The sequence below is a fragment of the Botryllus schlosseri genome, chromosome 1, assembly GCF_051294905.1.
Source record: "Botryllus schlosseri isolate E-star chromosome 1, Bs_hap1, whole genome shotgun sequence".
NCBI lineage: Eukaryota > Metazoa > Chordata > Ascidiacea > Stolidobranchia > Styelidae > Botryllus > Botryllus schlosseri.
Window position 1 is genome coordinate 9,902,531 of NC_137236.1, and position 57,746 is coordinate 9,960,276.

General features: G+C 40.1%; 1 protein-coding gene across 1 annotated transcript; it reads right to left on the minus strand.

Annotated features, from left to right (window-relative positions):
- Positions 1 to 14,105: 14,105 nt before the first annotated feature.
- LOC145453257 (solute carrier organic anion transporter family member 4A1-like) lies at positions 14,106 to 48,671 on the minus strand. The gene is made up of 13 exons (XM_080331272.1): positions 48,499 to 48,671; positions 31,545 to 31,676; positions 27,016 to 27,288; positions 26,590 to 26,705; positions 25,584 to 25,674; positions 23,577 to 23,789; positions 21,095 to 21,267; positions 20,864 to 21,025; positions 20,032 to 20,183; positions 18,631 to 18,807; positions 18,507 to 18,560; positions 17,883 to 18,053; positions 14,106 to 15,177 (listed from the first exon to the last, which is right to left on the minus strand). Exons 1-13 carry the CDS (start codon positions 48,618 to 48,620, stop codon positions 14,989 to 14,991), a joined length of 2,025 nt encoding a protein of 674 aa, XP_080187398.1. The 5' UTR covers positions 48,621 to 48,671; the 3' UTR covers positions 14,106 to 14,988.
- Positions 48,672 to 57,746: the final 9,075 nt, after the last annotated feature.

The window sequence follows — 57,746 nt, forward strand, 5'->3', positions numbered from 1 at the left end:
TTCATATTCCATTTACATATTGTACCAGCAAATCAATTATATAATTAATCAGAATTGGCGTGACTCTTTAGCTTCAATCATGTGTCCCGCGCTGTAGAGATAAACCGTATCTTATATCGATAACAGATGACAGTATATATGCTTCATTCATGGAGCATATATTTCTGTCGGATCCTATCACAGCCACGACGCGCGTGCGAGCTATATCGTAACGTGATTATCTCCTACTATTCGTAGAATTACTATATTATTCTCGTCACTTTGACATGATTTCTATCGGAATTGGGTAGAAATACTTTGCGTGTCACAGCTTTGCAATTGGACAAGTACAATAAATACGGAATCTTCCCGAAAAGCTTATCTCGACTATGACCGGTGCCCGACACATAGTTAACTTAACTCACTGCTTTCATTTCTGAATATCGCGGTCAAAGCCATCGAAGCTTTCAGGATCAAGATGATTTGTTTGTTTTGTAGATATAGCGCACGGATATATGCTAATGTGGTCGATATGGCGCTCATATTGGGTAAAAGCATTTATATAATATAGCTTTCCGTCCCGATTATTAGCGCTTAAACGCACATTCGCGTGCGTTTCGCCTAGTTTTATTGGATAATTGGCAATATCGAATAGCTGAAACATTTTGGCATCGCTTTTCAAAGTTAAAACGCCATTATTCGGCAATCAATCAGGCTGATACGAAAAATATAGAACACGACAGGTAGATTTCGGACATTTTTAATTGCAAAACGGAACGGAATATGACGATCTGTGTCAATTTTGCAATATCCATTTAATGGCATAGTTTAATAAAAATATGAAAACGTTTGAGTCTTTCACTTAAATGTAGAATATAATAGTGTTTTTTCGCAAATGATCTGTTTCATTCGGCGCAAAAAGAATTGGGTTGCTGGCTCAAGTTTATCAAGCTCCACACTGATTCTCTGCTAAGGGCATATGTATATAGGGTTGTATTTAAAACAAAAATCAATTAAAAACCCTTGTTTAAAACATGTTTTTTATTGTGTTTTTTGTTTGTTTCCAGTCATGAGGTCATGAATATTTAATTGTGACGTCACAGTATATTGGCATTGACAATTGAGAATATAGGGTAAATATGGCTACTTCGACGAGAAGGGCTTACGATCACTGTCATAAAGAGACCAAAATTTTAACGTTATGCAGCATTTTTACGGTCGGCGGTCATCATCATCAGAACACCCATTCTGTACCAATGATCTATATCGACTTCCAAAAACTGTTGAACCAACGACGATTTCAAGGGTTTCAGCCACTGCACATCGTAAACGTCGACTATTTTGTGTGCAAATCGTCCGCAGGCCCATACTACATGGTTTTTCGGACGTATTTACACAATTATGGAATAAATGAACGTTCGACAAAAAAATTGTTTTGCTCAAAAAGGTATTTGTTTAAAACACTGTTTAAAACATGTTTTCAACAAAGTGTTTTAAAACACCGTATGTTTTAAATGCAACCCTATCTATATATAGCTAGACTATACATACACCTTAATATGTCGGCATTCTATCACAAAAACTGAGAGCATAAGTCTAAAAATAGTGTATCACAATACTGATAGATCTCCCGAAATACTCCAAATTTTCAACGGATATAGGTCTCGCATTTGTTCAGTAATGAAGTGCAGTTTCTCATACCATCGATTAATATGCGTTTTATGAAATGACAATACAGGGAATGGAAAGAATTCCATCGAATACGGAAATCAGTAATTGGCGAGATAGCGCAGTGGCATGATCTACTGCTGCAACACCAATAGGTTGTGGGTTCGAGTCGGACCGTGGTCGACTCCAATATCCCTTCCCGAGTGTTTAAGAGGTTTTTCTATGTTCCTCATCGCCCTCTGATATCCGTAAGTGGTGACTTGAAAAGCCTAGGCGTGGGTCGTGCTACAACCTACAAGTCGGCAGGAAACGGAATCACAGTAACGAATATCAGCCTGGTGATGACCATTTTAGTCATACACCCAACGAATACCAAAAACATACAAAACGGAAATCAGAAGTGTCGCAAGTCGTCGCTAGGTAGTAGAGAAGTCGCTATCTGCGACATTCAACTTCTGTATCTCAACAATCCGTTTTAAATCGTAGACATTGTGTTAGGATCCAAACACTCGCCTGCTCAGCTTCGCAAAATTTAATTCATTTACAGGATTTGTGGATGGCGCTCTTAAAAGGTCTAAGTATTTTCAACATAAAAGGACGATTCGAAAATAATTGGGTCACAACAATAGCTGGCAATGTTTTGAGGTGACGCAAAAAATATTATCAGAGAACCCTGAAGTAGCACAAGATAGGCCACGTTTGAGTTAATATGGAACAAAGTTACATACAAACATGGCATAGTTTAGAATTATCCCCCGGGATACAGGAAAAACAAACGATTGGTTTATTGTGTTAAATAATTGCCCTACAAGTGTCAATAAAACAAGATTCCTATTTGTCGCTAGTCGCATTCGCTCTCTCTTTAATGCTATCACCAAGCAAGGGTCATTGTTTGTTCCCTAAGTCAACAATGATGTCACTCACATTATCGAAGAATCAAACCGTGCTGGAGTGAAATTACAATTATTGGCGCCGAAGGTAACACGTGTGAACTCCCATAAATTGACGTATGAAGCGACATATAGGAAGAGATGGGATGCCGACCTAATGTAATCTTGTGGACCTCCGTATGCATATACGTCTGAATTGGTGAATATCATAGAAATGCCTTCCGCGTGCTACCACGGACCCAATATTCAAACTGCTGTGACCAAAGTTCTTTATTGGAGACGCTAACGGGGAATATATATGTCGCTAGGAGAGCAGATAGCGAGGCAGAAATCGATATCTTCCTCAGAACTTGGATCCACGCAAGACCTTACCCCATCTGTTCATAATTACGCGGTACATGATAACTATTTCTCAAAAACAAGCAACATGATGTATCGACAAGTTCAAGAAACACAAAATGGCGGTAAAGATAACAACGATTGTTCCTTGACAGAGATTGACGAATATTATCAAATTATTTTCCTGTTCAGAAAGTTTGACTCAATCCCAAGTCGAATTCCTGATTTACAATTATAGCTTCCTATAGTTCTTAAATTCGCAACAAAATCAGATAATAACTGAGCGGGAAATTACTAAACAAACGCGTTTCACGAGCTAATATCTGCTCCTGATTATTAATAACACTGACAAAATGGCAAAATGAATGACATGTCGAAAAAGTGGCAAATTTTGTTAAAATCGTTCCTAAGGCAAAAAACGTTTTCAACCTACATATCGTATGTATGGCAGATGTTTCCACTGTCGGTGAGCTTATCATTTGGCATGCTACAGCTTGTAGCTTTCAGCTGTTATTTCAAAAGTTTTTTCAGGCTAAATTACTTCGTAAAGACATCTGCGTAAGCCAGGGGTGTCAAACTTAATTAGCATCGCGGGCAGGATTCAAACCTTCAGATCGCTCGCCGGCCGGACCAGTCAAATGAATCCAAAATGGTGCCTCAAAATCCATGCCCTAGTTTCTCACTTGTATACATTGTTATCAAGCCTTTATATACAATTGTATATTTTATCATATTACGGATCGCAGGGGTTCTATTCTAGCAACACCTTTCTTCGCAGACAATGGAATTGGTAAAATAGGATTATTGACTGGTTGAATGCAGTTATAAACGGCTAAAAAGTGACTCTAAGGACGATTAAGAGGGCATATGTTTCATTCCTTTGTTTTAGTCTTACTCTAGCGGTATTCCTGCGTATATGCAGTGAGAGGAATGCTCACTGTAAATGCAGACGTATGGGAATTGCTTCATTATTACTTAATCGCGATTTGGATTTCTCAGAAGGCCAGGAATCTTTGTCAAAAGTCATAACTGATAAAGCAGTGCGACCATAGATATTTGAAATAAATTTTTATGTAATTATTACATTTCCCATGTACCCTGCATATGCAACGGTATCGCATTCGCATTTTCGCTTCTGTGAATAACTATTATTTGGTCAATTTTTCTGAACTCAGTGTGCACTTTTGGGCCTTGTGTCAATGTCAGCGACTTGTTCATAATGGTGGTCAGACTTACATTTTAACATTGCAGAGGATGGTACTCGACCTTTGCTGTATTGGGGGACTGTTTAATGGATGTTTTCTTGATAAAAATCTCAATACTTATTGAAGATATGCTGAATAATACATGGATTTTCTCAATCTACTAAGAATTGTTTCGCGGGCCGGCGTCTGGCGGACTGGATGCGGCCCAAGGGCCGTATGTTTGACACCCCTGGCGTATAAGGGGTGTCTTAAAAAGCATAGAAGTCGGCCGCGGTACAAGTAGGCAGCTCCATAACTAAAATAAAGAAAACCGGCTTGGCGTAAATGACCATTGTAGTCGACAAACACCATGAATATCAAAAACAACAACAAATTCTTAAGGAGAGACAGTTCCAACCAGAAATGAAGAAAAGCTTCTTGGAGGTACATAACTTCAATATATATTGAATAGTATATTCACATTGAAGAAATGAAAAAAGTAGTACAATGCTAACATCTAATTCACATACATGATGGAAATATTTGTCCAAATTAGGTTTCTTGAGTCAAAAGATTGAATTTTTAGGTCAAAATCGTCCGTTTATTACGTCATAAAATCGCCCTACTGATGACATTTCTGACATTAGAAATAAAATACGTTACCGATCCTTTAAAACTGTAATCTTACTTAAAAAGAAATTCATATTTACTGCGAACCACCGTAGATGACATCCCGTATACCACATGTTGCGAGACAATGATTTATTCAGCCGGAATAGCAATGTAAATTTTTGCGACATTGTTCTACTGCTTCGATCTTCTTTCAGTAAATTAAAACTTACGACTGGATCCAGTCCGCAGCTTGTAATATCTGCGACTCAGATATTTTGATGAATGAAGCCCATAACTAGTAATAATATATTATTATATTTAAAAACAATTTGAATGGCGTTTATAACAACAATAGTTGTTTGCTTCATAACTATACAAGTGCTAATCGAATAGATTTGGGAACAATCGCATAATCAAATCAACTCAGCCGTACAGTAGTCCATCTTTGTTTTCGCTATGAATTTCCACAGCAAAGGTATTATATACTCGTCAGTTAATTGCCATGGTGAAGGATACTCCGAACTCCTGCAATTTGCTCTAAACTGGTACCTTTTATTCGTGTATATCGCACACTCCACGATAACGTCATCTGCAGTTTCTTGAAAATGGCATGCGACACAAGTAGGGTTATCGGAACACCCAATTTTGTGAAGATGGTAGTTTAGTTTAGACGACAATATAACTAGCTATAGAATGCTAACAACACCACCGTCATCTGACGTCTCTCTTAAAATAGCGACTGAAAGCTATATGAAAGATTTTCACGAGAATATTGATCGATTTTTAGAATTCAAAAACAGCGGTTTGACCAGTTTGCTGCAACAGAACCACACAAACTAGAAGTCTCGATTTTAAGTATTGGTTTTAATTTAATAGGGGTCAAGGGAGACAGTGCGCTCACATTGAAAAATTGCGGTAGCTTCAAATCCGATGCCAGATCATTCTGAAAGGAATCAAACGATGTTATCGTTTGGGATGTCTTTATAATGGTTTGATATCACTTTCGATCTCTTTCAAATGTCACATTACCTATTTGATATCTGTTAAAATTGGGGTGACACCGTGACTCTTTTCACCCTGATATTTTCCGATTGTATTCATAGCACATGATAATCGCTTGTAAGACACGTAGATGACGTAATTCATGGAGTAGTTACAGTGGTAATGTGTCCACCTGTTGATGATAACCGACCGAGATATACGTCAAAGTACGACCTCATCCCAATAATTTGATGCTGAGTCGTGTCGCTGTAATTAACTTACATATAGATAGTGAGAACCCCTGAAAGCATATGGCTCGTGCGAACACAAACGTATTACAATGTTAGCTGCAGGCACGATCGTAAACACGAACCTATATAACCATAGTGTGGACACAGCGAGATTGCACGGCTCACTGCATTAGGGTAACGTCACACTTTCCATTTGACCCAAGGCAACTTTACGGCCATTTTTGACCTGCTTGCCGAACGCTTTAGTTGATTAAACGGGTATCAGTGGAAAGCTGCTGCTGTACTGACTTCTCATGTCCTCAGAGCCCCCCAAAATCAGCCACGAATAATCGATTGTGGTTAAGTTATGCATGGTGACGCAACAATACTGTCTGGCAAAACGAGAATGCAGCTCAGGAGCAAGAGCCAGACAGCATTGTTGCGTCACAATACATAACTCCACCACAATCCAAAATCGAGTTTGATTTTCGGGGGTTCCGGGGCCATGAGTAGAATAAAATTTATATATTAGTAATCAGTACGGTAGCAGCTTTCCATTTATACCCGTTTAATCAAATGCAGCGCTCAGCAGGCAAGCAGCTCGAAATTGGCCGTAAAGTTGTCTTGCGCCAAATGGAAAGTGTGACTCAACCCAAATGCAGTGAGCCGTTGAATCTCGCTGTGTCCACACCATTTAAGACACTATGATACAACATCACATAACGTCGCTTTGGTAATTCCAAACACTTCCTCTCCAGCGTGTATAAATGTAAAAATAAAAATATTGTCATTTTGAGACAGTGTCTTATCACAATGTCACTGCGACGTTCAGAAATAAGATACCGACACGACGACGTAATCTAAAATCTAGCTACAACCAGGGGTCCGTAGACCCTATGGTGGTACGAAGCACCAAAGCAAGTGATAAAAAATACATTATAGTCTTGCGTCATTGAATTGTGAAATCCCGGCTGTATTCGATACGGAAAGAGAGTGATTGTTGAGAGTCGTGTTTCTACATGGTAGTGATGAAATTGCCCGTATCATGGTTTTTAATTCACTAAAAACGATAAGGATAATTGCACTAAAAACGAGAAAGTAAACATTGCTACAGCCTGCATCATCTGTTTAAAATTTCACGCGAATACCTAGATGTATGTTCAAAGAGATTGATAGATTTTGCATTCCTTTTATCAGCTTTCTGTATTGCAGAATTTTACCATTTCCAAGTACGTTATCTGTCTATTTTTAGCCGAATTTTAGCGCTGTTACTTATTTAACAGATCCAGAGGTGAATACCTGAGTGGTACATGCAATTTATAAGAAACAACCATTTCTATGGCTGCCTTGAGACTCTTCCGATCCCTGAAACATTTTGCCACCACCGGATCCAAATATCATTTGCCGAGTCACCGGGAATAGCGTGGTTATATTGGCTGATTCACTTTTTCTGGTCCTGTTGTTCTCAACAGCAGACTTACTAAACAAAGTGCACTGAGAAACCTTAATTTCGAAGCAAGCAATGCAATATCAAATTTTAAATTTCGAATTTATTTTTCTACATCGTGAGGTAATATAGACTCCATGGTATTGGTGGATCGACCTATTCAAACGTATATTCTTCGGCCCCTTTAGGTCCAGTTATATGCACAGGCAAAGAGGGTGTTTCAAACAAAAATCGTATTTGAATCAATATGAACAATCATATTGAATTAAGTGGTTTCTACCCGGACTGCTCCTTGCAGAAACATCAATATAATATAACAAAAGCGGCAACAAATTTGTGTATAAATTGTATAGTTTTCAAATTGATCGGTGCACACATTTGGTGTGTTTCAATGACGGTTATTTTTTATTTTAGGAGTTTCATCATTCCGCCGAGTTGGTGAGTAATTTCACCGTTCTTCAAAATATTAAACGATAAAAATCACTGCTCTGTTCTATTCCCTATAGACAATGACGTAATGGACGGAAGTATACCATTTTGCAGTATTATTCGCAACGGTGATGGTGCGATATTTCACATAAAACATCGACAATTTGCTTTGAATTACCGATGCAAGGTTTAACTAAATTCTCCGTTTATTATCCCTTCTCGCTGGCACCCTAATGCTGAAAGAGAAAAAGGAGGCGTTTTCATTCCAAGGAGTTTAATGTAAGTTATTAAACGTTACTGTAACAGTATGTGATTTCGGAAAACATGTTCATGGCTCTTCTGCGAACGAGTCTACTAAAATACTGTGGCTCGCTTACGGAACAGGAACATGATCAAAACGTTTGCACCATCCCTCGTAACCCGTATTACACGATGATATCCCATCTCATGCAACAGGAGAAGACGTCAATTTTGTTATGTGCAGTATACAACACTGGAACAGCGGCGCCGAATACTGATACACAATCAACAACGAAATACTATGTCAAATAATTTTGATAACTTATTGACTAACACCGATAATTTACAACATAAAATGTATTGTAATAAGTCACATTATCATCCAATCAGCTTGTGATAAAAAATACTTTCGTTGCAATAGGCCTACGTAACATACCTTTATTTTATCAGAGAATATTAATAAAAAGAATCCTTATATTTCTTAAGTGGCAGGTTCCCCGATTATATGTGTATTTTTACCAGCTGTACTGTGGATGAAAAAATAATATCTCAAGTACAAAATTCAAATCCAAATGTCCTCTTTACGATAAAGCTTAAATACTGAGGTCAGCTATTAGGCTACCTGTTGCGTCAAATTCTTGGGGCGCAGCAGCCAGCAGACGTATAATAACAGACGATTACTTGTTGTGCAATTCATTCCTTAATTCAGTATATAAAGGAAGATCATATTCCTTGATAAGAGTCCGTTTGATTCGACGATTTATTGACTTAATGATAAGAGTGACAGCATTCCGAATGCTCACCTGTTTAAAATGCATTTTTGAGATAATCACTAAATCTATATGCCAATTCGACATGTCAACATCTATTCTCTATTTCAGTTAACGCTGTTTCTATTAGCTCAAAAGGAAATATTTGTCTGTGACGCGGTGTGACGCCTATGTCCAAAATTATAGTAATCCAGTGCTTTCAACCTTTTTGAGGTCCATTCACACTTTTTTGGAAAAATAAATTTCAAACCTACCAAAAATGCTTGTACAAAAAAGATGAAGATATTTAAATATATATTCTGGTCAGATGTGTAGCAAATTAGTTAAGCTTAGCCCATAGTGTCTCGTTCTGATTTCAACCATTTCACTGCAACCCTTCTCGGCGAAAGAAGTTGCTGGGTTTTGTAAAAGAATGTCTACTATAGTGCTTGGATGGCCAGGTCTTAAGAACTGTTCTGCGCCCATTTCCAAACTACGGCGTATTTTCCGCGAGTGAAAAATACTTGCTTGCACAAATCGTTTTTGAGAGATGACGCAAGGGTCCCGGAAGCTCCAGCTTGTCGAACGGGTGAAAAATCCTTATGTTTGTTCTGAGGCTTTTGCCTGATGTCCTGGAAAATATGCTCCGAGACGGTTAGGGAGAGTGGGCACATCAGAGCTCGCTACTTTTTGACCTTGTGATACGTTGCTCCAACTTGTGTTCGGTTTTTATTTCGATTTCCTATTTTCTGTCTCGCGAGTAAATGAGAAGAGAAAAGAAAGTCACGATTCCGTGTGTTCGACTTTGTAGCTCAATTTAAGTTGAAAGCTCCCAACAGCTCAATAACCTTCAATTACCAGCTTCTTAGACCACGACAGAATCAGAGTTTTAGTGTCATCTCGCGATCCGAGCCTCACACATGAAAAAGAATGCATTTTTAATATTACAGTATAGTAGTATGCTAGGAATTTGCGGACATGTATTACATACATAACGCGCACACCACTATTGTACTCAACACGAACATGTCCGACGCGCGCGATTTCAAATAAGGGTGATTTAAATTACTCTGCACTCCGCATTTGTACCTGCTACTGTCTACTTGAATTGCATGAAGGGGACCATTCGATGCCGACTGCCGACAACGGAGCATATTCATATCGGAAGGTTTGGCCATACCGCGACGGTCGTCGGTGGCCAAAACTTTACAATTACATCTTCACATGTCCCGACTCGAAATGAATGTGTCTCATATGCCTATACTCGCTTCTGACACGTCATCCCTACACTTGTTCATCGAAACAGTCTTCGACAAAGCTTTTATCAAAAACCAGTCGGACAACTCTTATCATGAATTCAAACCACTGGTCGAAAGATTCTCATGATCAAGCCATATTTTCAGTGTTTCTCGCTTATTGGATATATTACCCATCATAGTGACCTTGGATATGTAAAAACCATAGCAGGATTTTTGCACTAGATTCAACAAATATTACATACAAGGCCGTAACAGCACTTCGCCAGGACCCCCCAAAACTTTGGTCGTGGGCCCCCCATAGGGTTATACACCGAACTTCTGGGGGGCTTCGCCCCCCAGACCCCCTCCGGCGATACCCTATTTACCGCTATTTGTGATATGCGTTGGGAGTTTGTTAAGTGAATCAGCTTTTGTCGCCTAAGCGCGCGAAGCGCGGGAAATTTCTAGAATTCATGACTGAATCGGTCAGTATGATCGGGAATTGCATATATACTGTTATCAATTTTTATCTTCTCTCTGCTCACGTTCTCAGATTTGCCGGTAGAGCTGAGTGACGTGTGTTCGAAGAGGTAGGACCACTCAATAATAATTAAACATCTTCGGGCGTATACCCATTGGTAGGAACGAAACAGCACCTCGTCAGGCCCCCAAAAACGTGGGTCTTGGGCTCCCATAGGGTAATGAAACGACCCCTCCATCAAGCTGTTCGCGTTTGTCACGAAATCATCTGTACTGTATTGTGAGCCAGCGCGAAGCGCGAAAATTTTCGATAATTTATGATAAAATCGGCCAATCAGATCGGCGATTGCATATATATCATGCTATCAATTTATTGTCCTCTCTACTCACGTAATTAGATTTAGCGGTAGAGCTGAGTGACGTGTCTTGAAAACGAGAGGGTCCGTAAATAATAATTAAACATCTTCGGGCGGGCGGACCCGTTGATATGACTTCGTTACATGATGTTATTTCGTGACTTCCAGTCTGCTATATCAAAAAATATAGAATCGCCCAAACGTAGGCTTCTAAACTAACAGTCGCAGACGATTTCAAATTGGTATTTCTTCACTTGCATAAAATTTTTCCCAGCGGGATGGTATTTTTTTTGTGAGGTTCAGATTGCAAAGACAGGAACATTCGGCGCCAGTCATTTAGGCGCCTATGGAAAATTAAACCTATATGTATTTTGTATATATAACGACGTCTTTGGTCAGCAAAAGGGCATAGACCCTTTCGGCCAAGGTTTTCTCGCTGTCGATCGTTCTGGCACACCTCTTGGAGCCGTATGTTATATGGCCTAAAACTTGATTGTATGTCTTGGTGGGTCGTGGCGCGGTAATGGCCCAATGCCCAATAATAAAGATACATGGCTACTTGAATTCTAAAAATTTTGAAAAAAGTTGCATAAATTTTCAAAAAATACTCTATGATTTATGCTAATTCACGAAATAATTTTGGGCCCCCTTCGAGCTCGCCCCCCCCCCCCCAATTGGGGGGTTTGGGGTGCGGCAGTTACGGTGCTGATTACATACATATTATCAGATAGCTCCATACTGTAATAACCCTGGAAAGGGTGAAAATTGCTTTACAGTAACTTGCAACTGTGAGTCTGTAATGAATATTCATGGTATTTACTATTATTCTCGCGCCTCGTGCTAATCGAACAGTTATGACGAAAATATGATTGTTCAGCGAAAGAAAGCAGAAAGTCAATTTGACCGCATTTTTCAGCCTGACGTCGGCTCAGATGGACTGCCACTACACCGGATTTTGGTTACGTTATCAATATAGCGCGAAATATTAATTCACCGCGGCTTGAGAGAGAATAAGTTATTGTCAAAGCTACGATTAGTGGTGCGTCGTGAGTTAAACAAGTTTTTACAATTGCGTCGAAACTACATAAGTTAGGGAGACACAGCACTCGAATTTCTTCTTTAGTTTACTCAAATTATTCCACTTCAGAAAAATTAACAATTATTAAAGAATTTAATTCTCACCACCTTCGTCATTCGCACTGGTAATTTATTTCAGTCGCCCAAGTGCATAACATATCACATATTGAAATTCACTGATTATAGAATCGTGCAGTTGACGTGTCCTACGTGCAGTGCAAATATATTCACTTACTCAGGTAGCCGTTACGTAATTTCCATTACACCAATCAATTTTGAATGTGGATATTAGCCTGCTTTTTGTGTAGCCTGCGTGTGAAGAATGCTGATATAGGATATGAAGTAACAAGAAGTCTATTGTGTAAGCTACAGTTTTGGGTTAATATACTTGCCAGTGCCTCACCAACTCCGAACCTCAGCCCAAGTCAGTGACTTGCAGCTAGTTTCAAAATTTAGGACCTGCATGCCAACAGCCTTCATGATAAAATGACAGATTGGTAATCCAACTTCTCGACTGGTGTCTACGAACATAATACAAAATTTTCTACAATAACTATGTGTGCTCTCCGTCTCAAGCGCATTACCGGTTCCAGTCGAATTTTATAGCTGTGCAGACTTATTATCATGCTCCGCGCAATTTACTAAATCAGCAAACCTTGACATGATAAGCAAATACAAAAGTTGTGGAAGCACTAATCACAAGTTGCACAGTGCAGCAGAGTTGGATCAATTACATTATTTCAGTTCAATTACAATTACAATTACAATTACTTTCATGCATGTTTCAATTACATTACAAATACAATTACTCCATGCTAAAAATATCAAATTACAATTACAATTACAATTACTCCTTGCACGCTTCAATTACATTACAATTACAATTACAATTGCTGCTGTTGAACATGTAATTGAATAATCATAAATTCAACCGTGCTCCTTGACAACCGTAGCGTCGTAATTAACAACAATTCAAGTATTCATGTTTCATTCATGATACACAAATACCCGGTAATTAATAAAAGAAAAACGTTTTCGAACTATTCCAGTATGCAGTATGTCGTTGAAAAAAGTATTATAATCATGCACGGGTTGGATTTGCGTACATAGTATATAATTAAAGAAATAATATTATTTTTATCGAGGGACGTAGGAATTAGGATGAGGGGTGAAAACAAAACCGTGCTTTGTCAGATAAGACGTTATATAATATCCAGTGGTCTGGTTAGTTAGCCAGACGAAGTAACGATGCAGCATCGTGATCTGAAATCGTATTGTAGATTGCCAACCCACGGATAGATGCGCAAGATGTGAGTCACGGATGAATGCACCGACAAACGTACTGCAGAGCCGGCTAAAAGCAGCAAACTTTGTAGTCCTAGAGCTGGCGATTCAAGCGTCCAAATTCCGAAAATACAAATTAAAATCTCGTCAGGGCAATGTAACTGCTCCAAAATAGCCGTTTAAGGCCGACTGTTCTTGAAAGTGAGAGCGCCGCAGCAGCTTGACCACAACAATGACCAATTACTCCCAGCGATTGTTCAGAACAATGCCGATTCCCAGACTTTCACGACTATTTTGGGATGGTACCATTGCCTGTAAATATACTTTTATTGCGGAATCAGTGCGACACTAGCTTTCGATTAGGACCATACATATCAAATTTCGACGCTTGGATCGTTAGCTATGGGACTATCAATTCTGCTGCTTTTAGCCGGCTCAGCAGTTCGCTTCTCGTCGTATTCAATCGTGAGTCACGTGTTGCGAATCCATCCGTTGGTTAGTAATCTAATAATTGTATACAATGGCAGCCGAGGCCAGCATAGCGGTAAAAATTTAAAAAAACTTCGCCCGCAAGGGCGCAGTCAAGGGCTTCCGCGAATGGATCCACCAAATTCCTTGTCGACATTTAAAGAGAATGCATTATAAGTCAATTATTTTATGTTGTGCTTGTCAGGTCTCAATAGCAATTTAATGTAATTGAAATTGTAATTGAGCAAAATTTTTGTCAAATTACAATTACAATTACAATTACACAAAATAAAAATGCTTCAATTACAATTACATTACAATTACATTGAAATATGTAATTAATTACATTCAATTACATTACAAATTACAATTGATCCAACTCTGCAGTGCAGTGCAGAAATAAATTCAGCCTGTGTGTCTCTTTCTCAATAAATCACAAGCGACGAACGTAAAATGTGATCATTCTTCATCATTGGAAAATTATAATTTTTATATTAGAATAAAAAGAGTTTGAACGAAATATTGAACAAGTATCGTAAAGTTTTTAATGAAATCGACAGAAGTTGTGCATTTAAAGACATTTTATACGATATTTTAGCGTCTTCAAAACACGCATTATTTATGATAAAAACGACTTCGTTATCAAGATGTAATTACATGTCACGTATGCATATGAAAAGGAAATACTGACAGACTGAGCAGTTGTACCAGTGATGTAGCAATAACTGTCTGATCACAACACAATATCATTCTCAAATTCAACACAAACATTAGATAAAGTTTGTAAGTGAAAGGGTATCTTGACAAGAATGCAATTATGATATTACAGCTTATTGGAAATACATGTATGGATTTTATACAAAGCATATTACACACTGGGGTGTCACGCAATGAATTGACTTCATAAGAGAAAACTGTCAAAAATTAACAATTTGAATTTTACCGGTTGTTGAAAACCTGCCATCGTCGAGTTATATACTGAACGATTGAGATCAGAAATACTTGACTGCAATTAATCCAAAATTCACCATATTGAACTGAATTGTTATGTATAGGTATTATTGATAGTATAATATGTTAGCTGAGTCAAGCAGCTGATTTGGAAAAAATACCTATCAGTAGGTATACATATGGAAATTCGTGATGGATTGTTATGTTCAGTCGACAAAGAGGTCGTCTTCTAAGCTCAACGGTACCAAACGCTCATCAAGCTCAACGGTACAACCTAGTAGCACGATTCATGATATGACCGACAAGGCCTCGATTCCAACCTCGGGTGGAAAATATATTTGGATCATTCCAAGGGACAGGGAAAGGTCAGTCATCGATATGATTATTTATGTGTATTCGAAGGCTTTGTTAACATGAGTCTTTCCCTCGGTTGCATCTTTTCCTGTGGTTGATTGTGAATCCTCGTCCGTTTCACATTTCTTTTCGCTTTCTCCGTCCAGTTCGATACTTGAATTGTCTCTTGGAGGAGACTTGTACGTTAACAGAGCTATCAGCAACGATGTGATCGATATAATCTGTCGTATTAAGGCAAGGTAAGAGTGACATAAATTGATAAATTTCAGACGATGAAAGTTATCTAAACCTAAATCCACGTTCATTAAGTAGTAGTGTACCCTGTACAGTACATTTTAGACGAGAATATAGCTACGGGAACAATAATACAAAGCAGTAGTATATTGCCTTACTGTAAGCTCTATGCTAAGGAGATGCGATCGACACATAAAAATGATATGATACACATTTCTTTGTCTGGGATAACTAACCGACGACGATTAGGACCACGTTTAAAACGTCACAGGCCTGATAACGCTAATCAGTAGCCAATTTTAATCCAAGATACGATTACGATTCAGAATATGCACTTTTTCCAGCATATCAGGTTCACGACATGTCTTAATATTAAAGCTTCAATGTTGTGTTACTATGTTCTATTCCTTTTATGATCATTGGGCGGCGTTATATAATTCAATGTTGACGTAATTCATGACGCATCCATTTTGGGTCTAACTACGATGGCTGATAAGGAAAATATAGCTAGGAGGCTTCGCCTACATTTTGGAAAATTGATTGGTATTTCGAGCATTCAATTCCAGATGTAGATAGTGCTTCGGTGCTGAGTGTGTACTGTGCAGGGCATGGTATGGTATGGTATGGTATGGAATGGGAATATTCCATACTCCATACCCGCCCAATTGTTCCATACCATACTTGACAATTTTCCATAACTTAGGTTATGATACTTTTTCCATACTTTCGCAACTTGACCAACCTCTCAAGTGATATTCTATTTTTGATGTGTGGAAATGTTCCGGCGTATATATTCTAATTATTTTGGATGAGAATATCCATTTAAACGGCCCTGATGCAACAATGATATCCCCAGTTTATTTATATCATAAGTAGTCAGCGATGTAGGAACTTATAATGTAGGCCTATACACATGGGATTATTTGGAAATCACAACAGAATCTCAAGGCATGTAAATCTAGTGTGGTAACGCACTGCTAACATAACCTAATATACAGAAACACATAATACAAAGGTATTGCCAAATTATAGGATTGGTTCCGAACCTTCGTACACTTTAAATTTGTTCCTCCAATAAAATTTCTTAAGATTTTCTTTTGTAAATACTTGCTATTGGTGAAAGTTAAGACCCCCGCAGAACGGAACAGCACGCAATAAAATTAATGATTACGCAACTGGTAACCGTACACACAATTTTGTGCCTCCGTAAAATGGATATAGGTGAGGTAAGGCGACAGAAAAATAGGAAGGATTTGAAATTTTTCCAGATGTACCAAGGAGCATCAATTTACATGTGTAAATGCCGAATATATTGCATGGGTCAGATAAACTTCCTGTTGTTGACGAACTTATGCGTATGGTGCCACCATAACCTACACTGTCGCACGCTACTATAATTCGAGTAGTAAGAAATATATGTCATTTCATCAGTAATGAGTCCGGCTATGCTATCAATTAGCGATTCTACAATCTTCCGTGAGTACATATTCTTATACATATGAACTTTTATTTTAACGAATCGGGTGATTTCAATCACACCTCACATCATTTAGCATACGAATGAATAACAACCTATATGAGGGAAATCGCGTGCCGCTGTCCAATCGATTATCGCTAATTGGAGGCACTGATAATACGAATTGCTGAATTGCAATCGGCATTTCATACAGACGTCTAATAAACGAAGTTAAAATTGTAAAGAATTTGTTTTCCAAGTGAGTCTATTCCCAACCAGAAGGCCCTAAATTCCCCACAATTGGGGTATTCACCATCGGTTGGAAACACCTGCATTGAGATATACCTTTCAATAATTTTTACATCACCACAATCATTTTGCGACAGGTAATCAAATGTCTATTTCCTCCGCCAATCTGTGGGTCACACTCGTTAGCTTCATCAGCCAACATCAAGGTGCCCTCTGTCCATTATATCAGAAATCAACAGTTTTCATGAAGTTACAATGCGTGTTGTAGGCCAGCATATCGTAATGTCGCTTCAAAAAAAACTACATATTTTTGAATTACAATGATGATTCTGTCAAATAGATATTGTGTGATGATCATATTCCCAAAGTGCAGGTAATTATTTCCAAGTTCAACAAATTGATAATAATATTGATGTAACTTCTACTTTGGTTATTTACGTAGTGGAAGTTACGATAAGCGAAATGCAATTGTAACGCGAAAATGGTCGAATATCATTCATTTTTATGATATTTAAATCGGAATAATCATCAATAATATTATTTTCATTCATATGCCCGACGCAAAACTTTGTTGCCTTCAAATTGATGCCCACCGTAATGGTTGAGTCATGAATCACAATTTGAGATATGAACATAGACAGTGAGCGATGTTATGTGGTATTCAATCAATTTGACAAATCGAAAGTAGGACTATTGTCATGGTTCTGGCAAAACTGTCTAAGTATGGAAAAAGTATGGAAGTATGGAAAACACATTCCATACCAGACTTGGGAAATTTCCATGCCATACCATACTTGCACTCTTCCATATTCCATACCGAAATTTCATTCCATACCATACCATACCATGCCCTGGTACTGTGTATGCTGTATGAACAGATAACATATATAATCTTCAATAACTAATACGAAATCATTAGAGACACTAATTCAAGATAGTATCTTAGTTAATGATATTGGTGTCATTATAAAGTACAGTCTCTCCTACCTTCGCACATACGAGCAGGATGGTGAAAGAATTCGACATGATACGGTTGTCGTACAGACGACAGGACGCGCACTTTCCGCACACCTCTTCCCATACTATACAGGATGCATCGAGTAGTGCGCCGAGAATCAGTGGAAGCGGTATCAATCCGAGACAGCGCATGATCACCCACTGAAATTCAGAGGAGGTTGAAATAGTCAGCGTTGCTACTAAGTACAAGTACTGGTACTCAGTATAAGTACAAATACAAACATCTCCATCCAAGACATACAAAAACAACATCTAGTCAACACGTTACGAAGATAATCCACTCGATTGCAGTGACCGTTTCACTATTACATGTGATGCAAACGTATCCCAAAACGACTTTTTGAGTACATAAAGTCAAGAGTGTGAAAAATAAGTAGTTCTGATGCAAACGACATGGGAAGTAGACGCAAAAGTAGTCTTAAAGCATATCCACTTAAGTATTGCCAGTATGCAAAACCTACTTGAGTAGTACGAGAATTTACAATTTACAATTACTCTTGATAGAACAAAAACGAAATCAAAATTTTTGATGATCGAAAGAGCAATTTCATCATGGGGTAAGATTACGGATGTCAAGCATAATAGCGTGATTACCTGTATTCCAATGGCAAAGGACCTTTGATGCAACGGCACTGTTCTCAGTGAAACCTATTACAAAATACACATACATTATATGCATGGCATAGTTGAAGCGGCCATCAAAATATATTCAGCTTACCTGTAACACCGGTTGAAATTTTAAGAAAGTGAAGAATACCAACATGGAGGCGATTGCTATGTTAAATCCGACTGAAGGGCATGGGGTTGTTGGATTGCATTTCCCAGTAACGGCTGTTGCATTTTCTAATGAAATATCGTCGTTGGAGTCAGCTATTCCCGTACAATTGACGATTTCCTATCAGAGGTAATGAAACATAGCGTTAACGAAGAAAATGGCGAGAGCACCAGAGTAGACACATCCCAAGATTATATTGGACATGCCAGAATGAAGGGATTACCACCCTTCTATTGATTTTCGGCAATTTATACTTGACTATGAACCACTTTTTTATGTTAGCAGCATTGTGTCGAAATATACTCTTCACAGAGACGATATATAAAGGTCTATGACCAGCAGATCTTAAGATATATCCTAGGCCATTCATCCATGCGTTTGACGCTGGTCTGCAGGAATTCCCTTTCCTGGTTTTCAGAAGCGGTCTTGCACGGCTTTAGACATAACTAATATCCCTCAATTTAGCATTCATATACAGAAATTGTCTATAACTGTTCACAGCAACAAACGGCAACTGTCGTCTATTATATTTTGTGGCATATTTAGAGGTCAAACAGAGCCGCAAGAAGGTTATTTTATAGCCGCGGTTAAGGATCATTGCTATCGATTATTGGTTCTCAACCAAGGATAAAAGCAGGTCCTGTAAAGTGTCGTGTACGTCCGCCAAATATATTGTTATGTTATATCACAATTGCAAAATGAAATAAGTTGGAAGCTATTCGAAGAGAGATGCAACATGAAATTTTCAATTTATTTACAAATTTGGACGCTACGTAACGTATCGTCATAGAGGGTTAATCGTCTACTTTGAACTAAGCTTAAGTCACAATATTACAAGCAAACAGGGAACGTTGCAGTTCTTTCACAAGATACCGAACAATCAATATGAATTTACTGGTTTTTAACTGAACTTCACCTTGCAGAAACTTCTATAAACCACGTGGGAAAACGTATATTATCATCATCAAAACTGCAGGCATAAATCTGAATTTTCCAATATTTGGTTTAGCGTTGCATAAATATGTCGTAGTTACATTTGGGGGTCAATTTCGATTTTTGGAAAAACACTGGTCAGCAAAGTTTGTTTTGAAACTAATACCGGTCCGCAAGCTTAAAAAAGGTTTAGAACCACTGGTACATATGACTGCTAAACAACAGTAGTGAACCATTGCCGATTTTAAAGTATTTCCCCAGCCCAGACAAGGTTAACAAGAGTGGGAAAAGGGCAAGCATTGGGTCATTTATTTCTTTGTTACGGAAACGCTGGAAATTGGTTGGTAACGAAGTATTTAAATGCGGTGATTCGATTCGATTAGCTCACTCTTAGTTATTTCATCAACATACTTTCGAGTGTGTGAGAGTGCAATTGGCGTCGCATAGTGAAAGATACGTCAAGCCGTCAGCCCCGCAAATAGGATCATAAAGATCTGTGCTACAACCACAACTTCCTTTACAGCTGTATATCGATTCTCCGGGACGGTTGACACCTGGAACATCTGTAAGGAAATTTCGTCATTTACAAACCGAAGTGTCACTGAGCAGTAGCGAAATGTCCCCAGTGTTTAATTACACAATGTACGCCATCATCTCTCCGTCGATCTGACATATTGATGCAACTACTGCGTGAGTAAGGCGAAAGCTGTTTTGTGATCGCCTAGCTCGATGTAGCAGTGCTGCGACCAAGCGGAGAATATCGATTTTGTTATCAGTCACAAGATGACAGTATACCCGCGCATTGGTCCGTAATCAGAAGCAGCGGAATCGAGGTCATAATAATGATGTATGTATGTAACCTTGCACCCTCATGCCACTGGACTTGACCGTAACGATTGATTAACTAGCATTTTGTGGAATCACATTCCGAAAACTCAAAAACAATACATTTAAGATGACAGTAGCTCGCAGATTAACTTCGAGCACACGTCAGCTCATGTTCGAAATATATTTGGTATAAAGCAAAATGCAAGTTCCATTTCCGGAGTTGCACTTAAATTCGAACGAAAAATTGATTTGAATTCCTCTGCCATATGTAGTCTGATGACATCTCCGACTCCAAATCTTAATCATAAGCCAGCCAGAATCCTCATATTTGGTGTTTAAAATGGAAATCAGAAGTTTAAGTGTATTTAGATACTTCAAGATGTCAGAATTCTGATACACCATTACGAGAACCTACCTGGGGTTTCGCATCTCATCAGAAACACGAATGTGCAGCACAGCGCCATACACGCGCACCCGATAGCGAATTTCAGCATCCAGCGAATTCCCGGCTTTAGCCGAGTCACCAAATATCCTCCAACAAGATGGGAAGCGAAGGCAGCAACAATCGCGCCGATTCCTGTGACAGAATATTACCAAAATGTACAAACAGGTATTCAAAGGAATGGCATACGCGATGCTTTCATACCGAAGTAAAGTCCGGCTTGAGACGGAGGGAAACGGAATATCGATTCCACAAATTTCGGACCGAACGTGGAAATTGCAACGATGCTGCCAGAGTCCATTGCTCCCGCTATTGATACGCATACAAGAGTGGGATTTTTAAGAACGGCCTTCAAACACCTCGGAATATCCTTGAACCTGTCATTAAAGTTATGCCGTTAGCAAAAGCCTGCCAGACAAGTCAGGCATTATCAATTTCGGAAAGATGTTTCACAAATTCACACGGTAAAGTGATCGCCGTTATAGTCCATCCCGGTTAGGTTAGGAATGAAATTACGTAAGGCAATGGTTCTTAAGCTTTTGGTAATCATCGAAAGCGACAGTCAGCTAAATGCATTCAAGGAGTCCTATCAGATTTGAAAAACTATAATATACTTCTTTCGGTACTAATACAGGGGTCATTACTAGGGCCAGTTTTTGCAACTTTTGCAACTTATTTTACAGCTTCCGACAGCTTCTTCAATACTCGGAAGTTATGTAGCATGGCGTATTAAGCTGTTTGGAGGATTCTTATATTGCAACTTTTTGCAACTTTTTTCCATTTTTTTCGCGCAAATTTTATTAACTTTTTTGATTTTCCATGTTTTGCCAAATTTTCCCGATAATTCATGCGACTAACGTTTTACTGGAAATATTTGACACTATTTATGTAAATAGATCGCTTGATTATTTCACTGTCGTTTAAATTTGAGGTCCTTTTCGATTTGACGTACGTTCAGGCTAGACCGCCGAAAATTATATTTTCACTGGACCAATTGTTTCAGGCTATTGATTTTGTTGAAGACGCCAACATTGAGTTTGCTACAGTACCTTAGATACGGATTGATTCGAGTATCTCATACCCTAATAATTTCGAGGAACATTTCCACGAATGCAACTTTTTAGTGCAACGCTGTGCAAAGTTAATGCAACTTTTTACTGCAACTTTCGTAAAAAATAAATGGAACTTTCCACGAACTTGACTGGAACAAAAAGTTGCCCTAGTTATTACCCATAAATTAAGAGATCAAAATCGACCTCAAATCAATGATACGCTGTTTTCGAAAAGGTAAATTATATGCACGCTACTGGAATTCCATATAAATTACCTACATAGATGAAAATTATTATAGTTTCGATCAATTGTTGAGCTGTGGCATCTCGAGGAATTGACATCTAGTTGCCACTGTCTGGACGAGGTTGCTCAATTATTTGCCTTCAACACGCGTTATCAGGATTGACCGATTTCAAGTCGGTAAATGGCACAGTCATACCATTATTGCTACAGAGTCCACTGTGTTTGTTCATTTAGATATCCACCATCCCAATGAACACTGATAGCCCAATTACCCCTTAGCAAACAAGTATGAGTGTCTCGAAGAGTTAAGCTGGGCCGAAACCCCGAAACTGACTCAGCGAACCCCTGGTGCTCTACTGAACGAATCCAGATTAAGAACCACACTGACGTAAGTTCGCGTAAGTTAAAAAACACGATTAGGTTGTGTTCAGTCAGAGAGTTAGGATGGGGTGTATTGGCAAGGGTGGGTTAACGTTGGCGTTTGCTTTGAGTTTGATTACGACTTAAGTTGCGGCCAGGGAGACCTGCCTGCCATCAGAGGTAAGCGACAAAGCGACACAGCACCGTATTACTGGAAACATTCTGTACGAAATAGCAACTGTATCCATTTGTCTGCATTAACAGAAATGAAATATCGAATATAATCATCTGCAGCCAGATGACTAAATGAGGTCAGCACCGAGTAGCAAAACATTTTGCTGTTGATATTTGTAATATTCCTGGTGCTTTGCGAGGACAATGGTCGATATTCTTTAATAATATTCCACATCTGCAGACTAGTAACACAGCTAACTTAGGGGACTTTTCAGTACACTGATTACGCGGAACAGATGGCGAGGAGGGGCCTAGATAAAACTCCAACACTTGTGATGTGATTTTAGAGTCGACCTCAGTCGGACTCGAACCCGCAACCTATTGGTGTTGCAGCTGTGGGTCATACCATTATTGTATCTCCCCATACAGCGAAACATTTTGCGACCACCGGGGAAATGGTCATTGCGAATGGTATGCGGTATGCTAACTGGTTTTCTAATTTGTCTTGGTCTAGTTGGTAGCTATAAGCTAAGGATCAAAAGGCCGGGGATATCCTAAAATAATTCAGATATGAATTTGCTGACTTTGCATATGAATGTTTCTGACAAAATTCACCAAGTACGTCAAATATTTTCATGCCCTCGACGTGAGTTTGTGTACTCGAATTGGTTTTCTTAGCATTGGTGATTTTGAAACCTACCAACCCGTCCAAATTTTCAAAATCACCTTCTTATATGCTCATCGTAGCTAATCGTGTTTCTTACCAACGTGGGATAGGACCTGCATGTGCTAATTTCGTTGTTTGTAATCATATATTCAATTCAAGTCCGCCGGTATTGCGTTCGTTTTCACGCACCTTTTCCCGAAATTATCGTCACCCCTCGCTTGTAAAGCTTCGGCATTCTGATGGATCTCGTTCTCCCGTCCCACGCGGAATCGCGACGTATTGGGAAGTTGCTTCGGGAAAAGTATAATCGGCACTGAAATCACGATAACGCAAACGCCGCCAATGAGGAATCCGAGCCACCAATTGCCGATCCAAAATGCTGAGCTCTCGTCGATATCGATTCTGTTAGCGATAGCGAAAAAAAAAGTTTCAGCTCAGTTCATTACTAATGATACCCTCGGACCATCACATCAAAAGATCGCGATACAATGAATGATAGGATGTCGACGCAAATGATTTGATATATTCCAGATCATGCTTGTGCGTAGGTACGTATTGGAAGGTATGAAAGTAGGCACGTAGGGTTAATGACCGCGTTATAATTCTGAGTTAAAGATTGTTTCCGAGTACCACTAAGGTTGCATTTGAAACAAATATTTTTTCAAAACACTTTGGTTGAAACATGTTTTGAACAGTGTTGTAAACAAATGCCTTTCAACATAATTGTGATTTTTTTTCAGTTGTAAAATTATATGCCAAAATAGTGTAAATAATTTTCAAAAACATGTTGTATTAGCTTTCGGACAATTACCACCAGGTATAGCCGACGCATATCGATATGGGTTGGCTGGAACCCTCAAAATATTCGGTTCAACAGCTGTAGTACAGATATTTCGGCAAAGGAGCAATATTTACCCTATATTTTCAATTGTCAATGTCAGTCAACTATGACGTCACAATTGAATGTTTGCGACGGCACGGCTTAAAATAAAAGAAGATATGAAAATCATGTTTTAAACAAGGGCCTCGATTTTAAAGGTGTTTGTTTTAAATTGATTCTTGTTTTAAATGCAACCCTATGTACCACCCTTTATGGCGCTTTGGGTGTGAATACATAGTTTTTCATCCTCTTTTAGTTTTGAAATTGGTTATCAGTTCACTGATTGAATTTGCGGTAAGAAGCCCCCATACCACGGTAACTGAATACATTTTCGAAGTTAGCACTTATTTATGGTGTGATAAGTCATTCTGTGTTACTTGCTAAGACTTATCTTGTATTTTCGAGTGTATAGCCACCTGCAATGGACCGCCAAAATCATTTGCACGTCGACCAAATATACTTTTTCACCACTCAATTGAGTATTTTTTCAGGTCTTACCTTTGTACTTCTACTCCAAGTAGTTGAGATATGTTTCGCAAGTCACTAGAAATTGATGTATTTGACTCGTTTGCAAGCAGTGCAATGTGTATGAAAGCACAGTGACGCACCGTATAGTGAAGTTTACTGAATTAGCTTCATGCGCTATTGTGTAAATCGGTAATATACAAGATTTGGATTTGCAGTGTTCACATGGTGTAGAGATAGAAGTACTCTGGAACATAACCACGTTAATAAGTATCGCCCGAAGACAAAACCTGATTGACTATCTTGAAGTGACCCTCTTGAAATGTAAGTGTTGCATATAGTGTTGCATTTAAAACAAATGGTGTTTTAAAACACACGGATGATTTGCACCCAGTATAGTCCACGTATACGATATGGAGAGGCTGGAACCCTCGAAATCGTCGTCGGTTAACAGTTATGGCAAGTAAATATAGATCATTGGCACGGAATAGGTGTTTTGATGATCATGACCACCGACCATAAGAATTCCGCATAACGATAGTCCTTGTTAAATATGTTTTTGGTCTGTTTATGCCAGTGATCGGAAGCCCTTTTCGTCATAGGAGCCATATTTACCTTATTTTTTTCAATTTTTAATGCCAATACACTGTGGCGACACAATCATCGATTCGTGATGTCAGGGCGAAAAATAAATAAAAACATGTTTTAAACAATGTTTTAAATTGATGTTTGTTTTAAATGCAACCCATAGTTGCATATTTTCGGCACGGGAACTTGGAATATTCAACTATAACGTCGACACCCTTCGAAATCCCGTTCTTCCTTTTATTTATATAATCGGCAGTACTTACTCTTCTCCCAAGTTCGTGTATAAGCGGATAAAGGCACCGCCTGCGATGAATCCGATTCCAGGACCAGCTACGGAAAATGCGAAATAAATCCCTGCGAAAAAAGGACACGGCGTCGACTTTAACAGATACTTTGTAAAATTAAATTGGATCGAAATCATATCAGCTAAGTTAACTATCTGTTACCGGAGACAAGCTGAATGCCACTGGGATAGCGACATGGTAAATCGAGAGGACCGAATTCGACTAGGTAGGTCATTTAGTCACGACGTTGGTTCACTGTGCGAGCATTTAATGGTGCGGTATTTCACAATGTATATAGGCTTTATGAGTTTAAATAGCTGGTTCGTGGTACAGAACTTGAATATAGCTTTCAATACAATATCCATTGTAGAATAATATTTATTAACTCGAAGACTTTTCGGGTGCCTCTTTTCAAGAGTTATCGGCACACTAAAGGGATTTAAACAGATTTAAAAGCAAAACCAAAAAGGCAAAGTATGACGCAATAATCAAAATCACAAACCATGAAATTCGCATTGTACCAATGGCAACAATAACAAACTATGAAGTAAGTGCCGATAACTCTTGAAAAGAGGCACCCGAAAAGTCTTCGAGTTAATAAATATTATTCTACAATGGATATTGTATTGAAACCTTTATGAGTTGGCAGCACATTTTCAGAGTGTTGACGTATGTTCTCCAAAATATAGAACTCATTCTTCTAGCAAAGTGGATTTAACTTTTTCCTACTAAACGTGATTCTGCTGTCATTCAGCATCACATTTGGTTCACATTGAGTCGGCGGCTTTAACTCTGGTGCGGAATTAAGCTTAAACGCCAATATCCGTAGCTGTCAGTGAGTAAAATAAAATACAACCTTATGACTATCGCATTATTTCGTGGTGAATTATAATTAGGTATGTAAGCACAGGCGCATATCATCTTATGTATGAGTGTAATAGTCTCACCTGATTTCATCAAGTGCGGAATGGAGTAATCTACTTACCGTGGTACAATGGGGTCTCGTTTTTCTTGACGTTTGCATCTAGATACGTGATCACCAATGTGAAGAGTCCGCAAGCACCGATTCCATGCAATATATGCCCGACGATGAAGAAAGCCCTGTGATATTAAACGAAAAATCAGCACTGACATACGACCGACCTTCAACATCGACAAGTTGGGGATCGGACTGCAGTTGAAAGAAAGCTGCCGGTTTGTTCAAAGGTGAGATTAGTGTTCTCTTGAGATGAGATCTTCCTGAACACGTGTTTAAGTAAGTTAGATGTTGAAAAACCTGTTTTACAAGCTAATACACTTCAAGTGCATAAACGAATGGACCGTATCGGAATGCTTAGGATGGTTAATCAAGTGGAAAGCATCTAACATGAAGTTTATGTCTGTAAAAAATGATATATTGCTTAAAGCTCACCGATAAACTTTAAGATACTCTTTCCCACATTGCGCAAGCGACATGTCGTCGGAACATATATAGGAGTCTGTCTCTGGGATTTTATACGTGGGCGCGACGAAATGCGGGAGCGAAAACGTGATGGATCCCAGCCCCATGATGAAAACGCCCCAGCCGATCCACTGCGGCTTATGGCCTCTGCCGCCGACGTAGGTTACGAAAAAGACGACTATCAGAAAACCCAAATCGTAGCATCCCGCGATGAATCCCGTTTCTGAGCTTTGTAGATGAAACCTATAAGGGAATACCGGATCTATTACTCAATAATCAGAATTTATGATTAATCATATTCATTCGACTTTTTCGGAGTACTGAAGTCAGTCTTTCCTATGCTTACACAACACCGTAAGCCCGCAGGTGAAAATAGGTATATTTAGTAGATTCCCACCATAACGCGAAGTGTCAATCAGGCTCTGTCTGGTACTAAAATCTGCTTATACACCTTTCCAGAGCGTGGAAACGAGTTAAATAAACCAATCCTGGTTGAGATATATCCCTGGAGTGTATAGTCGGCTATGTTCACGTGTATTGTCTTTATGGGATTTATCTCGTGAGTATTGGAGTATCTGACTTCTTTTGAACTGTAGAAAAGGTGTGAAAGTATAACAGGGCAGCTTAAATTACTGCTCACTTGATTTATATCCCAAGCTAGGGTGACAATCGTTGTTGCTGTTGTTGTTGTTGAATAAGTTTAATATTGGTCCGCGACTTCAAATGGTCTTTTGCACCAGATCTATGACGAGAGTATTATATATAGTTTTATGTCTTTATAGCTCTCGACCAGTTAGTAGGGCATATTCTATCAGAGTACCCATGGCGAGAGGATTGACCTGTAATGTTTCCAAGCGGAAAGGAACGGCGTCTCCTATTCGGTGACAATCGTCGAAACACACGATTGTCATTACAGTGCGTGCACATATGCTCAAGTGGTTATGTTTTTAAACTACTTCCACTTTTACTTGAACAGTTTCGGGGCAAACTACTACTTGGTGTTTAAAATTTGGATTTTTAAGAGTGAAAAGTAGTTTCGAGAAAAATTTACATCTCTTTTAAAAATTATAGAAACGTGCGTAATAGCCCGTCATTCACGTTACATGAATATAAACGTTCAAACAGTAAGCGTGCATGCAGCGTAATTTGCGATTTAACGGTAGTCGCGAAGATAGCGTTGTGCTACGTTCCACAGCTGCAAAACCAATGGATTACTAGTTATAGGGCGGTCCATAATTTATATGCAACCGGTTGAGGTTTATCTCGGCTCTTCCTCGCCATGATATCCGCGTAAGCGGTGTGTTACAATAATCCTAAAACAGGGGCGGTCAACCCATGGCCCGCGAGAAGGTTTTGTGTGTCACGCGAGGTAATTCTCGAAATTAGTTATGACATTAGGTAAAATTGCAAGGCCAACCAAAATTTGATTAGCCTGACCGCGAAATTTGATGATGACTAAAACATCCGTTTCGGCGCATTGGCGTAACCAGGGGCCAGCCACATTTACCTCGGATCTTGGTATATATCGCCACGAGGCAGAATATTTCGTTGAAGATTTATTTGGCGTGAATTTTTTCTTAACACTTCGCATGATGTATTGTCACTCGATTTCATGCATTTAGTATTGGAGCCCCCTCCTGAACATTATAAATACGCGTAATTTACTGAATTGAGTCCAACTATATTCGCAATTAATGGATAACGTGTCGTCCAACATGCGACTTCGCTGGTGCGCTCGCAGCGACATCGCAGGCGATGAAACATTTGCACAAAATGACAGAGGCATGTTTCCCGAAACCTTCGATATTGCTATGTCTAAACGCCGACTATTCCTGTCCTTGCCAAATGAGCTCTATTTATCGAATTCATTCAATACCTTTGAGAAGATTTCGCGCTGCGCGCGACCAGGACATGAATGCGAACTGCACAGTTACACACAGAGTTTTCATGACATGACTGTTACCAATTTTCAAGTGTGGTAATATAAGTCTTGTTTTCAACGTTACCTAATTCGGTTCGCTCCTAACTGACGACTAGAATTAGGTCATCAATATTCCAGGGACACGCGCAATGGTTCGTGAATCTCATGTGGCCCTTAGGCCGAGAAGGTTGGCCACCCCTGGCCGAAAACGACAGTGAGCCATGCTGCAAGTAAGCAGATCACAAATCGTAATAATAAATATCGCCAGGTGCAACATCATAGATGATCTTATCAGAGGAAAGACCGTATGAATACCATAACACAACATGCATATTGCCATTTAAAAAGTAGACACCTCCGATTGATTGCTAATAGCATTCGAACCATTGACCAAATCTAGATATTGAAACTAATCATTGGAGTAACTTTCTGTTCCCACTTCAGGTAATTTTACATGGCTTGGGAATTTGGCGCGGAGATAATAAAGTTAAAGTGATCCGGGAGAATGCTAATCATGTGTTTAAAAACCGCTAATCGACGCGCATTTTAGGCGGAGATAATAAAGTTAGCTGATCCGGAGAATGCTAATCGTGTGATAAAATACCGCTAATCGCGACGCGTAAAGTTGGAAAAGTTTGCGGGCCATGATTAGTCGAGGTGTTCCCGAGTTTTCAATCAAGTGACGTTATCTGTTGCATCATAATTCCAAAAGGCGTTATTAGTTGTCAGTTGTCAATTTGTTGAATGAAACAGCATGCTGCTGATAACAACACTGCCACTGTAGTAGAATTATCATCATCATCATCGCGAAATGAAAGTAGTGTCCATTTAGTACGGTGCAGCTAAAAAACGATTTATAGAATACTGATATCGCTCAGCAATGGTGAATACATAGTTAGTTCGTTGATTGTTTAGTGAAGCCTAGGAGACAGTCGGCACGGTCATTAATGGAGATATTTGCGCGTAGGTTTGTTAACTCATGACATCAAAACTAACTTTATGCGCTGCGATGAACTGGTATCCTTAATCCTGGTTCGATAAATCCTTACGAACGCGATTATCCGTTTAATTGCTAATCCAATTTTATTATCTACGTCCTTATACTTCTACTTTTCACATCTCATAAACGCCAACTACTTTGATCACCTCCGTATTCAAGTATCATAAATGTGTATGTGTATGAATCAAAGTCACAGCCATGGATAATTCCTAACTTGTCCCGCGCCAATACTTAGCAACGTGACTGCTGGTGTTGCTATTTGCAATAGTGAAGTTATTTTGAAATATATACAAACGTAACAAACCACACAACGAGGAAACACCCACAAAATTAAGATTTCCTGCACGCGATTAGTCACGTACAATCCGCTGGATTCTTTCACCAGCTGCCGCTACTATGCGAGCCCTACGGGCATTGGATTGTTCGGGAATAGGAAACAATGAATTATCCCTATCGCGAACTTATAGCAATATTTTGAGTTGCTGCGTGAGTTCATAAATGAACACTTTTGCGGCAGACAGTAAATGAAATTTATTGTTAAACGATGACAATTTATTTATAACCCAAATGGATTTAATATACCATTCGTAACCTTCAAACGTGTTATTAGTGCACGAATGTACATGTCACAAATGGCAAGAACAGCGATATAAGCACGAACAATTATTGAAAGGGCTCTTCGTGGTGGCGTGCTTCATTTATAATGAGTAGATTGATCTTATCGCAGTTAGTAATTTAGAGATTCGAGTGAATTATTTACGGGCTACTTTCTGTAGCATAAACGTTGGCGCTACTGACATCGAGACCGTAGTCTCGCTACCTTCAGTGTAAATAAAACAGCGCCGTTGAGCTAACATCACTTGCAATACTAGAATCAATTTTTCTGTTATACCTAACATGGCTATTGGCTATATCTGTTGAAGGAACTTCTGCATAAGGAAAATGCATTGATGAATGCTTATTTGTGTTTTAAGTCACCAAATCGTCATAAAAAAATCATAAATAATTACTACTAACAAATTGTCACGTCTCGGTGGGGCAAATGCCTTTACGTGATTTTATACAACGTGAGGTTATTTTATATCGGCCTGGTAACTGAATTATGACATCTCGATTTCCGTGAGCGTGTGCTGTCGCGACTATAAATAACACAGCGACATTGAATATCTAAATTTCCTACATCGGGCTATCAAGAGAGTAAGATATCACATGTGGTATGTAGCCTTTCGTGTTGTTTGTGGACAAGCATGCGATATGTGGTATGGCTGAGTTTCAACGCATTTATTCGATGAATAAAGTCCATCATTAATCATCGCATACATTGCTTCGATCAGAACTAAATTCCTTGACATTACGTTACGCTCGTGCCTTTGGTGTTTCTGTACCAATGTCACGAAACGGACAGATTGGCTGCAGAGTGTGGTGACGTCTCAAACGATTCAAACGGTTCACACGCACGTAATATCGAGCGTGATATCCCTGCCAAGGAGGGATGGTAACGTGATTTGCAGTAGACCGTGACAAATGCCGCGGTCAAGTAATGGTATGAAAACTCCTGATGGATGTATCGAGTTATACCTCTTTTCGATGGTGCTGATGATGATATTAATCAACCCGTTGACAATCATTCCTTGAAATAATACCGCCAGAGACAGCAGACATAAGAAGCACTTTGCGTTGTTAAGGCAGTCGAGGAAAGGGAAGCGAATTCTGAAAATAAAACATACCCTTGAAAACACGTTCATAAAATGTTTACCGCAGTGAACTATATTATCTAATGCTATACTATAGCATTCAAATAGTTGATATTTAGCGGCTACGACTATGGATAATGATTGAAGCTAAATACAATGTCAAATGCTACTTATACTGCATTCCAGTTGTATCAAATTTTTGGCTCAAGTTAAGTCCAGAACAATAAGGTGCTGTCCGTATCAACAGCACGGTGGGTGTAAATCGTGTGCAGATTTTCAGCCAACCAAGGAGGAAATCTTCCGCAGCATCAAGCTTTCCGATTCGAGCAGGAATGCAAATATTATTCACGGATACGGCATTATGGTCTATTTCCATTCGCAAGCAATTGCATACAGAAATTATGCGCAACTACTCGATTGAAAAAAGTCGCACGTCATTAGTCTAACTATCAACACGAAGCCCACATAGTATTGCCGCTCTATCGGGAATATTTTCTAGAGTCTGCTCGACACCATCCAACAGCATGCAGACATATAAGCTACATGTCATATTTACGACAAAACCAGGGGTTTCCAGTGTCCACTGTTCAGCAATTTTGCTATTCACGAGCACGCTTAGATTACTCTTATAATGGATCACCTGAAAGAACGATAACGATGTTAAATTGGCTACTGGGGTGTTAGCATCGCGGACAGCCCGTCTGGTTTCTTTCATTCAGTGTCATCACTGCTTGCTTGTGAAATACCTTGCGCATATAAGTTTCCAAATATAGAAGCAGAATGCCCCATTTGGGCGCCTTTCTAAGTCATGAAAAACTTCCGCGGCAACATTATGGCGTCGAAAGCCGTGGGCATCATCATTCGTCTCTTTTCTTGATGTATTTTACGAGGGAGCGTTTCAGTTGATGCCGCCTTCGAATATTTCCGTACATTTTCGCTGGCTAGTCAAAATTTGGAGTAATTCTCGCATTATCAACGACATCATAGCTTATATACCACTTCACGACAAAACGTGACCATAAATTCATCTCAATCCTATCACACCAAAAGATTTCGAATGAACACCCAAAAAATATGAAAGTAACAAAGCTCAGTGTCAACTTTCATCCATATATGGTATACCTACGGCGATTGCGGTGACTTACAATCAATCCCGGTTCCAAGTATAGGCATGACCCACACAACACTTCGTCAGCGCCCTAATGAGTGATCAAAGAAACATCTGGGGAAAAAGTACCCTCCTTTTCATTTTTCATCTCAATACTTTCTTTCATGAACGCCATTCCAAAAAGACATAATACTATATATTCGGAGCGAGACAAGTCCGTTACCGATTACGCGATTCTCGAAAGAGCCGGGACAGGTATCGGCGAAATCTTGACTTATCCATTTACTTATATCGGCTTATTACATGCGCAACTACATGTCCTCAAAACGAATAAAAGCTTATTTTATGAAACGCATTGATTTCAAATCGGTGTTTCTTGATGGGACGCATCATATTTTTCTCTTCGATTCACATTTGTATTGTGGTTGGGGTGCAGAATTTACTACATACAGACACTACTATATTAAACTCGAAAAATCAAGTCGCACTTAATCGACCGAGGCGTGAAGAAATTTTTGAAGTTGAATTAATCTATAAATAATTTCGAATTCGTAAATTCAACTTGCACGTTGATGGCCACTAACTGATGCTACTTGAACTACGCGTTAACCGCCACAGTTCGGCCAACGTAGGACGGAACTTCAATGTTCATGTTCCATTCAGCAATATCCTTTTTCGACTACTGCTGATTCCGAAATTGATATCTTCCAATGCCACAGGAAAAAACAGCTACTTTATAGTTCGCCCCGATATGATCCTTTACAAATGAATAAAACTTTACAACTATCTCAATCATAAAGCGTATGTCGATCGAGCATGCGTGTTAGGCAGGGACGGGCAACTTCTTCAGTAGGCGGGCCGGATATAGGAAAATGAAATACTTCGCGGGCCGGATTCCTAAATCGATACCTAGTTGTGTATTCATCAACCCATGAAAGATTTAAGTCAACCTTTCGGCTCACCTCCCGAAATAGCCGCCAGAGCGTTACTTCAGTGCTGATTTACTGTACCTCGGTCGAATTTTACCCTATATTCAACCAAAATTCTCAAAAAAGAGGACAAAATCTAAAAAAGAGGTAACTTAGGCGTCCTCCGTGGACACTTTCGAAAAAGTAGAAAAAAGAGGACAAATCCTCTTAAAACAGGACGATGGTAACCCTAATATAAAGTGAATTGCAAGTTGAAAGCATAAGAGGCCCAAATCGGTATTGAATGAATTTATTCCGTAATATAGCCTAGTCTTCAATAGCTGCTGAAGTCAATGAGACCTGTGGTCGTTCAAAGTTGTCGACCAGAAACTCTCTGCGGGCCGTACAAAATCCGTTCGCGGGCCATATGTTGCCCGCCCCTGTGTTAGAGCGTCAAATGAACCTTTCCAGTTCGGAACTTGTTTTCCCGGCAAACGAAACGAGCTATCTAATATGACATGGAAATACGCCCATAAAACGTTTACAAATTATTGTTCGGTCGGTTGAGACAACCACCGAGATCTCGTTACTTCCATGAATGCGGAATATACGAAAGTTTATAGTTAGCCTGCATTGTGAAAATAAACAAATCAATCAACTGATGGCAATATTATAAGCATCGGAATAAACATGTGTTATATTTAGGTATAGTAATAAACAACCCTCCCTTGACTTGGTAGGGGAGCAATCATCCTCATTTTTGATGGAGAGGCTATAAATGAAATATTGATGTGTTATATTTAGGTATGGTAATAAACAACCCTCTCTATGACTTGGTAGGGGAGCAATCATCCTCCGTTTTGATGGAGAGGCTATAAATGAAATACCGACAGGAGGATTGCTTATTGCTATAAAACCGAAACACGTAATACAATAAAGTTTCATGTTATCCTAACTCAGATAAATGATGTAGGTATAATATGATGCGACTTACAGTGGAAATTGGCGGTGAGTTATAATCTAAACATACTACGTTAACAGGAATACTTTGCGAGTTCATTACAAAGAATAGAAACCAAGTCTAGCTAATTACACAGTATGAATGGTCAATTGGAAACTGTACAAAACGTTTAGCAGTTCATGTATTGCGTAAATGCGTTGCGTTCACGTGAAATAAACAATACATGATTGAGCCCGTGATTCTTACCAAATGTAAGAATACAATTTATCCTGATATTCAAACCAGATCACATCAATATGTGAAATGAAACAAAAAAGAATCAGTATGTACTGTACATGTGCAATTGTATAGTGTTAAGGTACAATGCACATTCCTGAACATCCATGTCGTATTCAAGAAGTTAGGAAATTCTTCCTGTGGTCATCTGCAATAAGCAAACGCTTATTCTATGTATCTTAGTTCTGTCACTGATGCAACATAACATATGATTATCTTATGTTCTTTTTGTCTCCTGTTTTCTTTTGCCCTTTTTTTTTTATTTTATCTAATTGAAAAGTCGATATATATATACTGATGCAAATCATTGGTTGCATTTTTGAGGTTATTAAATTGTGATAATAAATTTATTCATGGTGTTGTGCAACGAACCATGTCGAGGAGCACACCATGCTCAGGTCAGTGACGGAAAAAAACGTACGACCATCGATCACATTTTGAGGTTATGAATATGATAGTACTGAATCTTAAGAATCGTGAGAGATATCAATTCGCAAGTCCTTCCCTCCTTCGCTATGCGTGCTTGGTGTGAGAAATAGATGTTCCAATTTTACCGCGTAATAGAAACCTTTATATCAGATAAAGAGGAAAACCATGGACCTGCCTTCGCAATCACGATGGTGAGTTGATGACTGTATTCAAATTGGAAACCGTCATACCGATATTTCAGTTAATCTAAATCGTAATTTTTCCGAAGAACAGATTAAGTTACCAGCATGGAATGCAATTATTATAATTAGATCTCGCCATGCAATTTCATTTTCCTCGGTATTTGATCTAGTGTGCGACGATCGAAAGTTCAAAAATTCGCAATTTCACACACGCGCCAGTCTGGAAATATGATGACGCTCGAGTATTCGTGACTTCCAGACGCTTATTCGTATGGCATTGTTTAATGTTCATACACCGTTTCCTGATTGAATAAGCCGTAGATCAGATTACTGGAGTATTCATCACTTCAGTATACAAAGGATTACTGCTCTGTGCAGCCATCTCACATAGTAGCATTAGTTACCACATCCTTCATCATGCACATCCTTCATCATGCAACTGCAACAGCCATGCGTGTTACATGTCATAAACTTTACGACAGAAAGGATTTCAGACAATATAAAATCGTGTCTGAAGGAATGGCATGCCACCATATGGAAACAATGACTACACGATGAACTCGACAACATTGTTTATACTTTGCAAGACCTCCGTATGAACGCGGGTCGAACTTGTAACAGTGTACCTGGATATCATGGCAATCTCAAATCTTTTTCTTGCGTTGTCACAAAAGTTTGCTCGGAAGATCCAGCTTTCTGTTTGTGAATATATAGTGACTCTCTGCTGTGAGCTTGACCCGCAATCACACAACATCAAGAGCGAAACACACTACATGTAAGTTTGTTTGTGTAAGTTTGTTTGTTTTGTTTTATTGAGACATATAATTGGCGCTTTCAGCAACTTGGTCATTTGCGCCCGCACAGTAAATTTCATAATGTCTTTGACTTTGACTTGAGTCTTTTTCCGGCTCATTCGCTGCCTCCTTTCAAGAGTTCGGCTCTCTCTTCGTCTGAGCTTTTCAATGCGCTGTATTACAGCGGGATCGGCGATGAGGAGCCCAGATAAACCTCCGACACATAGAAACATGATAGAGCCGAGGCTCGAACCTCAACCATCGATGTCGTGACTGCAGTGTTTAACCAACTGCGCCACTCGCTTCCCCACTACGTGTAGGTAGTCAGCGAATGATACTTATTCAACCAACCAATGAAATTGATATCGATGTCTGATGTGCAAAAATCTAACATGTGTTTATTGAATCATAAAAACCAAATCCGTGCGATTGGGGTGTTGGCTACTGCTGTATAACTTTGTCCGGTCTGGCCTAGACCGTTAAGGAGTAAGCTTATATTGTCTTGCAAGTCCTCGAGGTAAACGTTGGCAAAGCGACGAATAATATTGATCATATAGCATTATTATATCATTTCATTGACCCGGTTGATACGTTTGGCGACGTCTAAAACGTCAATATGTACTTCGGCATTGTGGCATTATGTGGCCCGAGTCGCCGCTGGGTATCGTGTACATTAATATAGGCTATCACTTCACTGAAATATAGGGTTGGAATTAGCAATATGACGTTACGTGACGTCACGAGGTTCACGTTCGCGTTTAAACAGAACCTTTCAAAAAGGTTCGGGTTCACACGAACCTGAACCTTTCAGAGGTTCACACCATCCCTCATTTACACCCATGTACCAGCCCTGATATACGGGTTGAATATACGATATGCAGCAGTGGTTCTCAACCGCCGGTTCGCGGACCGGTGCCGGTCCACGACGACATTCCCGCCGGTCCGCCAGGTAAATTACAATTTTATACCTTAAATTCAAGATGCAATGTAAAAGGCTTGTCCATTGATCAAATGAATAAAACATCAAATTTTAAACTCATTCAGAACTTCTTGAGGTAACACTAGGGCTGAAAACATGTTCGATTTGACTAAAGGTACAAGACGTGTCATTTGACGACATGCGAGCGACAAGTACAGAACAGGTACGAGCTGACTCATCGCTAAACAGCGCAGTTCGCGCGAACATTCGTCTTTCGATTCATTCATTTTATGCAGGACCGTAACCGGAGCACCCGAAACCGCCTAGTTGGAGAAGGGCTGAGCTTGAAAAGAACCCGAAATTATTTTGCAAATGAACATCAGGGCTGTAACCAAGTCACAAGGTGGCGAGTCACAAGTTAATCTCACTTTTTTAGCTTTGACTCGAGTCAAGTCGAGTCATTTTCAATTCACCACCGAGTCAAGTACGAGTCCAAGTCACTGAGTAGACTGCCGAGTCCGAGTCATGGTTTTTTGACTCGAGGCCGAGTCCAAGTCATTGTGTGGACTTTTCAGTTTCGAGTTAATGTCATGTGAGACCCACTTTTCGCAACTCTACTCTGTGATATCGAATGCTTCTCATTCATAATATCCTCATTTTCGTCACTTTCAACAGTTTCAGATAGCATTTTCAAGAACCAGTATTGATAGACGAAATAATATCAGCGTGATAACTTTACTACTCTTCGAAATTGCAATGAAATGCCTGTCTTGGTAGACCAAGTTTCGATTACTTGGTCCGAGTCATGTGCAATGACTCGAGTACAAGTGGAGTCAATACACAAATTGACTCGAGTCATTACAACCATGATGAACATAAATCATAGCGTATTTATTTGAAACTTTTTCCAACATTTTTCAATTTCTTTTCGCTCTTTGCGCGATTTCGTGTCACTAAATGTCTTGCATATTAGGTGCCTTTCTCCGTGAAATACGCATGATTTATAGAAATAGGCATTTGGGCGTCAGCCATTAGCGCGCCGTGACGTACCAACACATAATAATGAAGATTAGGCTAACAAGGGGCTCCGAAAGGCGTGTCAAAAATACGACAGCGAGAAAACCAATTCAGTCATGAATGGTGGAAAATTTTCGCTATTGACGCGGTTAAGCTACTTTAACTCTTTGCTTATACTGAGTAGTATGAATGTGCTCACAAGCAGGGCTTTGGAGCAGCCGTAAATCTGCATTGCTCCAGCTCCGGCTCCGGAGCTTTCTTCTATCATATATTAGCTCCGGCTCCAGCTCCGGAGCCGCATTATTACCACTGCTCCGGTTCCAGCTCCGGCTCCGGCTCTGAAAACTATCGAAGGTGTCTGTCTATATCGGGGGTGGGCAACCCGCGAGAAGGTTTTGAGTAGCCCGCGAGCTAATTTACCACTATATTATCGAAATCCTGTTATATTATCGAAATTGAATTGCTCAGATTATGAACTTGCAATGCCAACCAAAACTACGATTAGTCTGACCGCGACACTTGGGATGTTGATGACTAAAATATCAGTTTCGACGCATTGGCAGATCCAAGGTCCAGTCACATTTTTAGTAAATCGTCGTACATTACAATACTAAAAAAGTATTCACGCTTGGCGTGTTTAATTGTCATACGATTTCTTGCTTTGTCGCCTACCGCTACCTGTAGATGATAAAACGCCTGATTTAGCCGATTGAGTCTAACTATATTCGCAATCACGAGAGAAAGTAGTTTCGCGTTTGCGCTCGCAGAAAGATCGTCGACGATGTAATGTAGGCACAAAATTATTGTCGCATATTAGCGGAAACCTTCGATATCGATATGTCCAGATGCCGAATAGTCCTGTCCTAGCAAACTGAGCCCATCGGGCGGTATACAGTAGACCCGCAATATACCCAAGGGATAATAATATTAAATTTGAAAATTTTACGCGCCGGGTGCGGCTAGTGGGCAGCGCACTCGTTCGTCAATTCAATGTGGCCCTTTAGCCGAAAAGGTTGGCCACCCCGGGTCTATATAGATTAATAATTTACCCGTAGGTTGGTTATCTATAGTAATCTAGAGTCTCTCAGCCTTCAGTAACATCGGACGCAGCAACGAAGACATAGGTGATACCGTGCCGGCTTGTGATGTCATAATGAATACTTGTCAATTGTCGATAACATCATAGTTGCACTAGAACGCACTTTACTCCGTGCCATTGCTGTGTACTGTGTACAGCATTAGAATTCTGATGAGGCGTTTTAACACTGGCACTGTACTCGTTAACATAAGCCATACTGCTCAATTCAATCTTTAAATGTGCGATTATTACTCAACTGTAACTGTAGTAAGAGCAATATGGGCGGATATCACGACGTTTTCAATATAAATTCGAGTTGTACCAAATGGCCAATGGTTTGACGTTCGATATTGGTACACTCGTTACCAGTCCATCCGGTGTCGATCAAGTTTATCGAAATAAATATTTTCCCATTGAAACGAATCGAATAATCGAATTGAACACCATGCCATGCACATTACGCCATGCCCATAACGAATTAAACTATGCAGTATGCACATTGCACATTTACAATAAGTCACAGTGCGCGATAATCCGGGAATACTAGAGTATCAAGCAGACATCAAGAATGAATTTACGAAACAGATGATTACAAATTGGAAATCGCGTATCAAATCAGTAATTTGACTCTAACATAAAATACCATGGGGTCATGAGATCGCATTGAGTAGCTCGCACCGCGACAATTGTTTGCTGAGTCAAACGGCGTTTTGGGCTACTCTTCTGTCATCCCCTATTTACGCTCAAAAAATCCTTACTGGAGTGAATTAACGATCATGGGCAGTAATGAATTCCAATCAGCATGTTTGATTGCATACTCAATAACACTGTCCAATTTCGCGGCTCGATTAAAGAACTATCACGAAAGAACGAGTATTTGCTCATTCGATTCATAGCAACGATGAGATGGAATTTCTAGGCTCGTGCTCGTCATATCGACATGTGCAACGAAATCATGTTTTTATCCTGTCTTCGATTTCGCGTAATTCATAGTGATCATTATTTTCGAACCGTACAATTGGCCAACAAGGTTATGCTGATGATGAAATTGCGGGTATGCCGAATACCCACAATATTCTCAGGCATATTTCGCATACCTCGGCACTCATGTACGAAAATTGAACATTGAACATATGACTGCTCTGCTGTTAAATCCCCAGGAATATGGTTGGTCGGAAAACGTAGCGCCAAAGAGGAAAAGATTCTTAATTTCGCGAAGGCCTGCTGTTGAATTATGTGAACTCAGCAGATATGGTAGTTGCATATATAATAGCATCTTATGAAATACGTCGGAGCCGGAGCTACCCCTCAAATAACTGGCTCCAGCTCCGGCTCTGGCTGAATTTTATGTAGAGCTCCGGCTCCGGCTCCAGCTCCGGTAAAAATGCACGGCTCCGGGGCTTCAAGTCCGGGCTCCGGCTCCAAAGCCATGCTCACAAGTACAGGTGAAAACATCCGCCCAACTGTGGCTTTATCGACCTGTGGGGCACAAGATCAACGCTTTTGGGGGTGGTCTGACGAAGTGCCTTTTCGGCACGGATTGCCGGTATAGTTGCTGTAAGGTGTTTTCTTGCGTCACGCATTGTATTCGTAGGTCCCAGAGTAGCCTATGCGTCCGGTGGCAGTGGGCAATGAGCAAGGTAGCACGACAAGGTGCTTGGTTCGACTCCGAAACGCTTCTTGTATCGATAGTGTCAAAGAGAAGAATATTATTCGAGTTGGCGTAGTCGGTTAAACCCACGGCTTTCGGCACGAAAGACTGTAATCGACTCTCGGCAGTAGCACGTTTAGCTGGATAAGGCAATTTTACAGCGACTCAGCAGACTGACTACCATAAAATCACATGGATGCCATCGTTAAGATAATTAATTACCATCAAAACCCTCTAAATGTCACTCTCTAGCATCATATAACTGCAAAAAACGGCTGCATACTTTACATTTTGGCTTAATTTCAATTTTGAAAGTTCACTGGTCCGCCAGTCATTTTTTTTGAAATTTTACCGGTCCACGAGGTGAAAAAGGTTGAGAACCACTGATATACAGTATACACCCATGGCACACAAAACTAGAACCTGTGTTGATTAACATATGTATGGCGTAACTTTTATATATATGAACACATTTATACTACCAAGTCAAAGTTTAGCCAATAATTCTGATGTGAACAAAAACAGATTCATGCAATGAATAACTACTTACGCAAAATGTCAAGCACTTTGCCGCTAACTTTATAACACGTTACAAAACATACCACTGTCTTACATCAGCGTATGATAAATGAGTTATGTTGCGGTAGTTACGCCTTGGATCGACGTTCATGGACAAAATTACATCGTTTCATGATTATGATTTCGATGCCGTCCAAATTAAACTGAATATACACGCAATTTCCAAAAGATGACTGTACACTACAGAAGATATTCACGTCACGCTAGACAAGTCTGATATATTTGCCCGGTATGGATGTGACACACGTCACTCACCCCGAGCATAGCGTACTCCATTACCGTTCAGAAATTCTCGACGTGGTACAAAATTACATGGGATATTCGACCAAGTCAGTCATGATTCCATCACAGTGCACAGAACTGGCTAATGTTAGAAAACCAAGTTTAGTCAACGCATTGAATATGAACATTCGGCAACTCATTTCTAATGTTTATGATTCGTACACAGTGCCGGGATAAGTGTTAAATGTATGGGGCCATAGCGTAGGAGAACATATATTTACGCTTACATTAGACGGGAATATCAGGTAGATACACGCGTGTGTCACACCATCAAGAAATTAATTCAGGTATTTGGTAATTACATGCTCTTGCATAGCGCATATTGAGAGATGGATAGCGCGAAAATAGCTTGCTTACCATACAAGACGCTGAATCCCTCACAGGAAGGAAACGCCTGAAGCAGCATTCTTAACATCAGAAACTGAACTGCGATGAGGTCTCAAATAAAAGCTTATCAGACTAAACAATCGATACCATAAGCCTTTTCTTGCGTGCTATGTGTAAACAAATAATCATCAGTTACCATGGTACTTTTGGCGATTGTGGGATTGCTTTGAAGACCGTCTCTATAAAACTTACAAAACTTGACTCCAAATCGTGGCATATCCAATTGTTGGGATTCCCGTTACTTCGATTTTTAGTATTGGTTGTTACTGGTATATCACACGGATCGCCTACCATTCGTAACAATTGCATCAACTGGTAACATGAATGAAGACGTTGAATTGCTAATAGATTTATAGTAAGATGATATGTCATATGTGGCATCAGTCAAGGACATGCTGCTGTTGGCGTTATCTGATATCAACTTATTCAAGAGGAAAATGACGAAACACAGAACCTACAGCTGAGTCATGAAATGGCTTCCAGATCTTGTGATAAGCATAGTGTCAGCTAGCCTAATGGCAGAACAAAATCCTCATCGTATCCAGATAAATTGATACTGAAGCGCCGGCGAACCAGCCATACACTTCACGTAAAGAATTGCAATGCATTTCATGACCCGATGCAAAGTATATTTTAAGTTAGCAGATGCGATATATCATATTAACTTATATATATGCTATGAATCGTCGACTGTCATTGTAATGAAGATGTAACCATGTAGGTGTCCCGCGTATGTGATATAGCCTTCCTATTTTACCTTCATCTTCTTCGCGGTGATTCAACAATTCGTTTGTTCACGAGCACACAATGTCCGCTGTGTACCAGTCGTAATACTTTATAATGGTGTAGGAATGTGATTTTTGCAAAGAACATATCGCTCGGTTACTTGGTGGTGCAATGTCTGTGCTTACTGTTCGCTATCACTCATATTTTATGATGCTATAAACATTATAAAGTGATTCGGCGTGTCCGAGCTAAATCCGGAATTGCAACTGTCTCCTGAAATGGACGCTTTTTAGCGTAGCGATGTCACCGGACAATGTAATCGGTTAGAGAAATCATATTCAACTCATATTGCCACTTATATGAAAATTATTTCCACAATTCTTTGAGGCAAGGCGATCCAGAAGGTCAAAAACAGATGTCATCGGCAATTAGCATACATGCTTTCTTTGCTGTCATGTCTTCAAGACGTACAAGTCGGTAGACTTGGTTTCAAACAACCAAAAATCCACTCACAGATAATTTCTGTATACTTTACTTTGTATCGTCCCAAAGTGTGTTGAGGGGCATCATGTAATTCAACAAACCTATATCAGTTACAGCTAGGGTAGCATTTAAAACAAATGGCTGTATAAAACACTTTGTTTAAAACATGTTTTAAACAGTGTTTTAAATGAGGGCCATCTAAAAAAATGAGTTTTTTTCAAGTTGTAGAATTATGCCATAATTGTGTAAATACATTCCAAAAACATGTTGTATGAGACTACGGACGACGATTACCACCCAATATAGCCGACGTATACGATATGGGATGGTTGGAACCCTCGAAATAGCCGGTGCAACAGCTATAGTACGTAGATACAGATCTTTGGTACGGAATGAATGTTCTGATGATGATGACCGCCGACCGTAAAAATGCCGCAAAACGATGCAATCCAGGTTGAAAATATTTTCGGTCCGATATGACAGAGGTTGGAAGCTTCTTTCGTCAAAGGAGCTATATTTACGCTATATTTTCAATTGTGAATATCGATCTACTATGATGCCACGATTGAACATGGGTGACGTAATGACTTTAAAAAAAAAACCAATAAAAACCATGTTTTAAACGAGGGCCTTGTTCAAAGCATGCTTGTTTTAAATTAATTTTTGTTTTAAACACAACCCTAGTTACAGCGCAACATTCTGTCTGGTTTACACTTTTTGGTGCACATTTGACAGCCCATCACAGAAATATTGTCGCGCTTTGTTTCGTGGAAATTGCTGTGAAACTGAATTTTATCCGTGCAATCTAATGCGTTGTGCTATCATTGACAATTTGAATATCCAGATTCGCATAAAATGCTTGCATGAATTGGGTGCTGAATACTGAACTAAGTTCATCATTACATGAGTTAATACTTTAGCAACTAGCATGCACGGGGTGGCGTGATTGCATTACGTGATCCTTGGTAGCAAATTAGTCTGCCGAATAGTTTATCTCAAATCATGGTGCGTGATCCGAATCATCCGATGATCGCATTACGATCTGAATCGAATTGACCCGCCAAAGATGCAGCCTATATACACGATTCTGAATCGCAGCGTTTTTTCGGGGATTTTACGATAGAATAAATTGGATCACCGTAATCTATTTCATAATCGTGTGACTAACACGAAGTAATATTTCATCGGCGTGAAGCCGCGAATGTTTGAGTAGATAACGTCCGTAAATCATTTTCATTTCAAGTATTTCAGTTGTGAAAAACACATTTAGTCCGATATCGGAAGGGTAATTTGTGCGTGGATCCCGCGAATTACACCAGATATTGTCCAATTTCCTCGACAAACAAGACCTTTACGGCCGAAAGCAAAGGATGACGTCGCGCGACATTCCCAAAATGAAAACATTCACAGCGCGTCAATACAGTGTTGCAAAACGGCGTCACAGCCAATGTTCCCTCTAATTCTTCACGAGTCTGCGCAAATACGCCAACTCACTGCGCAGGCCCTTGGACAACAGTGCGCAACCAGGCCCCCCCATAGGGTGATAAACCGAACTTCTGGGGGGCTTGGCCCCCCAGACCCCCCTCAGGCTGCACGCTTTTCACCGCTACTAATCATCTATATCTGGTCTTCGTTTAGTAGCAGTTTCGCCTTAACGCGCGAGGCGCGAAGATTTTCTATAATTCATGATCAAATCGGTCAATTTCATCGGGAATTGCATATATTGCTATCAATTTTAATCCTGTCTCTGCTCACGTAATCACAGTTACAGGTAAAGCTGATCTAGTGAGATGTGTTGGAAAAGGTAGGACCCCTAAATATAATTAAACATTTTCGGGCGTACCCGTTGGTATAATGACTTCATTGCATCATGCTATTTCGTGACCTCCTATCTGCTATGCCAAAAGATATTGAAATCTGGACATAAGTCACTTTGATTCCACTGCGACGATATGGTCACATACTATGGATTACTAGAAGACAGACATACTCGCACGACAACGCACTTGAAATCAATACATGCGATCGATGTATACGCCTATCGTGTTAAAACACTGATGTGACGTCATAATACCGGCAATGCACTCATTACTATTAAGACATACAGTCAGATATAATGATACGAATATTCAAGTCCGATTAAAGCAAGAACAAGATCAGCGTATGACCTTATCGACAGAAGATACGCGTTCAAACGAATCGAATAAAATCACAAATTTGTGCTGCTGAAAAGCTGATCTAATGCAACGCCCTACAGTGGATATAGTTGCTGCACTTCCCGTTCAACGTTTGCAAAGGGATGGATTTTTTCAACAATATTGGTGCTTCTACTTGCATATTCTGCATATTATCCTAGCCTATATCACCATACGTGATCAGATTCTCCTGATGGAAGTGATGACTTCGAAAATTCGCGGCATGTAATTGTACAGTGAATCTTAAACAATATTCATGACACGCGGAGAAGACTATTCGTTAGATTCTCGCAGTTAACTTCTAGCTGACCCATTGTTATTTATAATTTTGTTAAACCATGTTATTTCGCCATTCCCACAAAGGATTGCGCTATTGATATGGTATCCCCGATACCATAGTAAAAGAAAAATCTCTTTCGTGAGTCGCACACGATTGCAAATTTTCATTGCTTCGCGGAGCGCAATATTTGCCTTTTCGGGCCGCACTTGTAGGCCTACCTGAGTTTCAGACTTCAGCAATAGCACTATTTACCCCTGGCAATGTTCCCTCTCATTTCTCTCGAGTCAGAGCGCCTGCGCGGTGCCTTGGACAAGAGTGCGCAACGATTTTTAAAAAAGTCATCACTTCGGATTTTTTGTGCGCAGCCTAGATTTTCTGTGCGCAGAGACCGTTTCAGCACTGCGCATTTGCGCACGTGCGCAGCTTGGAGGGAACATTGGTCACAGCCCCACAAATACGACGCCAAAACTCTGAAAGCAATCACGCGCTTTTGCTACTGCAAGAATCGCATTTAACGCTGAGCTTAACGACTGGTCGAGGTTAACGCTATCGGCCGGGTCAACCCTGGGCTTGACTTCAGAAAGCGTTCCTGAAGTCAATCGGAAATTACGGGGACTCAACTGATAGACTGTAAAATTGTGTACCAGTTTTTCAAGTTTAAATATCGGTATTATCTAACATTCTGGTGCTGGCTTCTTTGTCCTTAATTTGGCTGGTTTTAGGCATAAAATATGAACGGACCAACTCTATTTTTTCAACGGATATTCCAATATCCAAAGCGCGCATATTCGCGTTGGCGCGAACTAAAATGTTCGATTTAATGCAAACACGAACTTTTATGAATGGTTCTTCATAAACGCGAACGTAAACACGAAGACATGACGTCGCGCGATATCACGATGATAATACAAACACAACCCATTTTTGTTTTCCTGTCTTTGCCCCCGTTTATTTCGGAAGTTTTAGTCGCTTGGTGTGTGAGAATGGAGCGAATTGCCCCATCTTCATTTTATCTTCTTAACTTCTTGTTCATAAAATTTTAATAGTTGGGTAAGATTTAGACACGCAAGGGGCTCTCATATGCACCCAGTTTTGTTGGACTGCGCATGGATCTTATGAGTCCATAGAAACGAATTCGCAACACAGGATGTGCTTATCATTTGCGGTTGCGTGGGAAACTTGCGAGTTTATGATTCATAACCCCAATATCAGGATATCACGTGTTGAATTCTCGAGAATCAGCATTGTTGTGGCGATACAAGGGGGCCCCGTTCGTCTTTGTTGCAGTTGAATTTACGCCGTGCAGAGAGTGATGGGAATAATAAATTGAAAGAGTTTTGTTCAAAATATGTTATGAGTAGGGCGTTTTTTTGACATGTCAAAATTTGTCAAGATTTTGTCAAAATTGTAGCGTTACGTCAAAATTTTTCAAAAAGTCAACATATTTTTTGACGTCTGCATTTCGTTTGTATCGTGGATTTTGCACTGTCGGTGAGCTTATCATTTGATATTTTACAGCTTGTAGCCTATTTTATAGGCCTACCGTTGTAAACGGCTAATTGTCTGCTCATTATGAATCATAAACGGTCAAATAAAACAAATAGGTAGACATGGTGTTATGGTAAACCTACCGCAATATCCTAACTGAAAAAAGACTTCTTGGGCATTGCATCATTCTTATATTAAGAAGCGCACGATGACAAATTGCGATGTAGACAACATCGTCAGAACGAAGTAACACGGTGTGTCTCCAGCACCAGCATTGTACGCACAACTTGGGTGTTGTCAGCCAACAACTGCTGCTGTTGAACGTTCTTGGCAAGCTTCTTAGTAAGGACATGCACTTTCTACCGAAGAATGTTGGAAAGTATATCTCGTTGTACTACAATTTTCGACCATAATACATATTGTAACCAGTGGAATTCTTCATAGGGCCAGAGTTCGTTAAAATATTGTTTGTTTATTTTTTCATGTAAAAAGTTGCCCGTTTCTAAGCCAAAAACGTTTTTTCAGGCCAAACTACTTCGTTAGGACAGTCAGTTACAACCAGAAATAAAGATATGTGGTACAATTTTGACATTATGTGGGAAAACACCTAATTTGCATACGTTACGTCACAATTTGGTAAAAATTCAGTTTGTATAGGTAAAAAAAGTCAAAATTTTGATTGTTTAGGTCAATATTTTCTTTTTTTAGGTAAAAAAAAACGAAATCTGGTGTTTAAAAATCGTTACCGATTACACATGGTTGAACCGACTACGGTTCGAACGTCTAAATTATCACGGTTCGCACGACCGGACACGAACGCAAACATTAAGTTCATCCCAACCATCTCGAACACGTAACATATGCAGCTCATACAGGCACAGTATACCAACGCCGAAAAAGGTGATAATACCTGCCAAAGGCTCGCGTAAATTAGTAACAAAAATATTGCAAACACTCCCAATTCCTTCCTAAATTCCAGCATCCAGTCGCAATACTGTTGATAACGACAATTGTGCACCTCGGGCGCATGCAAAAATGTCGGCATATCGCCATTTAGCATAACATCAAGGCGGCTATTAGCAAAGTATGCGCTACCTCTGTGACCGACAGGATCCGCATCCGATTTGGATACCGCACGATTCGTCATCTTCCCGGTTCAGATTGTCGTCGCTAGCTTCGCTTGCAGACACGGACGGACGCACTTTCTCAATCCCCATCAGTATGGCTGCTTGCAAGCGTATACTCTATCCAGATTAAGCCAAGTGTTCAAACTTCAATCTGCCCAGAAAGACGCTCCTTGTGAAAGAAATGGAATTGATCGACCGCGTCGAAAGTGCGGATTGCGACGCAATTGAATAACTACCAGGTGAATCCATAATGATGATAATACTGCTGCTTGGAAAAGGCGTTACGCTAACTGAATACTAGGGCTTAGTAAAATCGAGTGCCCAAGTAGAAGACACCGAGTCGAGTCGAGTATTAAAATATCACTTTCTATGACAGGGGCGGGCAACATACGGCACAAGACGGGATTTTGAGCGGCCCGCAGAGTTTCTGCACTTAACGTGAAATTCTAATCTGGAAGTATTGACAAATTTTATGCATCACAAAATTATCAGAATGAATCCAAGTTTGCCAACCTGAAAAAGATGGTCATGAAACTACTAGTTCTATTCGGGTCTACATACAAGCAAGCATTTTCGACCATAAACATTACGAAGACAAGGACGCGTTCCAATATAAATATAACTGGTGTTCACGTTCAGTCTTTACTAAAGGTTCCTACACTCAATAGGGAGCAAGAGTCCAAAGAAGTTATTGTTGAAAACTATATGATAGACCAAAAATGTATGATTGACTTCAACAGCTATTGAAGTACATTCGGTTATTATATTCATTAAATACTGTTCTTGGATCTCTATGCTTTAAGCTTAAAGTTTACATTAAATACGATTTATTCCTTGTAGAGGTAGATAAATACGCCCTTAATGTATCGATTCTGTAATCCAGCCCGCCAAGTACTTCATTTTGCCATGCCAGGCCCGCCGACCGGAGAGGTTGCCCGCCCTGCTCGTCGCGATGGTGTGAAATGTACAGCTTTTGACTGTAAAGTCCGTTCTTACTATATATGACGTCATGTTAATGGTACTCGCCTACTTGGATGTTCGTGTCGACGCTCAATACTAGATGCAGAATCGAATCAGTCAGATACGCGATATTGCACAACCCTACTGATCGCAATTGTAATTGATATCTTGATGAACACAGCTAGAAAATGGTCACCTTTTTATCTGTCATATCGAGCATTTTTAAAGCTTCGGCTCAAGCCATGGTACGACTTCTCTTCGCATCACATGGGAATGGTGCGATTAAAGGTTTGCTTCCTGGTACAGAACACGGACGTATGTAACTATGTATAGTATATAATTTATAATATCAAATAGCTTCTAAATAAATCGGGGCCATATTCTCCGATTTATGAGGATGCCGTTATGGTAGCACGTTGCGGCAAACTATTGATAAAATCCCTTACGGATTGAAATGCCCTTCGGCGGCTGTTCTTGACATTTAGCCAATCGCTTTACAATCATAGTTCCGCTACAATTAACACAATACCTTCGGAAACAATAGTCTTGAGTTCTAATACTCAATTCTAATACTTGATAATAACACTGCTAATTGTATAAACATAGCAACTTATCACAACACTGTCCGCGCCAAATTTTATATTTTGCTAACACGGCACGCCGCGAATAAATTGATCCTCACCGCTCACGTGAACAGTGAACACGACACATGTAAATGCATGCTTTTTTACTAGCGTCGTCACTCGATACATCAATGAGATAGCCTTTTTTGAATGGATTCTCTCATTCTAATAGGATCTTGAATTCGCATAAAACTACGACCAGAATAACAGTCAGGTGTTACTTTAAAGGCCTCTGCACACTGAGCTCGCGACCCGATAAAACGAGAGAATCGCGCCTGTCTGCGACTGGACCATGCAGACCGGAGTCGCCGGCAACTCGCAACATGCCGTCTGCGACAGGGTTGCGCAACTCCACGACAAAGTTAAAAATTTTCAACTTTGTCGCGAGTTGCGAGCGACTGGTCAGCAGTTACTGATCGTTAGCTCTATGTCACCGCAATAGTTTGTCCGGGTATTGCGTGTTTTGGCATCTATAATTGTTTCCTCATTGAATTTAGACTGATTTGAGGCCATTTTAAAACTTGAAGCTTAACTGCAAGACCGCATTCTACTGTAAGCAGTACCGGTACTTGGTAATTAGTTACCAAAGGCCAACCAGCTCCGGCAGTACCGATACCGCGAAACTCTCAGTCATTGTATGTCTACAGGTGGATTTATTATATATATACCTTGTCTGGTTCATTTTAACCTGTACAGTGTACATTGGCTGGAAACTGGGTTAAGCAAGTACATATAATCGTGGTATGTCATGGGTTCACTGATGTATATTTCAGATACCGGTACATCTCAGTACACGACGTCTGAAAATCTTTTTGTTGACTAGGTAGCAGCAGTGTAACTCTTGATGTTAGATTTCGTCTATTCTCCTCTTTATCAGACTTCGGTACGAATTGTAGTGGCTAATATTGTAAGTCAGAAATGGACAATGCATCATTATGGAGAATGAATCAACCAGGCCTACGGATCAGTTTCCATGCTTGATACTTGAGGGCGAATCGAAGATTGAAAAGGAAAGAATCCCAGAGTTATATTTGAATATTGTTAAGACTTAATTCATTTACAATAAAATTATAATGCATTTGAATGTTGTTCTCTATCATATCGAGAAATTAATGTATGAGTGCTTGACAGTTGATGCAGTCACTGAGGCAGTGGAATACAGAAAGGCTTGGTGTCTGTAGCATAATAGGCTACCGCTAGAACTCCAGAAATTTGGATCGGCAACCGGAAATAGCGCGTTTAACTGGGTCCCCCAGATTATGCGTTATGTGCAATGTGTATCCATTGCGAGACTTCGGACAGAACGCGCAAGAGCTGTAGTTGCCGCTTGTGGGCACTGCCGGGACCAGTGTGCATTGCTTCGCGACTTACGACTCGCAACTCGCAACGCGCAACTCGCGATGTTGCGTCGCGAGGTCAGTGTGCAGAGGCCTTAAAGCCCGCTGCACACTGAGCTCGCGACCCGATAAAACGAGAGAATCGCGCCTGTCTACGACAGGACCATGCAGAACGGAGTCGCCGGCAACTCGCAACATGCCGTCTGCGACAGGGTTGCGCAACTCCGCGACAAAGTTGAGCGACTGGTCAGCAGTTACTGATCGTTAGCTCTATGTCACCGCAATAGTTTGTACGGGTATTACGTGTTTTGGCATCTATAATTGTTTCCTCATTGAATTTAGACTGATTTGAGGCCATTTTGAAACTTGAAGCTTAACTGCAAGAACGCATCCTACTGTAAGCAGTATCGGTACTTGGTAATTACCAAAGGCAAACCATTATCGGCAGCACCTATACCGCGAAACTCTTAGTCATTGTATGTCACCAAGTGGATTAATTAGATATATACCTTGTCTGATGCATTTTAACCTGTACAGTGTACATTGGTTGGAAACTGGGTTTAGCAGGTACATATAATCGTGGTATGTCATGGGTTCACTGATGTATATTTCAGATACCGGTACATCTCGGTACACGACGTCTGAAAATCTTTTTGTTGACTAGGTAGCAGCAGTGTAATTCTTGATGTTAGATTTCGTCCATTCTCTTTATCAGACTTCGGTACGAAATGTAGTGGCTATTATTATAAAAGTCATATATAGACTATGCATCATGATGGAGAATGAATCAACCAGACCCACGGATCAATTTCAATGCTTGATACCTGATGGCGAATCGAAGATTAAAAAGGAAATAATCCCATAGTCATATTTGAATATTGTGAAGACTTAATTCATTTACAATAAAATTATAATGCATTTGAATGTTGTTCTCTATCATATCGAGAAATTAATGTATGAGTGCTTGACAGTTGATGCAGTCACTGAGGCAATGGAATACAGTACGGCTTGGTGTGTGTAGCATAGTAGGCTACAGCTAGAACTCTAGAATTTGGATCGGCTACCGGAAATAGCGCATTTAACTTGGTCACCAAGATTATGCGTTTTAGTATTGAAATATGATATTGGTTCGTTAATGGAAAAGTGTGTGCATACAAGACGTCATCTTATCCAATGACAAACCCATGTATACCCATCGAAATATTCATTTTGCGATCTATCAGGAGCTGTGCAATGTGTATCCATTTCGAGACTTCGGACAGAACGCGCTAGAGCTGTAGTTGCCGCTTGTGGGCACCGCTGGGACCAGTGTGCATTGCTTCACGAATAACGACTCGCAACGCGCAACTCGCGATTTTGCGTCGCGAGGTCAGTGTGCAGCGGTCTTAATTTGATGGTTCAATAGGTAAAGCTAGTGTGCTTGCGTCGGCATTGCCTGTTGATAGAATACACATACCAAACTGCGTGAAAGTGATGGGTCATATTGGACGATTTTCGTTCTGCGTGTGAAGTCATGTACAGCGATTACCGGCGTATTTGTGTCCTACATTATGTAAAAACGACTCTTAGTCAGCATGTCAGTTGCCAACACCAATAAACAGACATCGCGAAATTGCAAGGCCTATATTTCCTATTCTATTTACAGGTACTTCTAAATGAAATAGATGTCAACATCCTGATTCCTGGTCCTGGTTAGAGGCTGCTGCTATCTTACTAAGAGCAACTAACTCGTACGTCAGAACTACCTCAAGAGAAGTCATTTAATCATTAGCCACTGACATCATAATGAGTGATTGTTCTTTCAAACATCTAAGTTAATAACGTCAATTAAAAATTACGGGAATGCGATTTCGTCACTGAACCTAATTTGGAGCGTTTGCCGCATAAATCGTGTTTCAACGTGATCGCCACCATCGTGATTAGCAACCGAAATAAATCTGTCCATTTCATATCCGTTCTGTGCAATGAAAATATGTAAGTGATATACAATTTCGATATCTCGTATGTCAGCATACTACTGTTCGTAGATGAAAGGATACCGAACAGTCGTCTGTTATAATCTATCATAGACAGGCCTGTTTATTTTTGGATTTCTCCAAAAATAACAAAAAAAGCTTATTTTTGGATGTTTTCAAATTTTATGTTTGGAGAATCTCCAAAAATAAGAATTGAAGGTGTTTTGAGCCCTATTACTACTGAAAAAATCCACCAAGAGTATGTTATTATCATGTATTCAAGTCCTCCAACACATAGATATCATCAGTGATCTTGATATAACTTTCCAATACATTCTTCACAAATTTAGTGTTTGGCCTGGAGGATGCCTTCTAAAGAATATTAATCACTGCGAGACGCCCCCCCCCCTTGATTTTCGAGATTTCGGCCTCGAACGTCGCAATTGTGGGAAACATCGAGGTTAGGGGTCCAATAATGGAGGGCGTCCAACTCTTCAAACTTTCCAATCTTCCAAGCCTTTGCTCCTGAAAAGCGCTCGTCAGTAATGCGCTTGAAACCTCATCCCATGCGTGCCTCATTGAACTTGACAGCCCAACACCCCAACACCCTCTGACCTTCCTTGTGGCGGTCCTCGTACAAGTCCTCACCTGGACACAGGCGTTCGATCAGGCGCACGAGCTCCTGCGGCTCCATGATCAGAACGTCAAGACCATGAAGCTTTGTGACGACGGTGCTCAGCTATGTGCGAGCGTGACCATGCGATCGAGAACGATCAGATGGACCACAGCAGCGAAGTTGCACACGCCGGACCGTTTTCGTCCATAACATCAAGGAGTTTGGTACGGTTTCCAGTCAACCAAGAGGCCACCCTCTTCATTGACAATAAACGAGCGTCAACAAACTTGGGGCGCACGCTTTCCATCTACTCTGGATAATGTTGTGTTGCCGTCTGAAGGATCAGCAGATGAGTCCCGTCATCGTGTGGACGAAGTGATTGTGACAGAGGTGGATGTATATGATTTCGCCGTTCCCTTTGCCTCACTCAAGCTGCCTTCCCGTCTTCTCTACATGTCGCACTGTGAAACTTATAGGAGTACAAAGGCGGAAGGGCGGGCAGGCAGGCAAGGTCAGCAGAAACGTGAAGTGGATTGAGTGGAAGTAGTTTTAGCGTTTCGGTGACCCCTTCCCTCACATAGATGCTGTTTCGTGTGTTTTTATGAGTTTTCTGGTCGTTTACAGCGCTCTGACTGTTTATTTCACTGAAAAACATCATCAAAAAAATCTTATTTTTGGATGTTTTCAAATCTCATTTGGAGAATCTCCAAAAATAAAATCCAATATCCAAAATAAACAGGCCTGATCAGAGATGAATATCTCTAAGAATACCACATATGAGAGGGCCAACCGTACTAGCTGTATCAGTAATTCGGTTCACCTGTCAGTCTGTCACTATATGGTCACGGAAGTAAGTAGGCACAGTTTTGGCAGGGTGATTAGCTACATGCTATGATAGTTATGAAAGTATACAGCAACACAGTGTTGATTGAACAAATGAGTACCGGAGCCTACGATATCGTAGGCCCCGTGAGTACTGTGTAAATTGCTGTGATGATAATCTCCTGTTACGCCTATGTAGTGAAGAGACTAGCCCCATTCGACTTTATACGACATTAGCCGCGGCCATGCATCCATGTCTCCAGATGACAAACGGTCAAAATCGCCATCATCTTCTCTCTATAGCTTAAAATTGAAGTCGTAGTCTGAAATTTGTGCTCTCTGCGGTCTGCCGTTATAATTCTCAGCGACGTATGCATAATTACATACAAATTCGGCCCATGTAACGAATACAGAAATTACAATAGTACAGGAGTCCTAATAAAATTACATTGCGTCATGCTTCGCAGGTGATGTAGAAACATGTAGTTGTTGGTACGTGGTATTCATGGTGTCTGTCGACTACAATGGTCATTCACACGAGGCCGATTTTCTTAATTTTCATTCTGTAGCTGCAAACATGTAGCACGGCCCACTTCTAGGCTTTTTAAGACATCGCTTAAGCGGATGAGATGGCGAGGAGGAATTCCGGAGTCGACGTCGGTCGGACTCGAACCCGCAAGGCCGCAACCTACTGGTGTTGCAGCTGTGGATTATATCACTACGCCATCCCGCCACTTATAGAAACATGTGATACTAGAAATCTTGTCAAAAAGTGAGATGAATCAATCAATGAGGTCTCGCAACGTAACAGAATTTACATGGTATGTAGCTTTATGTATTAATGAACCGACGCTCTGAACCAGTAGAAACACTGGTGATATCATCTGTTCGAACGATTTGTTCTATACGGATTACACGATTTGTGTTATCTAATCCTTAGAATCACAATCGGTCGGCGGTATCTGTCACGTGTTAAGTTGATAAGTGGAAAGAATTTTCTACACATTGCATCTACAATAGATGATATTCCAACTGCAAGCAGCTGGATAATTCTGTTATGAGATCTGTTTCTGTGATTCACCGATATACAATGTACAATGTACATGTACAAGTCGCAGTCGATATCGCGATACAATAGTTGACCGAATAACGCTGTCGATAAGATACAGGACAACAGATGAATAAATGTCTATACTTTACAATGGGTACAATTGTAGCATGTATTACTACGAACATAGCACGATAAGATTTGCTTTGAACGCTATGGCGTCTATGAATCATCATGTATCGACAATAGTGATTGACAGTACACAAACTAGCATTAACCAGTATAACGGTCGATTCATAACTGATTTCAATATCCAAGTCTGAATTATATCAAAACCATGATGTGTAATAGGACCTAAATGCCAGTAGTAGTGTGTAGCCAATCAAAATCACAAAACAAGTGACACCGTACTCATTGGCGTGGCCGGAAAGAAAATTTGGCACGGGTGATAGAATAGTTTCTTCTGGGGCGAATTTCCTGTAACATTGAAGGGATGTCACCCATCCACTGTGACGCGGTATAAGCGCATGACGTCATAATGTACAGGGGGTCTTGCTATGCTATTCTATCTACGTTTATGTCCGTACCCAAGCCAGTAGTGACCTTGAACTAACTATTGGTTCATCTACGTACGATGTACCTAATCCACTTCCGTACTATTACTGTATCTCCTTTGATTTGAAAGTAACCTAAGTTCCAACGTCGAAGCCAACAAGACCTGACAATGATAATTACAAACACCGCCTAAACAAGAACGCAGTATAAGATGAGACACCATCGACCCATTCCTAGTCAACCGCCGCCGCCGAAGCGCCGATTAAATCTTGACGCTCTCGTTCTACCGACATACTACACGCTCGAAACACTGTATCTCACGAAATAAGACTTCACGTTTCTGAATTACGCACATACACCTAGTAGGGATGTCTGCAATTTTTTTACACCGCGAAGTTTGTCCTCGAAATTACCGATTATACATAGATCAGACAACCTTGAACATCAATGTATCATTAGTTGATCACTGACCAGTGATTATCTTCGAGTCGAAAAGCCAGCGGCTTGCACATATATATACTATAGCGTGAGTATTGAGTTGAGATTGTCATCGCTACTTCGCCTGCACCAAGTTATGTATCATGGCTCTTCATCGCATCCAAATTGCAAATGAAAATCATACAGATAGGGATAACGACTTGAGAATGTGAGCACGAGACTATGTTTACGTATCGCATAACAAAAACACGCGTTGCTGTATCACTGAGAGAGGTGATTCTGTCTGAACACGATGTATCATTTCCTGGTAGTGATGCTATAAAGATTGCAGGTAATGCTGTTGCATACCGACCGCAATGATATACAATCCGACACAATCTATATAAAACGGACTGTGACTCAAACAATTCGATAAATACGGAATGCAAAACCCTAGGATACAACAAAATGCACACTTAACAGTGCACGCGACTGGTACCTACGGCCCTACGCATTCAGCTACCATCTGCATACTGATTGTTGAAGTAATGTCAAAGCAATCCCGTCTTGATAAACCGGACTACGAAATGCCAGCTCTAGTGGATCGCTCGTATATTTTGGACAAACGACAACCTTCTTAGACCAAAACGCTGTCGGCTTGTGGATCCATGTTTCTGCTGATTCAGAACCGGCCGAATACAGCGTATTACCATCTATCAACCTTGCAAGATTATCACTAGATCGGAAAACAGCACAATCGCGTTACCGGCGTGTGATCGCTTGAGTGATCAGGGATATACAATACCTCAGCTACAACCAGGGCTGTGGAGTCGGTAGATTTTACCACCGACTCCGGCTCCGACTCCGACTCCACACATTTTCA

Coding starts and splice junctions, on each gene's coding strand:
- LOC145453257 (XM_080331272.1), bottom strand. CDS start 48,620: ATGGGGATTGAGAAAGTGCGTCCGTCCGTGTCTGCAAGCGAAGCTAGC. Junction 26,706..27,015: donor GAGTATCTTAAAGTTTATCG/GTGAGCTTTAAG, acceptor TTAATATCACAG/GGCTTTCTTCATCGTCGGGC. Junction 18,054..18,506: donor CCTTTGCCATTGGAATACAG/GTAATCACGCTA, acceptor TCTGAATTTCAG/TGGGTGATCATGCGCTGTCT.